Source organism: Patella vulgata, chromosome 7, assembly GCF_932274485.2.
Source record: "Patella vulgata chromosome 7, xgPatVulg1.2, whole genome shotgun sequence".
Lineage (NCBI taxonomy): Eukaryota > Metazoa > Mollusca > Gastropoda > Patellidae > Patella > Patella vulgata.
In genome coordinates, this window is record NC_065885.2 from 33,094,207 (window position 1) to 33,166,295 (window position 72,089).

The 72,089-nt window shown below is 35.8% G+C and overlaps 1 protein-coding gene across 1 annotated transcript; it reads left to right on the forward strand.

Moving 5' to 3' along the window:
- Positions 1 to 8,872: 8,872 nt before the first annotated feature.
- On the forward strand, positions 8,873 to 57,642 carry LOC126827054 (MIP-related peptides). Its single transcript, XM_050556233.2, has 3 exons — positions 8,873 to 9,228; positions 54,286 to 54,394; positions 55,553 to 57,642. The coding sequence occupies exons 2-3, from the start codon at positions 54,325 to 54,327 to the stop codon at positions 56,491 to 56,493; spliced, it is 1,011 nt and encodes a 336-aa protein (XP_050412190.1). The 5' UTR covers positions 8,873 to 9,228; positions 54,286 to 54,324; the 3' UTR covers positions 56,494 to 57,642.
- Positions 57,643 to 72,089: the final 14,447 nt, after the last annotated feature.

The following is a 72,089-nucleotide window of genomic DNA, read 5'->3' on the forward strand; positions in this document are numbered from 1 at the left end:
GTACCGCAGACGAGGTGAACATTACGCTCAAGTATGCGTCAGAGAAGTTGACCGATTTGGTGGCGGCAGCGTCATGGTTTGGGGTTCTTTTTGTGCACATGGACGTTCTCCTCTTGTTGTTGTCCAAGGGAACTTAAATGCTGTCCAGTACAGGGATCAGATTTTGCAACCTGTTCTTCTTCCGTTAATGCAGAGACATGGGCCTGGACTAACGTTTCAACAAGACAATGCTCGACCCCATACCGCAATTGCTACCCAGAATTTTTTAAGAAATGCCGGTGTCCAAGTCCTGGATTGGCCGTCGCTTAGCCCCGACCTTAATCCTATTGAACACATTTGGGACGAACTGGGTCGACGTGTTCGTCAGCAAGTGAATCCACCACTGACGTTGCAGGACCTTCAACATGCTCTTGCTGAGCAGTGGCGACGTCTTCCTCGGGTAGTGTTTACTAATGTTCTGAGATCCATGATAAGACGTTTTGTGGCAGTACGAGACGCTAGAGGAGGCCACAACCGTTACTAAACACTTTATTCCGATTGTTCTCCAAGTCTGTGAATTTCATTTTGAGGGGTACTGTGACATCACGAACGTTATCAATGTCAAGGACTTTCGTCGAGACGTATTCTTGCTTTCTGTTGATGTCAAGGTAGTCTGTGAACAACATAACACTAAAATAGTTGCCTTAAACCAAATATTAAAAATCTAGTCCCAAAAATCCCGAGTTTCAAGTTTTTAATTTGGCTGAGTATAGATTGTAAATCACAAGAATGGTCTAGTGGCATAGTATCCAATTCAAAACTAGTTTATTATTGTCAGTACAAATCATTATTAGAACCAGAGAAATACTTGTCAAACCTTTATTTAAGTAAATATAGAATAGCCTTGTCAAGATTTCGTTGTGGTAATTACAATTTAGCTATTGAGTCAGGTAGATGGCAGAACATAGATTATAATGATAGGGTGTGTAAATATTGTTTAATTACTTCAAACCAAAATTATGTTGAAGAAGAAATTCATTTTCTAATTGTTTGTCCATTATATAACCATTTCAGGCTAGAATTATTACCTAAATTAAATAATGTTGATCAGAATAATATGTTTATAAGTTTAATGATCGACAGTAATTGTAATAAACTGGCTAAGTTTATATATAATGGAATGAGATTAAGATGTAAATACCATAAAACATTAACAGCTTAATGAAGTCTGAATAAATGAAATAACTTCTAAATGCTGTGTATTTGATAAAGATGATTTGAGATTTGTATTATATTATTGTCATAATGTGAAATATTATTTAAATTATAATGATTACTATTTTCGTTAGTATAATATTAATTGAAAATTACAATTGTCGATATATTTTTTGAGCACAATGTACCATGGGCCGGAGGCCTTGAATACTGAATAAAGTTATTATTATTATATAAAGCAGTGAATGACTAAAAACAAGTGAATGTATGGACTATTTCTATTTTTCTCGTGTTCTCTTATCTAGTCACATTCAGTTACTTTTTTTAATTGTCAGATATCCTCACACAGTCTCGCATAACAACTTTTAGTCTTCGAAGGAATTGTTAGTGAGCAGAAATTCGCCCGTGTATCTGTTATCACTCGTCACTTCAGTCAGTTATATAGAAGGATAACTCGAGTTTTCCTTTTGTGTTCGTTACTTCCTTTTGTAGAAACCTGCAATACGCATCTATAATAGCAATGATATCTGTGTTCAAATTATATTTGGGACGTGTTTAACGCGTTCTATCACATATATGATAATGACTGACACCAATATTGTCCTTTAATATCTTATACCTACCACACGTGATAATGGCTGACACCAATACTGTCCTTTAATGTGAGTTTGTTTTTCATTTTGAGTGAAGGCTGTATCAGTGCAGTGGTAGTCTCGGTCACCCACAACCTCCTAGTCTTCAACGTACGGAGGGTCTCGGACCGTTGTCAATATTTGACGAAAGGTCTATTGCCCATGCGTAGCCGGGGGTTAGGTTTTTAATTTGACCCGACAACCTGCTCTAAATGACGCCAGGCTGCTTCCTACGTCACTGCGCTATTCTGACTTCCAAGTCAGAAAAGGAGTGACGTAGGAGCGAGTCTCACGTATTAGAGCAGGTTATCCAGTCTAGGTTTTTAATGTGGTTGATTATCCAGTATCTTCTGGCCAAGTTAGGTAAGAGTTGCGCCCCTTTCCGCAATAAATCCCATAATTCTTGCATTAATATAAACATGAATCGTGACAACAAATTAGGATTAACTTCAAAAACATAGATATGGCCCATGAAGAGGGAAATTTTACAAAAAAAATAGAGTGTTGGATATTGAACTGGCATGCAATCAAATGGATTTTTTAAGTTACCTCCCTTGGACTTTGTTTATGATAATGTAAAAGACCGGATAATCTAGCCAATGACCTATTATTCTCAAATGTTGACAACGTATCCAGACTAATATTCGTAGAATATTTTTCTGGATAATAGAGACTAGTGCAGTGGACGCTTACGGCTGGCCCCCGGATCCATACGCTTGATTTGCATTGCTTGCAGTGTTTTATGTAATTTGATTGCCCCATTGTTCGTAGGTTTGTCTAATTTATTTTGGCGTGTGTAGGGCGGTCCTCCTGCACTTACTGTTAAAGAGTTAATGTCCCCTTGAAAATCTTCGCCGGTTGACGAAAAAAAAAATCTTGACTATATTCATTTCAGATTTTTAGCGCAATTTAAGACATATCTTTCCACGTCACCACTATATTGACGTTTGAGCTTTAACTTTACGGGCACATTTTACTTGTTTTCACTGAGTTAAACATAAACTCCTGAAAATACTTTACTCTAAAACTGGCAAGTGCGTGTATCTTTTACCAGAATTTGCAACTTCAAAAGGGCTGTGATCAATAAATTTATGGACGGTCGATACCTAACGTCCTACTCTTCTGAACCAAGACTGTAATATATCACACAGCTTTGTCCGGTCAGCGGCGTTTTCGCCTATTATTAGAATTCCAACTGTCAATTGTTCTTTTACGTACATGGTAGTCTGGCACTGGACCTCTGTCCTACAACACTGACAATTGGGAGGGGGGCGTTGAAAAATCCGAAGAACATTCGCAACTGAAATCTTGGGATTGGTGAGCCACCATGGCCCTTCCGATAAGAGATCGGGCGATCGGTGATGGAAAATCATGCGGGGTGGGCGGGGGTCTTTCTTGGCCTACACTGGCATCGATCACAGGGCCCCATCTGGTTTGTGAACTAGGCCTTGGGTTATGTTTATTGAATTGATGATAAAACAGCCTATAAGCACTTTGTTCAAGTGATAAAAACACCATATAAGCACTTTGTTAAAGTGATAAAAACATCCATAAGCACTTTGTTCAAGTGATAAAAACACCCTTTAAGCACTCGTTTGAATTTATAAAAACACCCTATAAGCACTTTGTTAAAGCGTACAAGAAGTGATAAAAACACCCAGTGTGATTGAGCACATTAAATCACATTGATTGAGCACATTTAAAAACACAACACAATTTATATGGAAAACAATCACTTAGTCCGATTCGGTTTGTTACATAATTGCCATCCGTCGGCTTTTCGGGTAGAAATCGTGGAATAAGCTTTATTTTGTAGGTTTTGATGTTGAATGACAAAAAACAATGTTGACATTTTTTTCTGAGTAGGTCTTCATAGTATGGGAGACCATTATCTGAGGGCAGCCATTTTGCGATAATATTGAAACTTATTTTTTTTTATTTTCACCTTATTTATAATGTTATCGACATATCAACTATGATTTAGCAATGTATTAATATTGGCAGGGGTCGTGACTATATTTGAGATATTTTTTCATCACTTCATGAAGATATTTCAAAGATGGCGACAGTTTTTAGCGGGAAAATCGGACGATGTGCTGATTTTGATTAAGTAGTAGTGTTTGGTGTCAATATATATGTTTTCAGGGGAATAGATAGATTCCATTTCTGCCAGTTATAACAGTGCAAAATGATCATAAGTTTACCGATTTGCATATTTCCAAGATGACGGCCATTTTTGGCGGGAAAATGGGACGATGCGCTGATACTGATTAAGTAGTCGTCTTTGGTATTAGGATATATGTTTTAGGGACGCAGATTCCATTTCTGCCAATTAAAACTGTGTAAAACGATCACAAGTTTACCTATTTTGCATATTTCCAAGATGACGGCCATTTTTGACGGAAAAATGGGACGATGCACTGATATTAAGTAGTCGTCTATATGTTTTTGGGGTGCAGATTCCATTACTGCCGTATACAACTGTGTAAAATGATCACATATTTAGAATATTTCCAATGTGGCTGCCATTTGTGGCGGGAAAATGGGACGATGTGCTGATTTTGATTAAGTAGTCGGGTTTTTGTGCAATATATATTTTCGGCCGCAGTTCGATTTCTGCCATTTACAACTGCGTGAAATGACGGTATATGTTCATCCATTCAGCATATTTCTAAGTTGGCCACCGTTTGTGGCAGGACATTTTTTAAACACATTACTGAAAAGGTTTCTGAATCCATTTCTGCTATGTATAAGCTTGTAGCATGTTCCTGAAACTGAAAGCCAGTACCAGGAAAATAGCACATTTGGTCGATCGCGTTTTAGTAGTTGGACTCCAATCTGATTTTAAAACTTTATGGCTTCATCGAGACTTTCAGTTTATGTTGTCTGTCAGTTATAGATACAAAATTAACGATGGTTAAAAATGTGAAACTATTGAAAAGGTAATTAATAAATTAAAAAGTAGAACAGAAATGTATATTATAAAGCAGTATACAAAGAAAAAAAACAAAGACTGCAAATGAAATAGTAATACTTACTATAATAAACCTTTGTGGCATAGATCATATTATTATCAACTGACCCCGAGCTGCGTGTGAAAGGAGTCGTTCAGAGAAATGCTGTCACGTTGGAAAAACAAACTATATCACCACTTAATCTACGACGTGCAAGTCATTTATGCCATCTCTGCCATCACCATTGATAAAACTTAATCCTTTAGTGGCATTTAGCAATTGGAAACATAACAAAACTATACAGTTATATGGGACAACAATCACTGGTTTATTATACACAAGCACGACGTTTCGATAAGTATTCTCTTATCGTTATCAAGCACATTGATAGAACTGGTGGCCGTGATGTCAAAGTGGCCGGCCACGTTGTTGTGTAAGGGGTGACCTACTTTATGTTTCCAACTCAACAGCATTCCACATGCTCGTTCCACATTCAGCTTGGAAGTCAGTTGATAGCTTAATATATGTCATGAGAGCTTCTTAGCGTGTTTTTCACTTACAGCCACGTCCCGACCACGTTGCCGCCAGGCTGACACGAAGCTCCTGGTTGCATGATGGCTACGCTGTTACGGCCTTTATGTCTATACAGGGAAAATACCGAGCTTTGCCCATCAACTCCAGTCTAGCATCCAAAGAGAAAAATCAAGAAAACTAGAAAATGTTCTTGATTGCTTGACTTTAGGTGGTTATCTGCTTTGAAAGTGAATGAGGACGGGGTGAGCAAGGCACAGTCTCTGTAGGCTTGACAAGAAAGCGTCTTACGCCCGGTAGGCACGTCACGGGAGTGTGGTCAGAACGTATACCGGTCTGACGGGTAACTGCAAGATCATGGTGGAACACTTTGCGCGTAGCCAGAGCTTGATTGGGTCGCGCTGGGCGTAGTAAGCGCTTGGTGTGGTCGTGGCATGAGCATGATGGGCGCGTGTCAATTTGGCTTCATGCCAGGGGAACGAGTGAATAGGAAAATCGATTTCAGCTCAGTGGTCATCTTGGATGAGGAATTTTCGTCGTTGGATAATATACCAAATGGTTACGACACGGTACCGGCTTTCAGGAATGTGCTACAAGCTAATAGCCTACGTAGCAGAATTGGACTCAGAAACCTGTAAATAACAACGACAAGTAAATAAATGAGAATAATGTGTTTAGAAAACGTTCCGCCATCTTGGAAATTTTCGAAATTGGTGAACATACGTCATTTTACGCAGTTGTATATGGCAGAAATCGAATCTGCGCCCCGAAAACATATATATTGACAACAAAGACAACTACTTAATCGAAATCAGCATATCGTCCGACTTTCTCGCCACAAGTGGCAGCAATATTGTAAATATGATACATAGGTGAATATATGATCATTTTACAAGGTTGAAAATGTCAGAAATGGATTCTGCGTCCCCGTAAACATATATATTGACACCAAACACTACTACTTAATCAAAATCTGCACATCGTCCCATTTTCCTGTCAAAAATAGCCGCCATCTTGGAAAAATGCTAAGTATGTGAACATGTGATCAATGTGCAAGGTTGTAAATGTCAAGAATGGAATCTGTGACCCCGAAAACATATATATTGACACCAAACACTACTACTTAATCAAAATCAGCACATGGTCTGATTTTTCCGCCCAAAATGGTCGCCATCTTGGAAATAACTTCGTGAAGTGATGGAAAAAAATCTGAAATATAGTCATGACCCCTGTCACTATTAAAACATTGGCAAATCACAGTTAATATGTCGGTAACATTATAAAAAAGGTGAAAATAAAAAAAAAAGTTGCAATATGATCGCAAACTGGCTGCCCTCAGATAATGGCCTCCCATACTATTTCTACCCGAAAAGCCGACGGATTTACATTAGGGATCAAACTAATTTATACACATATAGCTTTTACTTAACTAATTTATCATCTGTATTTGATAACTTGTCGAAACGTCGTGCTATATGTGTATAAACCAGTGATTGTTTTCCATATAAATTGTGTTGTGTTTCTTTATTTCATTGACAATCCACATATGCGTAAGGGAACCTATATTAATTGTTATTCCGATCTTCTAAAATTGTTGATATTTAAATGTATTCTTTACATGTTCACCTTGGGGTTAACATTGTTCTATTTTAAAGGACGTTGGTAACGACTATGTCTGCACGTCCACTCTAGAAATATTTTAAAAAATACTTCGCATTTAATCTTAAATATATAAAGAGGGTAAGTATTTGTTATTTTTTTTCGTCATCCAAAGGTTTTGTTTTCTTAATCCGTTACTCCCTTGAGCTTATAATCATATCGACTTATATCTTTTTCGATTATCCGAATAATTAAACAAATGCCAAGTAATGGACTACACGTAATACATCTTAATATGGTCGCCTACATAATACTGTAATTATTGACAACTTATACCAGATAAAGGCGGGAAAAGTCATGTCTCAGTATCACCTACATAGAATCTTTCAAAATGGCTATTTTTGAAATTTTATAAAAAAAAAACAGTAGGATTAATACATAATATGGATTATAATTGTACTGTTTTCTTGTGTTTCAAAAATGAAAAAAAGTACACTGTTATATTTATACGCAGTAATTCGCCTTGATAATTTAGAGGGGGTTTATTGTCCATTCGACCACACTTTTCGACCAATCACAATCGAGGAAATTTCTAATTTGCGTTACAGTTAGTTTATAACTTTGTTACACAAACTTATTCTAAAGAGTTAGTTTATTTTTAATTAACTAAATGTAACCAAAACGTGACAGCGAATATTACCATCTTGCTATTGCCTATAATTAAAATATGTTTATGAATGATATATTCCTAAAAATAAAAGAAATAGCTCTAAAACTAAAAAGAATAAAATTATAAAAATTCGTTACAGTTCCAAGACATTTTTGAGAGGTAAACAAAATATTAATAACAAAAAGTCTTATTCCTAAGTTATGAAGTTTTTATTTAATGTGCAATATTAATTAATAAATATATGATCTTCGCAATCAAATGAGAAGTAATATCTGATGCTGTAGAAATTTCAGCATATCCTGGCTCGTGTAAATCGAAACGATTTGAGAGAAAGCATCATCGAACGAATACTGGATTTATATACATGTATGGGCTGAGTCGTCTACTACCCAGAGCCTCATTCATAATTTAGAGGGTACCTCAGCCTCCTGACAAAAACAAATAATTTACCATTAAATTCAGGGGCCTACATAGGCCAAGATCAGATGCTATTACGTTTAGGACGGTCAATGCTTCCATGCCCAGGGTCTCCATTTGCATTAATCCGTCGCTGATCTTAAATAATGGCCACCGGAAGTCACCAGCCAAGTTGTTTAAGTACCACAGTACAACAAAAATCGCCGACAAAATTTGGTATCGAGTGAATAATCACAAGGTAGTCCCGCAATCTGGTTTTCCAATACGGGTTGTGAGTGAATCCGCAACATTTAACCGATAGCGTACACCTACCAAACAATTTAACATCTATCCAAACCTTCTTATGAAAGTCGTCATTCTCCCTAAACCCTGCCCTGTACTAAAGCAATAGTGCCAAGAGTTTTACTTTTGGAATATGTATTAAGCCTTCACAACTGAACTAGAATAAAGTCCATAATTTTTTGTATATTCTTTATCCGCTTTTTAAGAAATTGAGAAGCCAAATCTTGTTTCATTCCATTTTAATCCGATTTGATGTCATTTAATAAATTTAGTAATTCACTTGTTTAATTAGATGATTCTAAATTGAATAGCAATTTGAAGTAAATCCTTCAAATATGATTAAACTTTGTGCTGTTAAGCCTATCCTCCATATTACATTTATTCATGCCGTGTCATGATTTCTGACTGATATGATACGTTTTTTCTCACGCTCGTTTTGTTGTCAGTGGGCAAAGTCGATACAGAGACAATACCTATCACTGTTCGCGGAATTATCAACATTATTGTACAGACGAGAAAAGGGATAATCCGTGACAAAAGTTAATCCTAGTTTAACAAGACTTAGATTCGTTAACTGATATTATTGATATTTGAGTTGAACACCGCCATTAACTATGGTTAAGAAACCTAATTTATACAAATGTAAACGTTTACGTTAAACTCAGTTCTCTGTGATTGGTACCTGGTGCAGTGGTTGACATCTTAACCAATCCGCCCATCCTAATCTACTCTTCACGCGACGCCACAACTCCAGTTCTGCATCCTACGAGAGCACGTGATCTCGAGTTACAGAATGCTAATGTGTATATAAAAGGTGGAATTTAAGAGCAAGAAAAGTAAAGTCGCGATAAGGACGCAGATATCATTACATACTATTTTAATCGCTGACACCAAGGGAACCGTTTGCAGGTACTAACAGTGTCGTATTACAAGACATTCACTGAATAGGGTAAGTTTTTTTTTTATCTACATATATTTTCAACAGTTTCGGCGGTCGGGGTTTGGATTCCGTTCTTTTTTTTAAAACTTGCGTTTAATGCAGAATGTGACAACAAAACTGTCAAGGGTATTTTATGGTATCTAAAGCAAACATTTTATTTTTCAATATTGCTTTGATAATCCATATCATTTAGGTGTGTTGTATTGCGGGGAAATTTGTTTGTAAGAATTGTATTTAAATCGGCGTTGTGGAACATACTTTATCACCCAATAATACATTCTACAGTAGATATCGCTTGTGTGATCAATTGCATAATCTTCTGCAATATCTCCTGAGGAGATATCGCTTAATGAATTTGATTGGTCAGTTGAAAAGGAACTACTTTTTTTTATTTTCAAAGAACAGTTCATTTCTTATCAAAAGTAACTTTTTTTTATTAAAAATGAACTATTGTTATTCAATTGACCTTGATGGAAACACTGGGTCAATATAAAGGACTTTGCAATGGTTGAATTGCTGTCAAAAATGATCTATCACTACACCGTAATGTTCAGTAAACGTGAAATCTACGGCAAAGAATTATATTTATCTATTTGTGCATGTAAGAAAGGATTGGCTGATAAATAAAATCTCCTACTCGTCTTTTTTGATATCAAAAAATATCAACTTGTGTTGATATTTTTTGATATCAAAAAAGACTGGTAGAAGATTCTCTATATACAATACCGGTTTCAGATTTTACGGATTTCAAACATTAAATTTCATAGTAATAGTAAACACGATTATTGTCGATATGTTTTCAGTGAAAGCGGACGTTAAATAAATCTATTTCACACAACACACATGATTTAAAAAGCTTGTGCTCAACTAAAAACAACGCGATAATTGAATTTTAGAAAATCATGTGATGTATAAGGAACTTTATATTTATGCTGAAAACTGTGGACATGTAAATGGGTTTCAGCTACAGTAACTGCCATTTAGTCTCAAGGCATAAATAACTGTATGTAAATATTCGCGCTATTCTGACTCGGTACCAGATCCCATACCTTAGGGAAGCATAGTCTTATACTGTTAACTATAACTAGCGATTTGTATAGCGTTAATTAAACATGTCACAACAGTTAAAAGATATACTACTTCTGATGTTCAACTACAATACACGACATCAGTCTAGAATAGATGTTGCTCTGGGGTTGAATCTGGTCCAATTCTACAAATTACAGATGGCGTTATCGTTCGCTTAACATCAGTAACAACCACATGTTAATATACCATTGTATACACAAAGAGCATCTCGATAGCAACATCTTATACTTATCCTAACATGTCCTTCGAAACCTTCCAACCTCGTGGGTTTTCTCCGGGTCCTCCGGTTTCCTCCCACTGCTAAAGACCCCTACGCGTAAGCGAATTATTGAAATAAAATTAAACCATATGTTAGTCCCGAAATGACTTAGTTTGTGTCGAGTGGACGTTAAACCCCATTTCTATCTCTTGCTCTCTCTCTCTCTCTCTCTCTCTCTCTCTCTCTCTTCGAAACCTATCAAGTTAAGTTTTTAATAGTGGGTATACGCTTGATAAGTTCGTGATACCTGTACCAGAAATGCACCCCGAATACCAACTGAATCAGACACTTATCTTAGCATAAACCCTGAAAATAAAGCGAGTGCACTGTAAACTTGCTTGAAAATATGAATAATGCCAGTTAAAGTATTACAGTCGGTCTTGGCTAACTTAACCCGTAAATGGAAAGTGAAATACTAGGCACACACCATCCAATCCGATATAGATATCCTGGTGAAATATACCCTATATATCCTTGTTGACAGTAATACGACTTGACAGAAACGGAATTAACATTCTTACTATTAATAATATGTCGGAGCAGAACAATAAGACGTTAAACCCCATTTCATTTCTATTAATAATGTCAGTACTAATTAATAATTAATAACTTTCCGTCACAACAGTTTCATTATTGTCTAACATTGTGTTGTATATATACATTTTTAAAATATGATTATAGACCGCAAAACAGACAGTTATAATTGCTTTAGACTTTCTTGGAATCAACACAGTGGATGAAGCATTTCTAATACCAGTAACTTTTTATACTTATACTGATGAAAAATATCAGACAATGTTTAAATGACAAGTTATGTTTCTCGAACACCTGCCTGAAGATACTTATCCATCTATTCTACATTTTTCTATTGCGAATTGCTTTATTTCCACAAACAATGCCACACAATTGTTTCTCCAGCGGAAACGTGCTCGATGACATATACCATAGATAACTATAAAATATACTCGGAATCCGGTTCATCTAACAAATAGCAATTATTAAATGGTAAAAGTTTATGAGATAAAATCAATCTGTAGGTCATATTCAAGAAATATAATCCATCTAAAATGATTAGATATTTTTTTGTCGCTTTAAGAATAATATGTCTTTTAAAAAATCATTTAAGAGACCTGAAAAGAATAGAGATTTAATATCGAATTTAGTCTAATCAAATCATGGTTCAGCTCTCAAAAGATCTGTATTAGAGATATGGAGGCGCGGTTTCCAACAATACACTTCCCTTGCGTGTAATTATGCAAGACATGTTCTGTAAATTCAATGAATTAACAAATACAAAGCCCATGTATGCTATTAAGATCCATTGGTTTATTTCTATGCTTCTTGTTTCAAGTATTAGAGATCTATTTCTGGTATTTATGTATTAGAATAATCCGTTCTATCAACTAATTTATTCTGACTCCTTTAGCCAAGGGAGAATTAGAACACACGTGTATCAACCACTTAATTGCCACTTATTCAATGATTATAATTTATACATCCGAATCTCGTTTTTGATCGAATACCATAAATAAAAATTTCATTTTACACGGCGACTTGGTTTGGACCCGCACAATCCGCAACTGACTCTGTGGGGATAGTTACCTTGAAGATTGACAAACTGGTTTACGAACTAGTTAACTAGATAATTTGAGGAAAAAGTTCCACAATCGAAAGATAAGTAAATACTTGTAAACCATAACGCATGTCTGTCGCGTCAGTTTTGGTGTGACGCATGCTCACTAACCAGACGGTACCAGGTTTAATATCGAAAGAGAGTTCCTCGAAATTATCCAGCCTGACAAAGGATTTTGTTCCATGCACGTAAAAGAACCCTTCACAGTCTTCATTATTCCGCTTTGTGCAGAAAAGTAGGACCTTGAATTTCATTTGGTTTGATTTTACGGGAGGTTGGCAATAAGCAGAATGCTGTGACCAGATTCGACTTCCTATTACTAAAAAATATGCTCGTTATGTTATCAGTAATTAGCAATATTAAAAAATTAAGTGTTCTCTTCCGGATTACTTTTCAGAGCTTTAAATTGTATTTTCAAAAATATTTAGTTGCCCTTTAATCATTCTCTGTCCTTGCATAGCAGCTCTAAACCACCTGAAAGTGGAGCACTGACTTTCTTTAGTTGGTAGAAATACTGAACAAAAGCTCTATAAAGAAGCTGAACTACATGAAAGGCAAAAAAGCAGACAAATTGATATTTGTTTCTCCACTTGCATTACCATAGTTTTCCCTTTGTTTGTTTTGTCTAGATATAATGTAGGTGGTTTATTGGCCATTATAAAATATATATCTTAAAATCATACAAAAATTAACGTCTTTGTTACAATATTTACAGAGGGCGGGGGGAGAATTGACTAGTTCTATCAAAATAAACTCCAGTTCTGAGGAAAATGTGTTTCGGGATTCTATATTTCTGTCAGTTAATATGGATAATGGTATCGAAAATGTTTGTTACATGGAAACAACGAGTCTTAAATCTCTAAATGTAACAGAAACATGGTATCATGGAGCTTCAGACTAATTTTTCTCAGAAGTAGAAATAGAACGGAAAAGAAACCTCGACAGTAACGGTAGTATTTTACCTGTCTTGGTAGAATTTAATATATTGATATACGTTAGGTGAAGAAATAGTTGAACTACATTATATATACAGATTAGGATTGTTATACATACTAAAAAATAAAACGAAGGATATATTTAGAATGTTAATGTATCCTTAATCATGGCCTCAACAAAAAGACCGTGTACGATTTTTAAAGATAGTCAAATGTTTAATGTGACCGCACGATTTAGAAGATTTTTTTGTTCATGTGACCAACAATGCCTACACAATTATACTCGAGAGAGACCCATTTCATTGATCATTACTGAACATATGTGTTTTTTTTAAACTGTGCCATTCAAGGAAATAATTTTGGTCATTATATTGTCTCTATTTCACCTAAATCATAGGCTATATTATTTCACATGAACTAAACTACAGAAATTGGTTCAGTTTAACTCAATTCCGCACCACCCCGGGTAGTTGCTGAAATAGAAATACCGCCGTATATAATCACCAAAAGAAAATTCGAATTTTGCGAAACGATCAAGTTTGTTGCCAATAGATATAATTATTTCAGTGATGCTGAATCCATTTCATCACCCATTTCGACGATAGGGAACACTCTAATACGAAATGAAATGAAACGAAATGGCGTTTAATGTCTTACTGTTCTGCTTCGACTAGGTTAATGACAACGGGCATACGCCATACAGTGTGCTATGAGGGAAATTTTGCTCGGACAGCGACTCAACGGTCTACTCTTATATCGACTTCCAACTGCCAAGGGATGGTTTACGTGCACTCCAGTGTGTATACAGGACCTTGGTTTTCGTCCCATCCGAACAACTAGACAGCTGTCCTTGTCAGCCCCCTCCCCCACTCCTGAACCACTGACAAGGGGAAACCACACCGGAAAGTCTCGATAAACTGTCTCGGCCAACAGCGATTTATAATTTTTATAATAACCTCAAGTCATTATGGTACTATTTTCTTAAGATAGTTTGATATCATCTTACAGGACTATTGTAATAATAACCTCATGGCAATATAAGATAGCTATTGTAATCCTTATAGTAGTATGTAAAATTGATATCTGAATGATAACCCATGGCGATTATAGAAATATTCGATATATATCTCAATAATAAACCTCGTGATAATTATAGTACTATATACGTTTGAAATCTTGAACTCAACGAAAATATTTCCCTCAATTTAAAAAAACAAATGTTGCCCTATTCCTAATTCATCCCACGTGGTTTTCACTGAATTGTAGATTAAGAGATAACAGAACTTGACATAGCTGTGACATTCAATGAACTTGGAAGATGTCAGAAACAAAAACTGGATGTCAATGACAAATCTTTAAATCGGAGTGGCAATGCCATTTTTTTTTTAGCAAAATGTTTGTAAAAAGTATTCACAGATTTTGATTAGTTTTTGATTTCAGAAGTTCGAAATTCATGTTATTTCCGGTATGGACGAACAGACCTCGAAGGTTTTCAATCCCTATTTTGTCCAAGGCTAATGGATAACAGGAAGTTCACATAAAGAATGTCTAGTCCGTGATCAAAAGAGAAATCTATCCATTTACGTACTGCACGTGGACGTAAAATATCCCTTGTTATTAGAAATTGGAAGATAAGTAAGAGGCGGTTGTCCTGTCGGCAATCGACAGGTTTCCAAGTCTACAGTGTGATTTAACTCCATTTATTCTACTCCACAGAGTAACTATGAAAACACGTAATGGACAAAAAACGATCCCGTCCACCAACCGATCATTTTTTGCTCAAAAATTAAGAGTTATGGGCTTGTTTCACTGTAACATTAAGAGGTTTTAGTCATTAACCTTAATTTAAATGTAAAACGCTTGTCTATCGGTGTCGCTTTACCCTGTATAGTGGTCGCCCAATATTAATTATACATTTGTTACAAATAAATGATATAAAAATCGATCATGTAATCCAAAATTGTGTTGTTTGTGTCATACATATACGTGATAAAGAATACAAGGAACGACAGAGAGCAAAAGCCAATAATTGTGTCCACGGTCGGATAATTTAACAATTCTTGGTAAATTTATTAATGGTTTACCGTTAAACAAACACGTGCAATGCCAATTTATAGTACGCTAACCAACAGAACAAATACATATTTTCGTGAAAAAGTAATAGTCACACAATATTGAACCGTGAACAATACAGTTATTGACACCGACGTTGATCTCAATATAAATCCATACGCCGTTATTATCTTTGTTTTAACCGATTGATTAAAGCTAATAGATTTGTCAGACTGTGTAGAACTATAAGTCATCCCATTAGCTTTTATATTGTTTGGTCACCATTACGCCTCTTAGCGAACGGCCGTTTTATGGTTGGGGTTATGTAGAAATTGTATATCAGTTGGTAATTAATATCCCCGTGGTTTTTCTCTCAAGTACTGTGAGTAGTTTTATCAAATCAACAGAAAACCCCAGACTTGTCATTAAAGTATCAGGGTACAGTGTTTAATTAAGAAAGCCTGATATTTTATTTTTGATGACATTATACATTTTCAGAGATCCGATCCTGTTCGAGTGGAATAAAAGAAAACATGTTGGAAACTAATATAAGTAAATTACCATTCCGGGAGGTGGTGAAACTAATTAATTTCTTAATCACGCGCTGTATATAAAAGATTATTATTACTTGGAACAAGACACGATAGCTGTAAAAGAATTTAATATGCGGATACAAGTCTGAATTTTAAGATTTGTATTTTTTTATGTTATGCGAGTAAACTATTTGGGTCTGACAATACTTATTGGTTAAGTGATTTGGATTGTAAAACTGTTTTAGCAAACCACATTAAACTTTCTTACACATCATTTTATTCGTTTTTTTTATTTCTAATGTATATTAAGACAGCTTCTTTTGGGAGCCAGTTGTATCTGATTCGAAATGTTGTAGTATTCCAAATGTTGTAGTTGTTCAGGTCAAGATTGTCCTCGGGTGCAAGAAGTCGTCTCTAAACGCCCTGGTGTTGGATTCTGCCATTAGATACGCCTTAATGGTTCCAAAGATTTAGTATACTTTTACATATTATTCCATTTGCGACGCTTATTTTAAGTCGGTTATTATTTGACTTTACCTTACCAGTAATAGGATCTAATGCATTACCAAAGACAAACATGTCTACCCACTTCGAAGTATAAACTTTAACATATTTCTTCCTAATCCTTTTGGGTTTCCATAATTTTTGTAAATCCTTAGCTTATTCCACAGATGGTTAAATTCTGGGATAACCATTATTAGATTTCATTTTTAACACTAGGGACTGCCAACATCCTTAGTTACCATGGATTTTATAAGCTGACCAAATAGCTTATTTTTCATATTATAATGTCTGATGTGATTCCTAATTTAAACCATGATACTTTTACTGTGTAATTATCGAGTTGATGTCATTTTTCACGTAGACGCACATCTAGAAAAATCTTCCCCATTACCATTTCATGGCAACTAATGTATTTCTTTTAAACTCATAAGCTTAACATTAACTCTGCCAAGGTATTATGTAGCATTTCAAATGTTGACATTTTCAACACGCTTATATTAATGTTACAGTTCTTTTGTCATAGATGTCAACAAAATGGCTGCCTCCATAGAGTAATCTCTGTAATAAACCCCACACCCTCTTTACATTTATTTTAAAGGTAATCCACAATGGTAAAATGATATTTATTTATTTTAAAAGAGTGGTTCTTTCACTACCATTCGTTCACCGCACTCTTAATTAGGAGTGTCAAAATTCATATAAAAATATCCAAGCTATTAAGTGAGTAAATGACCTGAATTTCAGAACATGACTTAAGTGCTTTGCGGCTATAGTTAATGACTTCTGGGACTTTATTTGCGCTAAAACTCTATGTAAAGTCCTGGAAATTTTTCATTTTTTAATGCTAAATCGTGTAACTACGCATTGTGCTTAATATGGCATAATGTCAAATTAGGATGTAATAGGTGACATCAGATTAAACATTGATTTATTTTATCGCCTTTTAAGAATATACATTTTGATGAATAATCTCGTTCAGATGCTGTCTTTTATTGATTGAAATAAGATTTATTTGAAGACATTGTAGGCTGCAATTTTAGAATCCTGAATATGAATACCACATGGATCACTCGTCAGAATAAATCTGATATTAATTCATTCGTTATGTAAAACATGGATGGATATTCCGAAGAGATCATTTATTCATATGGAACATTTTCTCTCGTCGCTTCCGATTATAATAACACATTTTAAACAAACTAAAAGTTATCTTGTTTGACAGTGCATTGAAATATAGGATTTTTGGTGCTACCTCATTGAATTTCGGTTTAAGAAATAATGTTAATTTGATTATATTTTATGTGTTGATTTTTTTTTGTGAGAGAACAATCTATATGTCATATTTTGTGACATAACAATCTATCAAATATTGTGAGATATCAAATTTTGAGATATCAGCGACTTGTTTTCAACAGTCGACAGTAAACAAACATGGAACCTGTAGACGTTTGGCTCTTTTAAGACAAAACATTTTTATCTTTACACTTATCATAAAACAGGGCCTTGTTTGTCCGAAGGTATATACTAATATTGACACTTTCAGACCAAAAAATATGCGTTAAAAATTGTAGAAACAAGCGTTCAGATCATGTGTTTTAATATCCTGAAAACTGTGCCAGCAAATTTCTTTACTGGTTTTAAAAACGTTTGTTTGTTAAAAACGTAAGGCCCGAGTTAATAAATTTTTGGCTGTGTCGATAATTATTTAATAGCTTTTTAATATTTTAAAATGATTCGGAAATGTTTCTATGTTAAACAGCCACAAATACAAAAAAGAGCTAATAAATACCTTTGGCGTTCACGCCTCTCTAGGCTTGAATTACAGATAATGTTATTACCGAGTGATTATACTTAACAGATTACAAGCAATGGATTATTTATGAAGGGCATAAAAGCAGAAACGATTGAAAATTACACATTAATATTTTAAAAACAGCTAGTCGCTGATTATCAAATCTCTGTTATCTCAGATTTTGTAATTAGGCAAATAAAAGACTAATACTGGATTAAAAGCATTGTGTATAACAGATTAATTGGGAAAAATGAAATGAAATGGGGTTTAACGTCCTACTCTTCTGCACCTAACCTGGGCTAATTGAAGACGGAGATTAATTGGGAATGAATATGATTTTAAAATAGGCCCGTTTATCCTGCTATAGTATTAAAATGCCATTGTCACCAGCTACATATTTCAAACATAATCGTATTATTAATCATTATATATCTATATATTTCATTTCACAGGGAGAGGGTGAGGGGTATAACATACTTTCCCCTTCATAACTGTGTCGTTCTGTAACCATGCGGTTATTCTTATGGAATGATTAAAGATTCGTTATGTAATAGTTATACTTGAATACTGCCTGGTGTGTTTCTGGCTTCAAATGTTATAAGTTATTATTAAGACATGTATTCATATGGTAATCAACCATAATCAACCCCCTAGCCTGCTGCTGAAAGGAATGATAATTGAGACTACGTTGATTATCATCTGCAATGGTACTTGGCAATCTAGAATATAAATTACATGTCAGAAACTAGTTCTTGTCAAAACTTCAAACATTCGGATCTTCGCTCAGAATGAAGTAATTTGACTTAAATTTTCAATATATTCACTTAACATTATCTAGTTATTTCTCTAAACCTTACATAAGGTATCTTTTTATGGAGAATGTGTATTTAATGCCTGATGTTCCGGTTAGTTGGATGGCCGAATAGTTAGCACGCGCGCGCTGTATCATACGGTCTGACGGTCTGTCATTGAGTCAACTGGCGGGGTTTCGATTCCCCCTCAATATTTTCATTTATTTAAATATACAATTTGAAAAACAAAATTTTATTTTCTAATTTTATAACCCTTTGGAAATTAATCTGATTAGTATTCATTCTCTAAATAATAGTATTTAATCTTTAATATAAAATCATTTGTTTTGTGGCTAGAAGCCTTCGTGCTAAATGAAATAGATTTCTTGCCGTAAGCTGTTTTAAAAATATATTGAGATTTTGTCAAAGAGCACGAATCTGTGACAGTTAATTCTTAACTAGAACTTAAAAAACATGGCAGGCTACAAGATTAAGAAGTCACGCCAAAAAAATCATATGGTTTTAAGATGATTAAAACTTATATTTCATACATCCCTTTACAGTAAAGATGGACGTTAAACCCCATTTCATTTCATATTTCCCTTCATATTAAATTATCAAGATATAATATTTTCGTAGATATCTGTTTGTCTTAGTAACAGTTCTTACGGCGTTAATTTAAATAGAACAAAAATATATTCTGAACATTATGTCTAAAGGCACGACCAGCAAAACGGTGTACGTGTATTTTGGAAGAAAAAATTAAATGCCGGTATGTATTTATTCTCATGTACCTTTGCAATTATGCACTGGTGTATAGATAGAACCTGTACATAAAAATGAAACCCGATTTTATTATGTATTTAACCACCCCGAAGTATAAAAAAACTGGCTTTTACGGAAAAGTTAACACATAATTGCCAGAATGATAAAAGAGAGAAACGGGAGCGGTATGAAATCTAAAAAGCCAAATGCAAGCTTAAAATGAACATAAGTTTTACTTTAGCTATTTTACATTGACTGCAAACAACTGATTTTTTAATATACCGATTCAAGTAATTAACTGAATTATGTTGGCCCCTTTAAACTATTGGTTTCCTTAATAGTGTCAATGCATAACCATCGATTGAAACTACTGGATAAAATATTTAGATGCATCTGTTATCAAAAACAATATTTACTGTGCACTTTAAAACATCAACGTGCCAGAAGGCTGACAGTATTAACAATATATTTTTTAAACTTTCATTATGTGGTACACTTTCAAATTGGACGAGCACATGCGTTACAGAGCAACGAGCAAGTCATGAAATGTTAAGCTCATGTCGACGGCATACTCGTTTTTATGCCTACACATTTTTATGTGAACGTATATTGTCGTCGCCCCTGTCCGCCCTGACGTCCGTCCGTCAATAATTTGTTTGTGGACACTCTACAGGTCACAATTTGTGTCCGATTTTGATGAAACTTTAAATATAGATCGTAACTCCATGGATTATGACCCCTGATTGTATGAAAAATCACGTTTTTAACTTGTGGAAACTCTAGAGGTAAATATTTTTATCTGATTTTGATTGAACTTGAAATATATGTTTATAACCCAACGATCTTGGTTCTTTTCGATATTCGCGCATATCGGACCTTAACTTCCTTGATGGTGGCCCCTGATTGGACGATTTAGCGTGTGGTGCCTCTAAAGGTCACATTTTGTATCTCATTTAAAAAAACGTTGGAATATATCACAGTTACACCATAATCATGGTTGAATTCAAATTTCGTGAAAATCGGACCGAAACTGCCGGACAAAATGGCCGCACCCTGTAGGCAAATAGTGTAAAAAAGTATTATCTAGGTTGTGGACCGTCTAGAGGTCACAATTTTTATCCGAATTTGATCAAACTTGACACATTTGTTTATATTCAAAAGATCTTCCTGTCGCTATTCGCGCATATCGGACGGTAAGTTCCTGGATTATGGCCCCTGATTGTACGAAAAATCGCGTTTTTAGCTTGTGGAGCCTCTAGAGCTCACAATTATTATCTGGTTTTAAAAATCGCTTAAATATATCATCATTGCACCCTGGTGATGATTGAGTTCGAATTTCGTAAAAATTGGACCGACATTGTCAGACAGAATGGCCGCTCATTCAATGCAAATAGTGTAAAAATATGTAATACCAAAGTTGTGGACCTGCTAGAGGTCACAATTTTTGTCCGATTTTGATGAAACTTAAAATATATATTTTTATTACAAAGATCCCAGTTTCTTTGAATATTCTGACCTATCAGACCATAACTTTGTGGATTATGGCCCCTGATTGTACGAAAATAATTTTTATCCGATTTTAAATACCGTTTAAATATATCACCGTTGCACCATAATGATGGTTGGGTTCGAATTTCGGGATTATCAAAACTAAACTGCCCGACAAAATGGCCGCTCCTTGTATGCAAATTGTGTAAAAGTATGTAAAACGAAGGTTGTGGACCCTCTAGAGGTCACAATTTTTGTCCGATTTTGATCTTAAAATATATCTTTATATCCCCAAAATAAGAGTCCTTTCGATATTCGCCCATTTCAGATCATAACTTCCTGGATTATGGGCCCTGGTTTTACGAAACATCGCGATGTTTTTAACTTGTTCTCTATCCAACTCTTGCAAAATGTGGGCGTATCTTGAATGTTAACCGCTTGTTACTTCAAAGGTTTTAACATATGACCCGATCGTGCTTAAAGAAATAGTGTCACCCACAGATTTTATTGCTTTGTGACACACGCGATAAAAACTGTTATAGCTGTCAGGCAGTAATATAGATCTTAATATGAACGCAGAAGTCACTGAACTCACTGTAAATCAATGCACCGTGACCTAGTTCTACTTGTATATTTGAAACGTATTCTTAGAAAAAAAATCAATAAAAATATTTAAACTGATAAAATGTTTTGAAATAAACAGCAACAGATACATATATAGGCAATCGGATTATACCCTGCATGATAAAACTTATCTGTTTAAAGTCTGATCAAGCTGTTGATTACTTATATACATGTATAACTAAAGCTATTTTAAATCGGTTTTTAATATGTTGATTGTTTTAGGTAGCATCAGTCATGATAGTCCTTTCGTATATCGCTAAAAGCACACCAATCTCAGTCTACGGGACAGTATATAATTTCTGCTTTGTCTTATTACATTTTCAAATGCTACAATTAAATTCATCCAGAAAGTACTTTTGGAAACGTAAAGAGAAAGTCCACTCGACACAAACATGGTTCAATTTTATTTCAATAATTCGCCTGCACGTAGGGGTATTTAGCAGTAGGACGAAACCGAAGGACCCGGAGAAAACAAGCGAGAAATCGAAACCGCGCACTTGTTTCGATGTCATTCCTTCTCATCTAAACTAAAACCAATCATATTATAAATTACAGTTCCCTATTCGAGAATTTTGTTTATAATCAAACATTTGATTTAAAACTACTTACTCGTAACACTAATTTCCGTATTGATTGATGTTATTTGCGTAGGTTTAGATGAAAGCGTCGTATATGCTAAAAATTATATATATATAATTACGTTGTGTTGAATTATACGTCAGTCTTGAATCTATATGTACATCATTACTGTCTACGCTATCAAATTTAAAGAACATCCACCTGCATGCTATCAATTTTTCCCAAGAGCTATACTCACCTTTTTCTTCTTCTTGGAAAAGACGCTCTTTGAAAAAAGACCAAGACTCTGCCAATTCGTGTTTAATCGACACGAAACTTGGCATCCCTGGACAATTTTGGGCATCGATTGGCGAATTTTTTATGACGACACAATTTCAATTGGCGGCGATGACGTCATGGTCGGTTCATGGTCCATTTTCAACTATCATTCTTGTTTAGTCATTTAATATCTAAACTGAGCTTTGAAGATGTACAATGCTAAACCCAAAACAAAACACTACCATTGCATAGATACAGCAAGGGCAGTAGAAATATGGTCGCCCATTCCCTTTAGTGTCTAAAAAGGTTGTATTATAGACTTTAAAAAGAAGTAGCCTACCGTAAGTTCAGTTACTTTGCCAATATCAAAATTCTTGTTTTAACGTATATTATAAGATATATTATCAGCGTTTGGTATACCACGCATCTTTTGGGAATCTTCGGTTGAACGGCATTCTGTGATTTAGTTCCTTTATGTGATTATATGTGAAACTGACGGAAATTGTAGTGCATGTGTGAAAGTTATCTATGTTTACCTATTCGCTAAACATAAATGCATTGACCAAGTTGTATATTACCTACGGGCTTCGAAATCGAATTTGAAGAAGATTCTATATTTCTTCCGATCGCCAACCGTTTTGTTACAACAGTTTGTAGTAATGTATATACACAGATGATGTAATATAATAATGTCGTTAGTGCCAACACTATGACATTGGAATTTAATATGGATGGCCAGAAGCTGTCTTAATCTCGAAACAGGATTTCCTTTCTTCCTTAAGGCTTCACTTTTATGAGTTCGCTGTGTATCAATTTTGAAAATCAAGGGAAGCTCTGTAAAACTTCTGAGAATGTCATCCATTATTAAGAAGTCGGTACATACATATTACATTTTCACCATTGATCAATAAGTAAAGATAGATATACCCGTGGTGGCTAAATATATAGTATAAATACGTTATGTAAAGAAAGAAATTGCTATGGAACTGCACAGGTAACATCCTCACGGCTGTTGTGTTGATGAGACAAATAATTCACTAAAGGCAGCATCAAAAAAGCCCGATTATTTTAGTAATGGTAAATAACCTTTAAATCTATGGACTGGCAGTTTTTTTCTCCTAGTACAAATAAACCCAATAACAAATGACAAATCTACTTTAAAAACGCCGATTACCGTGTTCAGTCCCACCGAGATGTTTGGAAGAGGTGTGAGTGTGTTTCCCCTCCTCAACGCATCACATTTTTTTATATCTTTATTTTCTTTTCTTTTTCTTAAAATTGAAACAGGTTAAGCGGTCCCGAAATTATTATTCATCATTATTTCTGTAACAGTTTTTCTGTTAAGCAAATTCAAACAAACAAAAATAACATTCAGCATCCATATACAACAAAGCAATTTATCCCCTCAAAAAACGGATTACTGTACTTACATTGTCTCCAGCCTTTCGGAGGAGACTATTAAAATGTGTTTGTCCGTCCGTCGATCTGTGGGTCCGCTATACTTTCTGACTCACCATAACTATGCTTCTGATTTAGTTAGAATGTTCAAACATGGTTGAGTTAGGTGAAACACGATAACTCCGATTCTGAATGGGAGTGGTGGAACTTGGTGTATAGTTGCACCAAACCAAAACGTTGGCTAAGCTCTATCATAAGCCGTTTCTGTTTAGGCTAATTTTGATTGCTCCAGGTGGGGGGGGGGGGGGTGTAACTTTCACTTTTGGCGTGTTTCCTTGTCATATGGGTAACGCCCAGTGTATAGTGCTTAGAAAGTCATCAGTGCTCGTGCACTTTAGTGCAGAACTGTTGTCGCTTTAGTTTTATCCAAAAATAATAATAGCTTTAACACCGGTTAAGTCATTGACCGTGATTGTTGTGGCTACGTCATTGTCAGTATTAAAAAGAGATAGTTATTGAACCGAGTCATACAATGTAAACATGAAGGAAGAGCCCATGGGTTTCGTTGGTGGACATTGTCCACATAAATATCAAATAGTAATTCGATTCAAATCCCAAGTCAGTGTTCAGATCATGGGAACTTAATTACGAATAAAATTATCTGTATTGGTATACAATTGACTGGGGTTTTTTTTTAAACTGAACACCTACCGAGAGAACATGATTGTGATGAAAAGTAGGTTAGATTACAATTTAGTGTAAGATCAGAAAATTCGACGAAACGAAGCTGTAGTAACCTGATTATTCGAGGATTATTATTGTATATTGCTCTATTACTCACGCTTGGCCTTTTCTTTTTATTTAAGTTTTCTGTTTATTTAAGATATTCTGGGAGTTTTGTTCTACTATGAGGAGGCTATCTTATTGTTCATTTACACGCACTTGGCCTTTTCCTGTTTTGCTTTTCTGTTGTAATTATTACAATTTCTATAATATCGATTGTTTTTTACTTTTTTCCAAGAAATATTAAGCTGAATTACGATATTTCAGTGTATGGCGAGCATTAAAGTCAATCAAATCCGACCGTAGTATAAAATAATTTATTTTTACCTTAAATGCAAACTGAGTAGTAAAAAAAAAAGACCTGCGCTATATTATACCTCCTTCACACCTTCACCATTTGATTAGGTTACAAAATATGAAACCCGCCGTTTCAGCATCACAAAATATAGAAGATATATGGCAAGGAATAACAAAATAGGGACCACGGTTATGTTTAAACTCAGTATATTTGAATAATTTAAAGTAGCTAAGTCTCTAACTCAATATCATCCAAATTCTTCAACGTTGAAAACACGATTTATTTGTCAAATTAAATCAACATTGATGTTGTGATCTTACCGGGAAAATATGGGCTTCTGATATCCAATTTTCAAGACAAAATAAACATTTTACTATTGGTACACGAATCGTGTACCATAATGCTTTTCAGCGTCATTTGTAACAAGGGACTCGAAAAACGAGGCTAGGCATATTCCACAAGTCATGTCAAATGGTGACGTCATATTCTTATCCGGAGAGCATGCGCAATAAATACTATCAATGTAGAATGGAATAACAAGACGCTAGATTCGATCAAGATTTCTGGCGTATTTCGCTGAATATAACTGATTAGAAATTACAGTAAAACAGAAACGATTGAATGTTAATCAGTTTATATACATTCATATTACATTATTATATTGTTGCAACCCATTTGTGTCAATTTCTAGATCCCAAATATTAGAGACTTGGCTCCTTTAATGAAAGTTTCATTTACTTTAATTATCTGTACATTTTACTAATTAAAAATTGGGAACATATAAATTTTGTGATTATATGAAATAGGCCCACCGCTATACTTTGGTACTTTTGAGACTAAAATAGTGTAATGGTTTTTTTCTATGGTTTAATAACGCAAAGTAAGTATATACTGGATTGTGGTCTAATTCTCTGATAATCACTACTGGTATCGTAACAAAAAGGTGTGTAGGCCATACCAAGTACTGGGAAGATATGTTTTAGTTATAAAAATATTGTTTCTTTCTTATTATCTTATCTTTTGTTTTTATCCGGTTTACTCCCACTGCTAAAGACCCCTACGCGCAAGCGAATTATTGAAATAAAATTAAACCATATGTTAGTCCCGAAATGACCTAGTTTGTGTCGAGTGGGCGTTAAACCCCATTTCTCTCTCTCTCTCTCTCTTTTGTTTTTAAACAAGTTGGCAAAATCAATAGCATACCTTTCCATAGTTGACGAAAGCTTACAGACTATTTGAGAAACGAAATTGATCAATATTTATATAATTTAGTTATTGCAAATCTTTATTTGCAAATCGGTAGAAATAATGTTTTGAATTTCTTTCTGTTTTGACTTTCTTTCAAGTAGGTCTCTAGGAAAACGTATTTTTTTTAAGAATTTCATCAAAATACATATGGGAAAATAATACGATGCTGCGTTAATTTTGATTGGAATCTGTATCCTTGATACCATGGGTATATAACCAAAACACCTTTACTGCTACAGTTTGCTTGCAAGTATTCATATAACATTGTCGTGTTAGTACGCCCTGCTCTGTTTGCATAAAAGCCCTGGGCGGAGGTCCAAGGCTTGTGGGAGTGACAACATTTGCGTTTCGGGCAAATAAACTATTTTAGGGAAGTAATCATGAGATATTCAGGAAATATAGTTCATAAATTCGACTGACAATTTACACCCCTCCCAATAATACTAATAGAGGAACGCATATGCATATCTGGGTAACCTGGTACATCAATAAATATAGAAAATGTTAACCAAATATTTACCCACACCAGACTACCAAAAACTAATATTGTTGGTTTATCATTGATTATCATTTAGAATATAGGAAGTGTTAAAACCATAGAAATATCGCATTTCAATCAAAAACACACAAAGAAAACAAATTCGGAGAGGGTCAGTGCATTATTAACTCGCCGTGATAAATTATAAAATGGGCTAACTCGAAGAGTGACATGGGGGTCATACGAAGGAACTACTTTGAAATCCATGCAATATAAACCACATTAGCAATCCGGCGGCGTTGTATATTTAACATCAATAAGGTGCATAATATACATTTATCGTAAACATTCCATTAAATGACATTATTCCATTGGTGTGAAATTAGATCTGAGACAATGCTTTTTGTTTGCAAGACCAAAAATCAATATTTTGCAATCTTGTAAATCCAATAACATCCACCTCTAATCGAATTTATATTGTTATAACATACACAATATGTCAATATAATTGCAACTAAATACTTCATTTTAAACCAACAAGGAGTCGTAATTCAGAAATTACTGACAACAAATGGGAAAATATTCTTGTAGTATTCACCAATATTAAATTTTTGGAAAGAATATTCAAAGTGTTAATAAATATGCAATTGGATTTCTATTATTTCAATAAACAAAAAAAAACAACACTCGGGGTTTTATAAGACTGTTATTATTGGCGATACTATTATTAGGAATACATTTATGGAACAGTACATGTGCCGTTTATAAATAGAGCTGGATTAACAATTTTTCTTCAATTCTCACAAATCTTAGTATAAACTAAATAGAGCGTACCTTTAATCCATTGGGAAGATGTTTGTGATCTTGATATAGTTTTAATGGCAATGCGTCCAGCACGATATTGGATTCTTTGAAACTTTGAAACTTGTTCGCGAGTAATATTCGTTAGTAAAGAATTCCAACAGTCAATTCTCTACCAGACAAAGAGCCGAGCTAATCATATTAGTAGAAGCCTTGGTGATGATCAGTCATCCTTGATCGGAAACATATCCCACGGAGAAAGTGTCAAATTTCCGTTAAGACCAGGGTGACGACACAACCCTATTTAAGTCATGATATAGATTAGTATGCCTTCATAATTCTATATAGCGACAAATATGCCTAATGGACAGCCAGAAATTACACACATACATGTTTTTGTTAAATAATGTGATAATACGAACTGGGCATGTAAACTACGTTAATAACACAATTGTCCGAACACTGCCGACGATGTGTATCAATGCGTGTCAGTGCGTGAACAATACTTAAAGATACATTATGTAAGATTTAGATAAAGAGCTAGCCATTCTTTCTATAATAGTTCGAAAATAGATAATGTAAAATAAATAATTTGAAAATTTCATTCAAATTACTCTATTGCGAGCGAAGATATTAGGCTTTGAGGGTTTGACAAGACGTGTACAATAATTGCAACCACCGTACTGGTTGTTCGAAGCGAAGTCTCGCTCCTCCATTTTTAAATTAAATTAAAATATGGCTGAACCGTTCTAATCTATTTAATATCGGAGAAATCAGATGCCATCGAGAATTGGTTATGACCTAGATAAGTTAATTAATGTCTAATTAATAATTTAGAAAACATTTCAGGCCTAAAGAAAGACCTGCAATATGCAGATTTAGCTCTTGCATAATGTATGTTAAACCTATGCGTAAACAGTAGTGCCATTGCGTCTCAATGCTTGCCAATGTGGCCTATTTTTGGCCGCGCATTACGTAGACAGTGCATAACTTATGCGTGCAATCTGATAAAAAATACAGATCTATATTTCGTTTCGTTTTTTTTATACTTTCGATGACCTACACTACATGAAGATCTTGCGGTTTCTAGTGGAAGGTCGAGGCAGGGGTCGTAGGCCTATGAGAGGCCAGACATTGATTAATCAATCAGCGTTGACGTTTCTAGTGGTTTACGTACAGTAGCGTGCATCGCACGCCAAGAACCCACCGTAACAGACCGTTTCATTGGCTAATCCCTCACTTCAACTAGAACGCGAGTTATATAACAACTCTTCCAGATCCTAGTGTTTTGAAGACAACTAAAACGAAATTTTGAACTATAAAAAAACGAAACGAAATAGGATATGTGTTTTAATCAGATTGTTATGCGTGTACAATGCACGAACATGGCGCAAACACGGCTTTGCGCAAAATGACACGCCTTGCCACGACGCATTGTGTGGCATTGCGGTGACAAAAATCGTGCAAGTGTCAGGGTGGCACAAGAGTAAAGAGATTTTGTCTCGTAGTCCCGGACGTCATCGTTGAAAGTAGAATTATCTCCTCGGTCACGTGATTTCAAGTCTTACACATTCACAGTTAAGGCTGTACAAGTAGGCCTACAACCGCTGGTCAATGGCATTGGTAATCTCTAGTTAGCGGTCGCTCCCGGTCTTTCACATTTAAAATATTCATTCAAATCATGACTTATTCCAACAGTTCGAGTTTCGTAATGGATTCAAAATCCTCAACATACCGCTGTTGGTATTAAATAAAGTTACTCGACTGTTTACCTCACGGGGCACGTCAAAAATAGAAATTCCATCTAACGTTACTCGGGAGACTGGTGAGCTACCAAATATACACATTAAAATGTAATTATATTGAAATTACAATTCGAGAAGAAAAATAAACTGAAAGTATTTAAGATTAAATTGTAATTTGCCCTTAACATGTGTCGATCTGTTTGTACTGGTGGGTTTTTTTATGTGTCCTGCAAAACGTTCAGTTTCCATCATTTAAAATGGAATCAAGCAATTAATAAATGAAATAGGGTTAACGTCCTACTTTTCTGGGATTACTGGGGCTAATGCACGTGTTTAATTTGCTCACTTTCAATGTATCTTTAACCAATCAAATGTTATAGCCTTTTTATATTCATGTTTATACACGATTGTCCAATGCTTGGTGGGGGGGGGGGGTGGATGGCCGAATGGTTAGCACGAGCGTGCTGTATCATAAGGCCTGTCATTCAGTCAACTGACGTGGTTTCGAATCCCCGGTTGTACGTGACAAGGAGTAGGGTCGCCTGTCCAACCTCGTGGGTTTGCTCCAGGTCCTCGGGTTTTCTCCCACTGCTAAAGACCCCTACGCGCAAGCGAATTATTGAAATAAAATGAAACTATATGTTAGTCCCGAAATGACCTAGTTTGTGTCGAGTTGACGTCAACTCTCTCTCTTTCTCTCCCTCTCCCTCCTCTCTAATGCTTGGTGTGTAGAAATGATTATTCTTGTGAGGAGCATCAATGAATCGATAAGATTTATCATATATTTACACCACTGTTTACACCTGTGTCAACATAGATTGCAGTAAGTCAGGTTAATAAAGGTGAGAGTGTAAATAGGCTGCGGTTTTATATTTCCAAATAATATCGAAACGAGTAGAAAATCGCGATTAGGGAGAATCTTACCGGGTAATACACGTTTTTGCAAGCGGTGGAGCTGTAATCGGAAGTATGCCGGGGTACTACGTAGCATTAGCTCCATTCATTATCTAACTTCGGTGGATTGAGGGCAAAGCTAAGCGGTCATTCGGATAAAAGCGCTAAGCGGCATCCATTTCGGTACATATAACTCTTATGAAGTATATAGCAAGGGCATTAACCAACAGATTGATACATAATTAGTAAAATCGTGCTTGGCGAATAGCCATTGAGAATACAGATACCAAAGTTGTACGGGGAACCACAAATGTAAAGAATCCCTCAAGAGTCATTAAATTGCAAGTGTCAAGCGAATTCCCTATTATAGCTTACGGTACACGCAAATAAGACTGGTCGGTTAGCTAACATTCCCCGGACACATCACGGTACAAAAGATTTTTAAAAACATTTTGGGGTTGTTTGACCAGTCATAACATTAAAGAATGAAATTCACTGATTTTATTCTGGTGATTAATGTCCCTACCATCGAAACCATATAACTGTCAATGAAACCGTGTAAAACTTGGAAATTATTGGCGGGGTTGTTATTGTTATTTATTTGCTAATTCAAAATCTTAATTAAATTTATTCACCGAATTAATATTCTTTGCCTTATTGAAAGCTCATTGTTCTACATTTTGGAGTGATTACATAATTGCCATGGCATATGGAATGTATTTTGAATTATATTCGTCTCAGAAAATTTTGCCACATTTCCATCACTGTACTGTCGTAAGCATTATATTATTTGTAGTATCTTTGGGGTCATCAATCTGAAGTCCACTCTGTCAATTTTAGTACGGTATTCTTTACTATTTGTGGCAGATTTGATGTCACCCTAAATTGGGGAATGTGGAGTTTACAAAACTGTACCGCGGTGTGCAACAATTTGCGAAAACCTGTCTTTAAAGATGTATTTTCATTTGAAAACTTTCGTAAACTGACTTTGATTCACGTTTATGAGAATTGTCTTTGATTATCTTGCTGCTTTTAAAATGTCTCAATATTTATTCCAGGCATGTAATCTTTTCTATTGTATTGTCAACCTTACCTATAATCAACACGAAATATAGTTAGGGTATGAGACAAGACCTCCCATTTTGATTAACGACAATATGATTTTATGTCATTTATATTCACAGAAATGCAAACAACCTCTGTCTTTGACTTTTTGAATGAATGAATTAAATCACTAACATATCCTGGGGTTTTGATGAAGGGGGGGGGGGGTAGTACTTTAGAATCAACATTATTCTTAAATCTTCCTACAAAAATGTATAGTTGCATCTTTTATTTTGAATTTGATATGTATATTCGTGCTCAACTACAATATAAATTGTTAGTTATGTGAACTTATGCTGTATTCCACTGTCCACTGATGTCTTCTATCAGACAATGTTGTAAGTTGATGTAGCTAATTGTTTGATTTGAGTTGACATTTGGATTGTATTTGCTGTATTCAAGCACTGTTAGCAAACTGGGGAGAGAATTGTCGTTCGAGCAAGAGATTAAGACAAAGATGGAACCCCAGAAAATTAATTTAAATCTATCCAATACATAGGTTCTATTGGCTTCACCTTTAATATACAATTTTCTACCATTTATATATCCAATATTGTATAATGATACGTTGTCTTCCTTTATCAATTCCCAATCAACGTTATCTCTCATGGGATCCATTCCCTGGTAAATTTCAAAAGCTAATAACCGCATTTGGTCGCCTCAGTGCGTTTGATCGCAACTACAATAACAATCTGATATTGCATTAAACGCGATTTAATAATGTTAAATGCTACATCGCTATCTTCTCTCATTGAAAACTAATTGCTTCAGTTGATGTTTCGTTGTTGTTTTTCTAGAAACAACGTTGGTTTTTTTGGTATGAATTGGAAGAAAAAAATAGGCAACGGTTTGTGTCAACAAACTCATATATACACCAATGTTTAAACCATCCATAACCCGCTTGTGTCTTGTCCGTGTTTTCTTTTAAAACAAGATCTCATTTCGGTTATAGCAGAAATCATACATTTGTCAAGGCAGAAACATTAAACGCCATTGATGTACATTATAAATGTCGATACGTATAAAACCTTATGAAAATTCAAACGGGGTTTATTTTGACATTGCTTTCAGCTTCAACTTTTATGTACATTTTTTAACCGACATAATAAGTGACGTAGGTTCAAAGTTAAAATGATATGACAATATCAGATATATATAGAAAGAGGGGGCACGGTAAAATCAGAACAAAGTTGGTTAAATTAATGTTGAGCCAATGTTACATACGAGTGTACATTACTAAAATGGATCGTACCGTAACTAATGTCTGTCGTGTACTTGTTTGCCTTTTAATCCCTGTTGGATATTTAATACATTTTCAGACTGATAACTAATGAATTTATGGTCCGAATTCAAGATACTTTTCTCGTTTTGACGCGTAATTTGCCAAACATGATATTTGATCGTGTAAATCCTATGTAAGCTTGGATTATTTCTGTTCAAGCTCTGGATGTTTAGCCATCTAGGTAATCCCAACTCCAATTTAACGGCCAATAATCTATTAGAAACGTTAGATATCCAAGAGAACAATTACAGAGAGTAGCATACGAAGACGGCTCTTAAGACATGTTATGATGAGCGGAACCGCCGTGTTGATTTCTCCTATTGCATGATGAAAAGTTCATAAAGAGTATCAAATAGCGTAATCAATGGCTTAATTTGAAAGAAGGGAACCCGGTCGGATCAAATAATTTGAGGTGTTATTAAGAAAGAAGTGTGATTCCTGATGTAACAGTTTATATGAACTGGTTGCTTCTCTGGTAGAATAATCGATGGCGGTGGCGTGCCGATGCTTGTTGGTGCCCTTAATGGCAGTCCCATAAAATCAAACATATAAGAGAGGAAGACATTTTAAATTTATAAAAACAGGTGAAATATAATTTTTTTTAAGCAAATTAAATAAAGCAGCCTTTACAACAAAATTATCAGTGATTACTTCAAATTTAAAAAAATAAAGCCTGTGTATCAATTTCACTCTTTGATTGCATGACCCCCCCCCCCCACACACACACACACACACACACACAACACCCACACACACACACACCCACACCCACACACACCTTCTGAAATGGGTGATAGGACTGTCGCCATCCTTGGACGCCACTGTCTATAGCATAATATCCATATGCTACATTTTATTAAATTCGACTACTGTTCGAGTTCGATTATTACGCGCCATCTTTGTGTTGCAATTTATAAGATAAGATTATTTTAATACAATCTGTCTAGGCTGTTATAACAAGTAGTATGTAATTGCCTCGAGGCATAATATAATATTCTTTAACTAGTATTCTTGTTGACAAAAGACACGCCCGCGTTGAGATGTTTTAGATTTGTCGGATGTTAAAACTAATATTATATTTTTCTTGCGATAGCAAACACGGCTCATTATTGTTCTTTTGTTTCAGGCGATTTTCGTCATTGTTATTTATTTTGTTGGAATATTTAATGTTCAGTTGTTGCTGGTATATTTGTTTTTTTAATAGACAAAAGTAGTCGCCGTTAATGGTACTTTTCTTTTATCGTAATGTCTTATAATATGGTGCCGTCTTATTACTTTCAAGTTGTAAACGATTATTATGCTTCCAAGAGATTTAATTCGCTGTACTGAAACAATTCTGAAATGACTTATGCGATAGGGGAGTTAACTTGGCCCCATTTTATACAATATCCATTCCCCTCCCGAACATATTCTTTTAAACAATTAATTGCTTGTATTATAAGATTGAAACCAAGTGCATAGTACTTATAGTAAAACATTTTAATTATCAATTATAGTTTTAATACCATTATTCACAATAACAGGCATAGATCATTATCTTGATCTTTTTTTTATGAAAAAAGAGTGCATCGATACGATGCATGTTGTTATGGTAGATTTTACGACTAATATTATTATAAGAGTCATTTACACTAATGCATTAAAGGGAGTATTTAATATATTATGTGTGTTAAGGAAGGTAGTTGATGACTAAAGTAAAATTAAAAACAAAGAATTGGATATTATATTTAAAGAATAGGTGTATTTGTTATAAGTTTTATGGTGTTTAGGTCCCTCCTTTTTCACAAATTGCATCCGGAGAGATACTTGGTAGTAGTTTTGAAACCGAATATAATGGAATCTAGTATTTTACTAAGATGATAATTACAACGCGGGTAAATCTCTTGTTTATAAGCTGTTCAATAATCCTAGGTTTAATAGAAATGATTGAAGAATTGCCTCTGCATCAGGACGTTTCTATCTATGCACGATTTCCTTGTCGTGAACTGTGAGCTTTCTATGAATTAAATGTTATTCTTTCAATGATACCGCTTGACTGTAAACTCAAGGAAATGCGAATGGATTATCCGTGGTCCCCATTGGTGTCCCAAGCTGTGATAATGGATTCCAATAGATTGGCATCACAGGAATTGTCTCGGCGTTTCACATTCTCTAATTTGATGACAAACATTAATTATCTGGTCTTATCCGAGATTACATTTACCACCACCCGGAATCACACGCCTTATCTTTGAGTAATTGAAAGTTCAAGCGGAAACACATACATACAGTGTAATACTAGAACGATTTGAAAGACTCTTAAGTTATAGGTCTGTGTAATGCTAGGTTCCCATTGTCGTACGATGCTTAACGACAGGATTGTCCCTATTGACTCGGTATTGAGTCCACGATCTGGTACGTGCGGATACGTTCGGATACGTTTCGATACAATTGCTACGACTGACCTCATTATATGATAAGAACCAATAGAATCGCCACGATTACTCCACGATTAAATTCACGTTTTCAATCATAGCGCGAATCGTGATAGTGGGAATGCTAGTTCCACTGTCGTGCGATGCGTTACAACAGAATTGCCCCTAATGTGTCCACGATCTTGTATGTGCAGATACGTTCGGATACGTTTCGATGGGATCAACACGATTGCTACGACTCACCTCAATATATGATACGACCTGATAGAATCACCACGATTAAAACCACGATTTCAATCGTAGTGCGAATCTTGATAGTGGGAACCTTGCGTAAGGAAATGTAATCAAGTTCAAATATACTAGGAAAGCAATGATAATTGTTGAAAGTATGCCGGACCGTCGACAAATTTTTAAATGTGTTTAATAATTGTATTGTATATATTTCTTTAATTTTGATTTACAGTGAAATTAACTTGATTAGACAGAGATAATAACAACATAGTTTTTATTTAATGTGAAAAAATATTTGAATCGTAGCGAGTGGTTTATGGTTTGTTTTTGGATTCCTCAAAGTTGGCGCCACACTGTCCCGAAATTAACACTAGATGGCCATACGAATATGAAATGTTGAATTTCGCGCGATGATGGCCCCGAAACTGGTCAAAACCCAATTAACAGCCGAAGCAAGTGCGATAGCTACAGAAAACCACACGATGGCACCCGAACGACACACAAAGGTAATACGAAGATGTGAATTTTGTATAGTAGTTTATACCAGCAGGACACACCAAGACCACACGAAGGTCCTGTAGAGTTGCTCAGGACTGACTCAAGAAGATGCTTTATCGGGCGTCACAATCTCTCGAAATTGACACTAGATAGTCACACGATAAAGTGAATTAGGCTCTGATCGAAAAAACATCGTACCATTCGTGGGGGCATCTTAAGCGAAGGTTCATTTTCGTGTTGAATTCGTGTATTCATTTTGCCCTTCGTAAGGCCAGGGCTCACACTGTCGGTCGCCAAAGTCGCAATTTGCGATAAAAATATGTTAGTGGAGATTAAAATTTGATTTTGGCGATAATGTTTTGCGGTACTGGCGATTCTTTTTGAGAACTGTCGGAAAAAAATCTTAAAATTCTAATCGAATATATCCTGGATTAACCATTATTAAGTGTCAATCACATGGCGGGATACTTTAAATTAATCAACTGACTGATAATCTGAATTGTGTCAATGAGTAATACTAATCAGTTGTCTTGGATTAATGATTAGTTGATTGATGATTGCCAATGGTATATATACATAAAGCCTATGTCAAGTCACTATTTACTCCTAATGATTAATGCAAGCTCTGGGGGCGGGGGGGGGGGTGGATGGCTGAATGGTTATCGTGCGCGCTATATCATAAAGTCTGTCATTGAGTCGACTGGCGTGGTTTCGAATCCCCGGTTGTACGTGGCAAGGAGTAGGGTCGCCTGTCGAACCTCGTGGGTTTTCTCCGGTTTCCTCCCACTGCTAAAGACCCCTATTAAAGCGAATTATGTAAATACAATTAAACCATATGTTAGTCCCGAAATCACCTAGTTTGTGTCGAGTGGACGTTAAACCCCATTTCTCTCTCTCTCTTGCAAGCTCTGATTATTAAAATTTGATCTTTCGTTTCGTCTTAACAAGAATGGTAATACATGTAATCAAAATGACCAACAGTTCATTTGAAGAGAATTAATTATTTTGATAGCTAAATTCCGTTAACAGTTGTTTCATATACGGCATGTAAAATATACAAGCTTGCCCATCGGATATTATTATTTCAAATTATATTATTACCACTGGTCGAAAACGTATGAACGAATTGAATAGTGACGATTCTTGAGCAAGAAAACAGTTCGCTATTTTTATCATATTACCGTCGCCAAAATGCTCTAAAAGTTAACGACGGGTATAACCGTAAGGATCTCTTACAAATAAAATTGAAACTTATATCACTCTATCAGGGATTCAGATTCTGATACCTTTACGGTACCTGAAAATAACATTTGACCCATTGTACACGCAACACATAAATTTATAGAAAATTAATTGGCAATCCCTGGATGAGATTTGACGTGTAGACTAAAGTCACCAAAAACAAAATCTGATCTTATTAAATCCAAACTTTGTTAATCTATTATGTAAAGACAGATGTTTTAAGTTGTTGTAGATATCGGTAATTGTTTTATAATAAGCCTAGCTGAGACATAAAATTGTTAGATGTTGTCTTTTTTATCACACATTTTTGGCAGATAAAATATTCCAGTTGGCGGAAAAAATATGAACATTTTTTCTTTATAAATATTATCATCCATTTTGGTGGAAAAAATTGAAAGCCAGCGTGAGCCTTGCATAAGGCCATCGTAAGGGCATTACGAGTGCTTCACATAGTCGTGTTGCCTTCCTAAGACAATCGGGCAGATTCGTGTTGCCTTCCTAAGACAATCGGGCAGATTTGTTTTTACTTAGTATTGTGTTCGTATGGAGAAAAAGCGGTTGTCATGCAAGATACGCCCACATTTTGAAAGCGATGGACAGTAGACAAGTTAAAAAAAAGTTATTTTACGTACAATCAGGGGCAATAATCCAGGAAGTTACTGTCCGATAAGCGCGAACATCGAAAGGCTCCGAGGTTGCTGGGTTATAAATATAAATTTCAAGTTTCATCAAAAGAGGGTAAAAATTGTAACCTGTGGAGGATCCACAACCTTGGTTGCACTATTTGCCTACGGGGAGCGGCCATTTTGTCCGGTAGTTTCGATCCGATTTTCACAAAATTCGAACTCAACCGTTTTTGTGGCGTAACAGTGATAAATTTTATAGTTTTTTTTTAAAACGGATAAAAATTGAGACCTCTAGAGGGACCATACACTAAAACACGATTTTTCGTACAATCAGGGGCTATAATCCATGATATTATCGAACGGAACCGAAATCTGTGGTCCATAACCCTATATTTCACGTTTCGTCAAAATCGGATGAAAATTGTGACAGATTGTGGACAACATACCGTCTGGCAGGGGTGACGACATTATACGTCCATGTAAGAGTATACGAATGCTCAATAGCACCAATAATCAGACTAAGTAAAGACGAAGATGACACGATTTGACAAGATGCCCTCACGATAGCCTTATGAGGATCAAACTGGACTCACGAATGGCCCAATGTTTTTACGGTCAGAGTCGAATTTGTACATTTACTCCATTGTGTCCATCTTGAGTCAATTTCGGGACAGTGTGACGCCCCCTTTAGTACAAGTAGCATAACATATCAGATAGCAAAATGGGAAGAAAAAAATATTTTTCAAATCATTTGTCATTTATCATTTCTTTTTTTATAACTTTATAATAGAAACTGTTTGCCATATAAAATTAGCACAATTTCGTAATCTGTTATCTTTCTTTAAAGTCGCGGTGCGTCTTTTTTCTGAAAACATCAAATTTTGCATGACTTAACTATTTAGCATTCAGTTAAGAAAAGGTAGATAATATCACGGCTTTGATTGAATCGGATTAAATAGAGGCACATCAATATATTTTAGCGAGGATTATAGCAAGTTCTGGCTTTTGAAAATATTCCGTTTATATTACCTGCGGAGGATGCTAAATCTTGATTTTAAATATAATTTACAAGTCGGTTTTTCTATTCTTTTCATATTTGGAAAACACAAACCACAGACTAGATAGCCATTATATTGTTGCCTTCTTTTCGTCCAAACATAACACCATACCGCTTTCCCGTCCGACATTTCTCTGTGTATCTTGCACGAGAATCCCCATTGCATATATCATAGCAACGATTGGATTATTGAAGGCTGGCTGAAACAAATTTCTATTAAAAAGTGTGCATTTGGAAATATAATTTATCAAATTTAGTTTGTGAGTGATGTAATTTCCGTCAGTAGCGCACATGTAACTGACGAAGCTTCTTGGACAATATTTTTGAATATCGCCGACAAATGATTCTTTGTGTTTGGAGGCCCTTTGGCATTTTACCGGGACTGGAGGAATAAGCATGCTCTACGCCATGCAATACACTTTTCAAAAGTCATTAAAGGTTTTGACTGCAATAACTATTCCTGGGCCATTTCTATGAATTTGTTCTATGATATTGTATACCTTCTAAATTTTCCCAATTAATTGGCTGTTGTCAAGTCTGAAAATGATTAATTTGTGTGGAGAAATGTAATAAAATCTGAAAGTCCTGCTTTTAATATATATATATATATGTGGAAATAGATTTAAAAAAAACACTTATTAGTGGTTTCCTTTACTGTCATAATTGAAACATCACACTCAATCAAATGTTGTTGCCAATCGTGAGTTGTTTATGAAAACATTTTTATCTGTTTCAATTTTCGAAATACGAATGAAGCGCCCGGTGTTTCCAAGATCATTACCCCATATCGACCTAATTGTAGGATTGATTATGAAAGGTTATGAACATAATATAGGCATTTTCAAAGTTATTAACTAATTAAGCTTCTTGGGTTTACTTTTTTAAACTGCTACATTGAAACGTGGTATTTATATAAAGAGGTATTTGGAATTTCACTAATGTCTGATAAATACTTGCTCCGTTATTGCCTTTTGTCAATTTGTAGAACCACCTTCTGGATAGTTCAGGATATAATAGTGCATTTCAAATACATGTTCTAGTATTTCTTCTAATTCGTTTCCCGTCTGCATTAGTCCAGTCGCTGCAGAAAAGTAGAATAATAAACCCCATTTAATTTCATTTAGAAATCTGTTCATAGACTGCGCCATTCACAACTTTGTGGGCACCCAGTGCGACCGCACGTGTTATGTACACTAATGGGGCGAATGGACAGATGAAGCTTGGTGAATTTCATTAAATACGAATCAGCCACAGAGTTACAACCCTTGGTTAATTTACATAATCTTGGAAAGTGACTTTCCCAGTTGACATTAAAACGTCTAGTGGAACATGTTATTTATGGACAAGACGACAAATATGTCCCTGGGTTGCGTGTCAGCCTCTCTTTTCTTGAGTGTGGGAACGGGGTATCATCTGTCCACAATCAAATGTATAGGTTATATCAATTTATAATCCAAGTAGCTTTTGATTTTCAGCATGGGTTATGTATAGTTATCCCTGTGGAGCTACATCGAAAATAATATCCGCATGGACAAAATTGTGCCTGCCTGCACGCCACCATTAATACCTGAAGCAGACGGCATGTAATGAAACTGACTTTATGGCCAGGAATCCATTTCCGTTAAAATGGCGACATAGTGTGTGGCGACACACGCTTGACAATCGTCAATATATCTTCATCATTAGCGTATTTCTCAATAACACGCGGTTTTAAAATCGGCAAGCTTTTAGATAAAAGGAAATGCCAAAGCCTTTACTAACACCGGTTTCAAGTAAAAGCATCCTGTTTGTGAATTTCTATCACTTCGTTTTAAATACGAAATACCGTGTAATGTAAGCTAAACTGGGAATGACATCGTAAAGGAGCATATGTGAATGTTATATCATTGTTCACAATCTAGCTTACGTTGTCGCTGACATTGACCAATTCCAGTGATAGATTTTAATAACCCTGTTACTGTCTCTTTAACAATATCTTGCGTCACTGAGTTGAATAATAGGCTGTATTTTCTGAGTAACAGGATTAATATGATATATATTTGGTTTTAAAGACCAAGTTATATTAAGTATAAAAGAATTTGTCATATATCAAAAGGGAATTTCGAAACGACAATGATCTCCCGACCTACAATAATAACAGATTCAATTTGTCTCGGGGGTTTTGGTTGGGTTTTTAAAAACTGTATTTTCCATAACTCTTTTATTTCAAACACAACTCTGGAAATAATGTTTAATATCTGTTTGAAATTCAGGTAAATACGTATATACAAATGAAATTAAGAGCTGTGAGTCAATATGTATGTATAGAAAGGGACGTACTATTTTTGGTGACGGATGTTGGCTTAATATCTAATCTATTATATTCGAAGTTTGATATTTTAATAAATAATTCGACATAAGACCCGTGGCGATGTTTTTAGGGGATTAGAAAATGGATGAGTACAAAAATGTTATCATATACCTGTTTTTCAAAACTTGAGTACTCTTCGAGTAGTATTGTTTGATGTGAACAGTGTATTTGATTCTAACATAACTTTGGGGTTTATTTTCTTTAAAAAATCGACAAAAAAATAGCCAGAACAGTTATGGGTTTAAGAAAATATAATTTTCCTTTCACTTGGAATAAATTAAAAACCACGGAGGACCCATTGTTATTGAGCTTCAAGGCTTATATTGATTGGAATATGGTGTTTTTCTTTCTTTCTTTTTGAGATATAAAACACAAATTTATATGGAAAACAATCACTGGGTTTATTTTACACTACGTTTCAACAAGTTCCTCTTGTCGTTCTCAAGTAAGTCATGGACTTACTTGAGAACGACAAGAGGAACTTGTTGAAACGTAGTGTGTGACTTACTTGAGAACGACAAGGGGAACTTGTTGAAACGTAGTGTGAAATAAACCACAAGTTCCTCTTGTCGTTCTTTTTAAGACTAATCTATGCTGTATAGAGAATCTCCCACCAGTCTTTTTTGATATCAAAAAATATCAACACAAGTTGATAAAGTAACAAAAAACGAGGCTCTACCGAGGTTTTTTTTTTTACTTTATCAACGAGTGTTGATATCAAAAAAGACGAGTAGGGGATTTTATTTATCACCCAACCCCTTCTTACATGCACAAATAGATAAATATAATTCTTTGCTATTGAATTCACTTTAACTGAACATTACGGCGTAGTGATACATCATTTTTGACAGCAATTCAACCATTGCAAACTTCTTTATATTTACCCAGTGTTTTCATCAAGATCAATTGAATAACAATAGTTCATTTTTAATAAAAAAAAAAAGTTACTTTTAATAAGAAATGAACTGTTCTTTGAAAAAATAAAAAAGTAGTTCCTTTTCAACTGACCAATCAAATTCATGTAAAGCGATATGGAGATATCGCAGTAGATTATGAAATATATCACACAAGCGATATCTACTTTAGAATGTATTATTGGGTGATAAAGGGTATTTGTATAACTAGCCGAATTGCGCAATTATTTAGTATTTCCCATTTATCATTGACACAGAAAAAGGTTATCAAATCCCAAAATATTTGTATCTTTGCTTGCGCGCCGAAAGACTCGGTTGATGGTTCTCTTTAAAGATTAACCAGTCTGATCATGATCTCAATCATTGTGTCATGACTTGTCTCAAACAGAAAAATAATAGTTGTGAATTTATCTGTTGTTAAATTGGAAATACTGTAAATTGGGGTTACCCTAATTCTGTAGAACCGGACAACGCCCCCAGTACTAATGTGTATAAATACAAAATTCAACCCAGGCAGTTTTATTTAGAGTATGGTCCACGCTAAGACGAAGAACATAATATGGACTGCTCGCAAAATCTGCCTTTATCAATTTGACTGATACATTCTTTGTCGATTTGATTTATATTCATATATTAGTTTAACGGATGCATCTTTAGCTTTAGTGGAGCCCACTCTGGATAATAATCTAGCCCTTTTTTTGTATTGTCGTCGCCCCTGTTCGTCGGTTAGTATAACTCATGGCAATCAGCTTTTTTTTTTTTTTTTAAAAATATCCTTTTTTTAAATCTTGCTAGTCTTATTCAACTACACGCGTCAGTTTTTCGCCATTAACATAATTGCGGCTTTCGCAAAAAAAAAAAACATTTCAAGAAATAATAATGGTGTCTGCAATCATAAAATTGTATTGTACTCGAGTCACAAGTCATGAATAATAAAATTACAAATACTGATTCGTAAAAATAAGTGAACAATGCTACATTACTTGGATGAATTATATGCTGTTTAATTAAATGATAAGGATATAAAAGCAAAAGCCTCGTTATAAATATATTTGTCAATTAATTCATAATCCGTTTAAGCTGTCGTGAGTAATGACAAAATGTTATTAACTGTGGGCGAGGGGTCGTCAATAGAACGGTAAAATGTAATGCAATACTTAATTTCTTGTTTTATTCTATAGAACAATACGGGATCTGACTGTGTTATTACCAGTTGTTAAGCTTCTACTATCATAATGAGCAAGTTGATTAAATTATTGTAAGAAAGGACATTAACTACCGTTGATTGTAACGGCACGTTTTACGCACAAGCCATACCTTTCGAAATGTGTTAGTCTCTGACTATAGTTTCTCGCTGAATTAATGTTGTAGGCGTTGCGTTCATTATAGCTAATATAGCAAATAAATATAGCAAACAGATTTATAAGACATCTGTATTAATTAAAATAAGATTATGACCTTAAAAAAATGCGTGGGTCTAATACGGGGTCTTTTGTCCAGTAGGCCTACCTTTCATGTAACATTTACCTGTGTCATTTCGGTAAATGGGACCCTTGCGAATATTACTAGGCCCAATTGGACAATTATCTTATATACTTTATATATCTGATTCACTACAATGTAAGTCATATCAAGTGTTTCAGACTGAGTAAACATCCAATGCTTTTCCTCATACATGACACCCGTAGCAAATATTTTTGTAATGGATAGACGGCTTGGACCATAGTTCAGAAACTTTTTATATCATATCTTTGAATGAACAAAATTCTTTCCCGTAAGGCAGAATCCATTAGACATAAGAATAAAAGATGAATAGGTTTGTAACATCGTTAAACTGAAAGATCATTCACCATTCGCAGGTCAACAGTCAGTCTTCTTTAAATGATGGAGCAGCTGACCTAATTGCTGAAGTAGCGAATGTGATATCATGTATCCAGATCGCTGAAAGATAAATTCTTGTCAGTTAACACTCGACTACAAGAATTATATGACAACATGGCTTTACTCTATTCGTGTTACTCATCAACTTTAACAATCAAATAAGAAATGAAATCATCACAGATTTAAATACGGCAAGTCGGTGCCTATGTTAAACGTGTGAGGCATTTTATTCCCAGATATCCATCGGAAATAATGAAGCAATGTTTCCGAACCCAAATGAACTCCCGACATTATTAGAAATAACTCTGAAATTGGTACAAAATAAAAAACAAAATAATATAATCTTCATTGTTGAATGTAGGTTTAAAACAAAAATAAATCGTAATCAAAATGGACGATCAAAACCTCCCAAATATAATAAAGGTGGTGTTTGCTAAGGGCACTTAAAATCTCCCAAACCCGTCTCGGGCAAGAGGCGTTAAGTACAGCATATCCTACACCCGCCGGAAGTGATTCTTTTCCAATCTTCTCTTTGTATGTTGGGTTTACTATAATACACTATAAAAATGTCAGTGTCGTTATTTATATCAATATTATAGATCACAAATCCACACAAATGAAATATGAAATGGTTTATAATATATAGGGTACGGCGACAACATAAAACATATAGCACTCCAGGGTGCACATCAAGACCTTTGTAAATATTGACATAGGTTGAGATTTGATGCTGTGTATGCAGTAGATTATGATCCAGGATAATGAATGCGATTAGAAACTGTCAGGCTTATCATTTTACATGAAACAAGACCAAACAAAACACACACACACACGCAAGAAATCACATATATAATGAAAGAAATAATCATAAAAACAAGTGTCGTGTTTTTACGATAGCGGTCGATTTTCTGTATTTTCGCCTCCGCATACAATTCAATGCCACGGTGGGTTTTTGGTGTACATGCTTCGTGTCTGAATTCAGAGCCTTTAAATGGTCCAATATATCTTAGAAATCGGGATTTGCCGTCTCTATTTAAACGGTCACGCACACGTGGGGGAGATCTGTATAATATGTCTCTCACAAATATTTTCACCAGTCTGATGTACAAAAAAGATATCCGTGCCGTATATGAATAAATCGTATTTATAGAAATACTCGGTCTTAAACGGTAAACAAACTTCTAGAAAGAAAACAATAACTGGGTTTTTATAAATAATCACATCACGATGGAACATTTTTTTAATCTGTGATCCGACAAATCTGTAAAAAAAAAATTTGGAAACAAAAAAACAAATGGGTTTGGAACAGTCTTTTTGAATCTATGAACCGACAAATGCTTGCCAAGAAATCTCAGTTCATGACAAAGTCAACTAAGCCGTTTTCAGCAACACTCCATTTTGTTATAAATTAGAACAATTTTACCTGTATCCTAAAGCAGATCAATGATTGAATAAGTCAAATAGGCGCCAACCATACCACTAGTAGCACCACCTTTAGCCTCCAGTACCTCGTGGTAACATCATAGACGACGTTAATCTGACACTCCAGGTTATAATCATAAAATTAAGAATTATAGTGAGAATAAAAGCGAATTTGCAATTTTAAAAAAAAACGTGTCACAAAATCAATTATACCATTTTAGAACCCAATTATTGTGGGAAAACACATGGAATATATGACACCAATGGCCAGTTAAAGCTATTCGGATTAAAATAATAAATGATTCAGTGAAGTTCTGACCATTTCGTGGATTATATGAACATCGGAATTAGAAAAGAAAGACGGTAAAGTTTAACTTCCCTTCATCACAAGTGTTCGTTGTTGGTGGGGTTTTTTGTGATTACAGACGGCCAGTAATTTGCAAATATGTGTTCAATTTGGCTCCAACCCCATAAGCACACGTCAAGCTGCAATGAGCATGACTGAAACTGGGGTTTACTATCATACCGAATGCTAGATGTTTATGAGCTAGTGTCCACTCACTGATCCTACTTGAAATAGAGAGAGAGGATTATAATATTCATGAAAATATAAGGGAAAAAAGCAAACCTAAATGTCATAGACAATGGTACAAGAAAAGGGCATGATAGTTTATATACTTCGATAGATCTCTAATTTACTAAATATCCGATTACATATCATTTTACGAAATAACGCCATAAATAGATCTCTAATTTACTAAATCCGATTAAATATCATTTTACGAAACAACGTCAGAAAGGTTAATGAGGTATACCAACATTCATTTTTTAATATACCAATATTGCAATTTTTATGATTTGGGAAACATTGGTTTCATCTCATTGGTTTATACGTGAGGGATTAATAAGAATTCTCAGATCAGGAAATATCCACATTCTTCTTCTTTTGGACAATAATATAGCCGTTTAAGAAAATGAGTTCCATTGACGGATGGATTCCCGCAATATTTTATTATTTAATGTTCATTTTTTAACTAAGTAAATTACAATTAGTCTAAATTGCTGACCATCCATCGTTCCATTTGTCAACCAAACATTGCAAATATACAAAAGTTCGCCACAAAACCGCAAGTCTCTTATGAAAACATTTGTTTCAATTAGAAGATCTAACGTAACTAACCCTAGGATATAGTTCTGACTAATAAAGATAAATTATGAACTGTGCTCAATGAATAATGTTGTTGCAGGAAACTGATTTTAGCGCCTTCCCACCTTAACAGTTAAATGCGGACTTGTTAATATTTCATCGGTCAAATCCCAAAGGTTTATTCATAGCTACTTAACAAAAGTGATGTCATTATTAACGACCCCAGCCATGCTTATCATCACCAGCCTATTACTGGGGTACCAGACCGACTGTGTGACAAGCAACTAAAGGAAATGAATAACCAATATGTGTCATGTTCTTGTTATTGTCGATCTTATTGTCATTTATTTAGTGGACTTCCCTGTGTTGATACAGCTAGCGCTAGGGTCACTTGGTCGGATACCCTTTCAACCAACAAACCTTACTACCAAACCTGAAAAAATATTCTATGAAATGGAAATTGTTAAAAGAGAAACAAATATTAACTAAATTTCTACCAACGAGAAAGGTACAAGCTCTGAAGTTCGCTCATCGACGATAAAATTATTATCGTACCGGTTTTGTTAATGAGTCGGTGAAAGTCTTCGATGGTGCACATTTTTTTAATGAATTAAGCGAAGGCTGAAATAAATGGAATACCATGATGAGATCATATTTAAGAAATAACTATGAAGCCGCACGAAAACATATTTGATACTAATTGGTGACTCCCACAAGTTTGTAGGAAAGAAACAAAGAGTGGGCGCAATTGAATTGATACATTAGTACATTATTTCGAACCTTTGCGGTTTTTTTAGAAGTAGATTATGGACTGTTTAACTACTTTTGATCGGGAATGAAATCTGCAACATTGAGCTATTTTGAATTGTTTGTGCGGTCTCAAGTGTATTCGAATATGACCGTATGCGATAAAATGTCTAAGTTGAAAAAAGGGATACAGATTTTAGGTTAAAGGTCATCGTGGAAGAATCCGATTCCTCCTACTATGGCATTCGGGTAATAATCACCCACTCCCATTACAATTTGTATAGACATCAAGATAAATTAACGGAGAACTAATCAAGATTTCCGCGACCACATCACTAACAACTATAGAGAACGGAAAGCTTAGCTTTGTAGCAAAAATTAAATGACAGTCCATTTTCTATTTATTCAGGGCTACAATATGAATGATTTCACTAATCCGATTTTAAATATTGCCGTGAAATAATGAAACTCGGAAACTAATATTTGATTTCGTAATGACATAGGGGACACCATTGATGTAGAAAAAAGGTCGCGTCTGCACGTGCCAATGAGAGAGAGAAAAGCATACTGACAGAGATGAATTCTCCCTTTATTATCGGATTCAATGCTTGTAGAATAGCCGATTATTAGACTTTTTCGCGCTATTTTTCCTATTGGTGTCACTGAGTGTTTTCGATTAGAGTTTCCAGTATGCTTAAGTGGTTGGATGGAGGCTTATAATTTCCTCGTCAACAACACCCAACACATAATATTGATAGAGTATACGATTTGAAAATGGCATTTATGAGACGTTCAGACAAGCAGAAAAATCCGTTATTGAAAGAAAGACGAGTTCGTGCCTACCTTGTATGAAAAGGCTATTGATCAACTTAAAATACGTCAAGTAGATCGTACGCAGAACTGGTCCTTGGGGGTCATTTCACTTATTTGTATATTTATATATATATATAATATATATATATATCACTGCACTGATCATTAGAATTGTTAGCGTCAATTGTGGTGTGGTTCTTGTTTTCATAAAATTCAATTTGAAAACATTAATCGAATCTTGTCTATTTTAGATGACAATATACTGCAGGATATTTACAATCGGTATAATCTTTTCTATTCAAATTTCATTTCATTTACTACGCTACATGCATGATGCAATGTAATAAAATGAGCTCCCGAAGCAAGATAGCTTTACTTATTAATTCCACGTCCACCCCACAAACAAAAAACACTTATTGTGGCAAAAACCCCAATGATATGTTTCAATGATGAAATAAAAGCTACTTAGTGTTAGATAGAGGAAACCTGCTGAAATAAACCAGGTGAAATAGCGACTTAAAGTGGGTTATATTTTTCAAACTACCTAACTAACGAAAGTTACCCCTTTTCGATGGCACGTTATTGCCATCTAAATGAATTACGTTTTCTTAAAAACAGAAACGCAGTGAAATAACATTTGAATATGATTCGGCGTGTAACGTTTGTAACTATATTAATACCACTTTTCGAACAAACGACTCGGGCTGCCATGGGTGGGTGGGGGGGGGGTGGTAGTTTTCTCAAAATATTTTGTCTTTTTTTTTTCTTTTTTTTTTTTCGATATGTAGTTATATGCATTACAAATTATTGAATAGCTCATTCATGTGTCTGGTGGATATCAGATTTTATACTCATTACCCGGATACAGAAGTTGTAATTTTCAGTGGTAGTCTATCGAACGCTCGTGTAAAATGCCTTATTTTAAGTAGGTCAGCTCTTGGAGTTTCGGTAATTAGTTGGGTTTATTCAAATTATATTTTTTTCGGTTAAAGAGATGAACGTGAACACGGCTGATTAAATAAATTTCCATCGATCTTAAGAGTAAAATATTTCATTGTAATTGATCAAGTTTATGGTAAATGTAGGTGAAAAAAATGATAAAACGACATTAGCTGAAATATTTCTATGAAAAAAAGGATAATCGGGAAAGCATCCATGTTGCAATTTAATTTCCTGTTTTTGGATTCAATTTCACAGACATATTTTCAAGCAAAGAAAAGTACATTAACAATTTCCTTAGCCGATTTTCACAGATTCTTAAGAGGTACCGCAACATATTTGAGGAATCACACATAATCGCTACATTGTGGTCCCGGTTGTGTTTAAGGTAACCGACCCATCGTTATTCATAGTTAGCTTTTACGTGCCATACGTAGCCATTGAGGGTAGAGATGCACATACAAACATTTCAATTGACAAACTATTATACAGGGGCGGATCTAGGAATTTTGAAAAGGGGGGGGGGGATCCGCAAAATGAGGGCACTGACCGCGGAGACGGGGCACGCTGCTGAGAGGGGTTATTTTTTATCCGTTATTTCCTTGCATCTGTAGCCATTCCAAGAGCTATTTGGCTGACATTTTCGTCTAAGTAAACGCTCGGAAATCGTTGAAAAAGAGCCTTAAAATCGAGCAAAAAAGCCAGTTGAACATGCGACTCGAAAATTGTCAAGGCGAGCGAGGCATTATGATGGGGAAAAAGACGAATCTATTCCCTAGCCACTTCACTATTTAAGCCTTGTTACGTGTACTGTGTACTGTCCACACATGAAACAATGCTACATCAAGTTGCACTCATGCGCGTCGGTGATGGGCACGAGTGTTTACGCCGCCGATTCCACAAGATGTTATCATTGATATCTGTCTATAGTCACTCTATAGGATTAGGACACCGCCAGCTAAACAACAAGAATTCGTTTGAAAGTGGAAGCATTAATTAGACCAGACTGGTGTGTTTGTGTCGACTGTCGAAAATTAGGGGCGCGCCCCCCCCCCCCCCTGGATCCGCCTCTGTTATATAACATTTCGGGGCCAAAGTGCGTTTGGTAATCAGATTGATTCAGACCCAACATACTAGGGCGCGAAGATTTCATTAATACGACGGATAATAGCTTAAAATATGCTGTGCAATGCAACTTGGAATAGCCTGGAATATCAGGAGATGACACTGTCGTTTTTGGAATATTTAGCCTATGATAGTAAGTTCACTGAGAGTTATAAGATGGGTTTGGATTTTTATAGAATGGAAGCAAAATTACAACTCTTCATCTCTTGTATACATTCACCATTTCTTGGGAATTCAGAAGAATGGGGGAGGAAAGAGGAAAACACATTTTAACGGCTTTTTCATTCGTTAACGTCAAATTACAGGGAATTACTGTCATAAATAAGGATTCTATACTTAAACACAAAAACATGATATGGAACACAATTACTCTATTAAGTAAAGCGACGTTTCGTTGAGGATTCTCTCAACGTTTTCAAGCAAATGGAAGCTATGTTCTCTCGAACAGACGAAACATTATTACGTAACAAATGAATCTATTTTTCTGTATTGATTGCGTTGTATAAGCTTAACGATTTTCGACAAATACCATAAACAAGTATGAGCGTACTATGGACCAGGAACCGAGAATGAGGTCATAACCGCCATCTTGGAGTTGTCACGTCATATCAAAAATCGATCACTCCTTAAATTGATGCGTAGTTGCCAAAAGAACAAGCATGCTAAAGTATCATATTATTGATCGTACCTGAATTGGCGGAGTCTTAGGCTTTTTTTCGAAGAGCACGAAAAAAAGAACAACATGAGTAGCACTTTGGACCCAATTCCTGGTTCTAAACCTCTATACCCGATCCTAATAAACGTCCGTCCCGGGAAGAAAAGAAAGCAAGCGTTTCATGTAGTTTAGAGAAGAAGGGATGCCCAGTTGAATTGAGACACACATTATCTGATATGAATGTTGGGGGAAAACATCACAACAATTATCCCCACACTATCCAAATTGCATTTGTTATTAAAGCTGGCATACAGTCTAGTCTCTTTCATCATCGGTAATTGTTATTTTCTGTACTGTAGTTAGTTATAGCGACCTATCTACTCTTTTCACATTTGCAAGTATCGAGGGATATTTTACGTGCACTGCCAATTTGCGCGGGTTTATTGTCCGGGGTGAAGCTATATTTATTCTTTGTCTAAATCCGAAAATGAATGTTTTGCAGGTATCACGTTATACTTTTAATTCATAGTATGATACTTTTAATTCATAGTATGTCTTTCGTGTTTCTTGACCGAGGTGGTAATGTAGCAAGGGCAACCAGAATTATTAAATGGAGGGAAATAAAACAAAAAGAAATTGACAGACCGTAACAAGATCTCTTCTAAACCTATTTGTTATTTACTTAAGACATAGAAAATGTTCGACTTTACGAAAAGGTTCAAAAGTTATTGTCGGTTCCTTTTTACTTTTTTTCTTTTCAAAATAAGCGATATATCACAATATTGAAATAACAATATTAGCTGGATCTATTATGTATATGATGATTCCTTCTTACATGCACAATAACCAAAATATCATATTAACCCATGCCATTATATTGCATTTGTTTATAGCTAGAGACAATTTTCATGTTTACATACATTATAAAGTTCATTAATAACTCTTCTGAAAAATATAGACTAGAAAAAGAGAAGGCAGTGATTTCTTAGAGTGTGCCTTTATAATCATCGCGATTACGTGTAGCTATTAATTATAGTATCTAGACTGATAGCGCATGTCTTAATCATATCCATTATTTTTAATTATACACTAACGTTATACACAATCTGTAACTACGGTACAAAAGTACACCGCAGAAAGTCGATGGCTCTTTCGTTAGCTAGGGTCTTCCGGTGACCATTGGGGAAAGTCTGAATGTTTAAGATCGCGAAATGGTGTCACACACGCGTTTCAGTGTCAACAAATTTAGGCCCCGAGTTCACATTTTGAGAATGTTATGTAGTTGACCAATTGAAATAAACGATTCTATATTCGAAAGGTGAATTCCTGACAGGTTGGCGGATTTCGAAATACACGTAGTCCAACTATTCAAAGAGCTATTATGAATTACCAATTACTTCAGCTTATGTCTAAAATCACTACAATTAATATTGAGGTAGATAATGTAATGTATATTTAACTTTATTTAATTTCTCATTTTTAAAACCTTTATTGATTTGCAGATTGCAACTTCTTTAAAGTTTAGACTGTCTTTTGGGTGTTTGTATTTTATTGTGGAAATCCCAGTATTTTTAGACACATTATTTCTTTAGATTTTGTTGACAAGACAGGTCCGGAGATTGCATGACTCTATACTACAATACAAGCGAGTGTTAATATTAATAAATGGCCTTGATGATGTGACCCTCAGTTAGGGGCGGGTTAACATCGGACATAGAATGGTGTCTAACGAGAAGTTGAAGGCATTTTACTTTAAACCTTATACATCACAAAGATTTACCTCCTATAACCGCGATCACAAATATTTCGTTTATAATGAACTGTACAATTTCTGAGAATGCAATATTAGAACGAGAGATAATGAAAAAATATGCCGGAAAGGATAAATTGAGGACGTTAGTTTGCAATTCACTGAATTCTGAAATAGATCACAATCTGAAAGTATGCCGGTAGTTAAAAACAAAATAAGAACTAATAATAAAAACTACCATTAAAGTGTCAAACGAACTTGACATTAAGCGAAGCACTGGGAATATATGTTTGTTATTTACTTTTCAAAACGTTTGATTATAACCGGTGGTTAAAGAGGTGTGGGGGGGGGGGGTGACGTCCACTCGACAGAAACTAGGTCATTTCGGGACTAACATATGGTTCCCTTTTATTTCAATAATTCGCTTGCGCGTAGGGGTCTATAACGGTGGGAGGAAATCCAAGGCACAGGAGAAAACCCACGAGGTTAGACAGGCGACCCTACTCCTTGTCACGTACAACCGAGGAATCGAAACCACGCCAGTTGACTCAATGGCAGACCTTATGATCCAGCGCGGACGCGTTAACCATTTGCCCATTGAATTGAATGTAAATCAGTATTCATATTACATTAATGTGTGCTTTTCATTCCATTTTCGTCTATATTAAGGTTTCAAAGGACAGGCTAATAATATTTGCCCTCTAACGAGAATTGAACAGTAATATAAAATTAAAATATATCAAAGATGCTTTCAGACGAATTTATTCATATTATGAAAATGTATATGTATTAAGTGACATTTTATAAATTATGGTTTTTAATACAATAACATAAACGCAGTTTTTTTTTAAACCCGGGGCTGTTTTCAATACATTTTTCAATATTGAAGACAATTAAAATGACACTCTGTTTGCAAGTAAATCGGTGTGTGGTAATAATAAATGATATTTTTGCCGCAAACCAAATCAGTAAAAGGTTGAGTTGCCAGTTTGTCGCCTTGACTTGAGTTATTGCGACACATTCCATTTCAGCAGAGAGAATATCAGATACACTTTAAAGCGGCGATGCCATAGAAAAATGATAAACATTTTCAATATTTGATTTTATTAACAATAGGGGCTATAAGTTAGTTTTTTTTTTAGATATATATTAATCTAGGCGATTAAATCAAATTTAAGAAGAACAGGGGCTAAAAGACGTTCTTTACGATAGTAAAAAAAACCATGGTCTCGATGTTCATGAATATAAATGAGTTATCCTTGAGGTAACAACTGGCCTTTATAACGACGGATAAAGCAGAAAGTTTTGCGAAATGAAAATTAGGCTGATTTGTGTATTACATTAGTTTCCACTGATTCCAAATCACTAGCGATAATTTATATTTATATTTTGTATGTTATAGTTTTGGGGGTAACCAAATACAGATATCCATTTAACAAACGTAAAATCGTAGACTTCCTACGTGGAGATGTGTCCTTATCATCAAGCATACTCTTAGACAAATAACAATGCTGCAGTAATTGTATTGCTCTTGTAATTAGATTATAATATGATTTATTTCCGTACAAAAACGTACATGTATATTACCATTAAGACATTTATTTTCAATCTTTTTAAGTACGACATGTATTACGCAATATATGATAACCATTACATATATCAAAGCTTAAAAAACAGTACGCCGAAAGCAGCTACCCTGAATTTTTAGTGTCATTCTCATTCGCGCGTGTGGGGATTGGACACTCTGTATAGGCATCTCCGTTACATTTTACTGATTTGAATCCAAACCATGGGCCATATAAACTATAAAGCAATGGCCAGTATTGTGCCCGAGACAGTGTATGAATCCCCGATACGTCTTTTCATGTAGTTCAGTTTTACACTGTTTGTTTAATTTCATAAATATTATTTTCTGTTTTCAGAGAGACGTTAAAGAAGGCTTTGTGTTTTGTTATTTAGAAATGAGGTCTATATTTGTCTCTGGTGTTGTTGTTGTTGTTGGAACACTGTTAGCATTAGTTCAAGCTCTTGGTACGTATTCATTGTTTCTTTTTTGTTTGTTTTCTTATAATGGATAAAGCACAAACGCAACGAGTGCAGACACTTTTCCTACACAATGTTTATTTGCTGCATATACGCATTATAACATGGTATTCGCTGGCTATGCTCAATTGTTGCGTCAGCGCATTATAACATGATATTTGCTGGCACTGATTATGTGTTGCATCCGCGCTTTATAACATGCTGTTTGCTGGGTATGGTTATGTGTTGCCTCCGTGCACTATATAACTCGATCTTTGCTGACAATGTTATTTTATTTGTTGCATGTGCGGATTACTAAAGGACATTTGTTGGCAATGCTTTATCGGTTGCACCTACACGTTATTATAATATGATCTTTGGTGGCACGGATTATATCCTAGTACAATACCAATGCAAAATACAGCAATGGTGTAACTGGTCCGGGTTAGCTCAAGAACTGAATACTAAACACCGGTAATAGCATCCGGGATCCCTTGATAGTATTCCGCTAGTTTAACTCTTAAATCAATGAGTTCATATTTCACAATTGAGGCTACATTATGGAATAGCATAGTCATGTGCATTCACATGAGGTTGCGTTGAGTTGTTATAACTTTGAGAGTTTGGCGGAGTAGTCAAAATCCACCGTTCCACTCACCTAATCTAAATTTTGATATTAGAGAGTTTATTGTCAAATGAAATGGATGGAGTTTGACGTCCTACTTGTCAGAAAAAGACGAGGGGCGGACGAGGGGGGGGGGGGGGTACACGACAATAAATCAGTAGCACATTATTCGTGTACGCATAGAACCATTGGACTGGTGAGATGTGAACGAAGCATTTTATTGATATCACGTATGAGTAATGTCGACCAGAATTACGTAAATAGTGGCTCCTTAGTTACAAATTAAAACTTATACAAGGCGTTTTATCTTCATTACTCAAAAATGTACATCTAAACAAATATCACATTAAACCAAATAAAAACCAGTGATTAATGCTGCTCTTCCATGTACTCTAGCTAACTCCATTATCGCTTGAAATGATTGAGTCAATAATTATTGTGTAGATCAAAAGCAATTATATATTAAAAGCATTGGGTACATTTAAATGTGTTATTTGTTTAAAGGTTCAGCTTTTTAATGAAAGATTTGTTGGTTTTTACAGGTGCTGAGAAAGTCTTAAATCCAGTGCTACCCGTTCGCCCGGTCCCTGCAGCGCATTCTGGCCAAGGAAAGATAGCTCTGAACAGCGGCGCGCGCCCTGCACATCCGTCCATAGAAAATAATAAATGGAATTATCTTCTTCCCGATAGTGAGAATCTCGCAGTGAATACTAAAATCACTAATTATCCCCAAACCCAACACAGACGATCCTACGAAGCACCACTTTTCTTAGGCAAACGTAACAGCCAGCATTATACCGCATTTAATCAGCGATTAAGGAGGTCAGTCAGTTTAGATAATGGCGATGACAGTGCGGAAGCCTCAGGAGAATTTCAACAACTTTCAAGCAAACGAGGATTTGACGTACCCCAATTTCTTGGCAAGCGAGGTTACAACATTCCCCAATTCGTTGGCAAGCGCTATGGGATTCCTCAGTTCGTTGGCAAGCGCTATGGTATTCCTCAGTTTGTTGGCAAGCGAAAATATGACATACCTCAGTTCCTTGGAAAGCGGGGGTATGCTGCGCCGCAATTTGTTGGACGACGCGCATTCGGACCACCGCAATTCGTTGGCAAAAGGGGTTTCTCTGCACCACAATTTGTTGGAAAGAGGGGTTACAGTGTTCCAGCATTTGTTGGCAAAAGAGACTATGATATTCCTAGTGATAATGAGAAAAGGGGTTTTGGTCAACCTATGTTTGTGGGTCGAAGAGCTTATGACGTACCCAGTTTTGTTGGTAAACGCGGCATTGATGTTCCTGCATTTATCGGCAAGCGAAAAGAAGAATCATTCAGGGATTTACTAGCTACGCTGCAGGCTTACAGAGAATACAGGCGGCTTATGCAAACTGATAAGCGATTTGAGGCGCCTCTTTTTGTTGGAAAACGAAGCGATTCGACGTTAAGCGCACAGAGTGCCGAGGTCAACGAGCTACAGCGGTAGTGATAACATTTTCAAGTAAAGTGACGCATTTTCTGCACTCGTGCTGTACATACTGACAATCTTTTTTTTTCTTTTTTTTTTTTTTTTTTTTTTTTTTTTTTGCAATGGAAATCAAATATTGCTGCACGAGATAATAGCTAATGTTTTGATTGATGTCGCTGGCATGATGAATAAGGATAATGCTAATATAAGAAAAGAACTTGGAAATGTTAACTATACCATTTCTTTCCTAAAGAGCGCTAATGTGTGTGCCTTGAACTTTAATGATTAGAATAATAGAGAAAGAAAGACGCTATATTTAAAACTTTGTGTACACGTTTCACATCGTTCTATTATTTGTTATTTATTTTCTCCTTTAAAAATTGTATGTTTTGTGTTGATTTACTGGAGATAAAAATACCATCTTGTTATTATTCGTTTTGCTCTTTTTCATTATCTAGATGATGTACATACCAAGATTTATGTCCCTTTTGATGATCTACACAAAGCTGCAGACAATGCTAAAATGGATGAACCTAATTTACAGTTGTGGGATACGGAGATGACAAAGCCGACAGGTTCTCGATTTTTGAATTTGGACGCTTCAAACGCGTTAGGGTTTCTGGGTCGAGGCCCCAGTCATGTCAGTAAAAGATATTTGGAGTTCGTTGGGAAAAGAAACTTAGATAAGCGCTATGCGGAATTTATCGGCAAGCGTTCCGATGTTGACGATACAGATGACAAAAGATTCGATAAAACATCCATTTCAGAGTACCTCAGTAAGCGATTACGATTACGACGACCAGAATTTGTTGGCAAAAGAGCTCAAGCCCAAAAGCGCTATCTGGAATTCATTGGTTAATCGTTGGGTGTGTTGCGTGCTAGTTTTTATTCATATGAAGGGCGGATTTTATCAATTGATCTCATTATTCATGTCAATCAAAATAAATCATTGCGCAAAAATAATTAACATTATTTATTCATTTATTTACTTAATGAACAACTTTAATTAAGCTAACCGCTTTTATTATTAATCAATAAAGGCAACTATTGTTAAACCATTAAAAAAATAATAATAATACCAAAAAAACTATTAAAGAATTTTTTTTTCTTACAAGTGTGTGATTTTGTTTTGCTGGAAATGAAGGATAAATAAAAGTTCCAATCGCATTGGTTAGTCTTTGTTTATTATTTTATTTCCGGTATTGTTTAAGAATTAAAAATAAAATTTCAGGGTCGGCGTCTTTATGATTGGCTGGTGTTGAAATAAATAAAATCAAATGTTCCCGTAATCCCATACTTACTAATAATCACACAGCTGTCCTGGCCGACACCAGTAGAACAGACATGAAATGAAATGAAATGGGGTTTAACGTCCTACTGTTTTGCTCCGAACTGGGCTAATGAAGACGGGCATACGCCATACAATGTGCTATAAGGGACATTTTGCCAGGACAGCGGCACTACGGCCAACTCTTATATCGAATTCCAACTGTCAAGGGATCTTTTACGTGCACGCCAATGTGTACATGGGGCCTCGTTTTTTCGTCCCATCCTGCATCACTGACAAGGGGAACCACGCCGGAAAATCTGGATGAACTTTCTTCTTAGCCAATGCACGGATCGAACACCCGACCTCCAGGCTAGCGAGCCAGCGTCTTACCCACTTAGCCAGCGTCACCCCCAGTGGAACAGAATGGGATTGTCTCATCGACATTACTTCTGTCATTCTAAGTGGAAATATTATGTGTGCAATGTGAATAGGAATATTGTCCGGCCTTTCTGCCTGCCCTTCTTCATGTTTATATAAGTCCTACCCGATAACCTAGGAATACCCCCAGCTCCGCAGACACCGATCTTAACAAGCGAGAACCTGTCCCCGAGTTCACAAGACATTCTCAGACTTCAGAATTTACTCACAATTTTACATGCTATTTTAACTAAAATATAGGCCTTTATTAAACTTTGGTTGTTTTAATGTATCAAATACATCACTAAGAAACTATGTGCAAAGTTTTGTGTTTCTGAATCAAAAATATTTCTCATAAACAGTGATTGAAAGTCGAGTAAGTTCTTAACTTAAATCTGAGAATGCTTTGTGAACTCCACGCTGTGATTCAAAGGTGGGACCATTGTTCTTACCGCAAAACACCACGTCCATATCACATTGTTCTCACACAACTAACAGTACTTGTCTTCATTTGAAAAAATCTAAATAAAAACTGTTCATGTAAAATTCTTAATAAACTTGGTTAAAATCATGAAAGAAGTTTCGAGAAGAAGCCATAACATAAGTACTCCCCAATAGGCGACAAAGGAGTTACAATGACGTCAAATACCCCATAGACCTACCCTGAACATACAGACCACACGAACATTATTCAAAATAAATCGGAATAACCTCAAAAATTCAATTATAAAAATCCATCAAACAGACTATAACAATATGGCGAAAGGATGCCATATTTGAAGAAATTGTAATGAACACTCAAACAGTATTAATTGAAAATTGAAAATTGAAGCCCGTATAGTATAAAGTGTGCACAATTACGGAGGCCCAGTGTTAAAGGTGCCGTATCCCTAACCAGGAGATCTCGAATTTGGTCCAGTTTTGGCCGAGAAAGATTTTACAGTTTTACAGTTTCCCCTTGTCGGTGTTACAGGACAGAGGGCATGGAAAGGAACAGCACCAGTCAATCAATTTGGACGCGAATGTGCGGTCCCGCGTACACGATGGCGTACACGTAAAAGAAACCCCTTAACAGTCGGAATTCTACAAAGAGTATGTACATGCATTCACCAGACATAACTTTACTCAGGGCACACTGCATAAAGTACGCCTGTTTTCATTAGCCTGGTAGGTGCAGCAAAGTCAGACGCTGACCTCTTTTCATTTCATTTTCAGTACATAATCAATATTTGTAGGCGGACGAACTTGCGGACATGTATATAAACATGTATAGAAACAAGCCAACAGCGAGGCTGATGTCCACCGCCAAAATCCAAATACAGGGTGACACGAAAAAAAAACGTTCATCAATAAAAATCGAATAACTTCCAAAATTTTATTTAGATTAACACAAAAATTCAGCTACACTAGGTTAAGTCTATGTAGCAGACATCTCCAAAGTTTCAAGTCTGTACCCCAAAAACTCTTTGTTTAACTGGCGCTCAAGAAATGTGCTCTAAATGAGCTCCCCGGTGCTGCAAGCACATTTGGATCCGGCGGGCAAAGTTCTCGATGACCCTCCCACAATTCTTCCCTTGGGATCGCTTTTATTGCTGCTGTGATTGCTGCCTTCAGATCAGGGATAGTCTGGGGGTTGTTGCCATACACCCTGCCTATAAGGTATCCCCACAGATAAAAATCTAGGGCGTTCAAGTCCGGTGAATGCGGCGACCACTCCGGGTCACACCTGCGGCTGATCAGTCGGTCAGGGAAACGCTGCTGTAGCCATGCCAATGATTCGTTTGAGGTGGGGGGGGGGGCACCATCCTGCTGGAACCACTGGAGGTCCCTGACGACCCCTCTTCGTTATTCAAGTTTAGGTGATGAACGCTTTTTTTGTGTCACCCGGGATCAGATGACACATATTAATTAATTGCACATTTATCTTTTTCAAAAATATCGATTAATCAAACTGATTATCTATACTTAGTCTAAGCATAAAACTCAGGTATTGCAGTACCTGGTAGTGAGTGAAACTATACACTAAGTTTCATCACTCTCTATCAGTTTGAATCAAAGTTATCTTGTCCCAAAGCATCGACCAAAGAAATTGCTTAGCTCTGCTTAGCTTTAATGAGAAATATTAATCATTGAACTCAGTCAAGATATTCGCCTAATGAACATCTATACTTCAATTATCAGAATTGTTATGTTCCAAAGTCTTGACCAATCAAATTGCTTATCGCTACCTAGCCTAAGCAGAAAATTCTATCATCGAACTTGATAGAACGAATCTATTGTCAGTTTCATCGCTCTCTTCCAATTTGTAGATTTCTTCCTCTCAATACATTTAGATAAAGAGACGGTCGTTCTTGCTATAATAGTTTTAAAATAGATAATGTAAAATCAATATATTGAACATTTCATTCAAATTACTTTATTCTGATCGAAGTTTTAAGTGTTTGAAGTTTTTTAAAGATGTAGTGTAGAATCTATTTTTATCACCCAATAATACATTCTACAGTAGATATCACTTGTGTGATATATTTCATGGTCAGTTGAAACGGAACTACTTTTTTTATTTTCAAAGAACAGTTCATTTCTTATTAAAAGTAACTTTTTTTTTATTAAAAATGAACTATTGTTATTCGATTGTCCTTGATAAAAACACTGGGTCAATATTAAGTACTTTTCAATGGTTGAATTGCTGTCAAAAATGATGTATCACTACGCCGTGAGAGAGAGAGAGAGAGAAATGGGGTTTAACGTCCACTCGACACAACTAGGTCATTTCGGGACTAACATATGGTTTAATTTTATTTCAATAATTCGCTTGCGCGTAGAGGTCTTTAGCAGTGGGAGGAAACCGGAGTGCCCGGAGGAAACCCACGAAGTTGAGAAGGCGCCCCTATCTCCATGCCACATACGCTCACACCAGGGCCACTACGCCGTAATGTTCAGTAAAAGTGAAATCTACGGCAAAGAATTATATTTATCTAATTGTGCATGTAGGAAGAGATTGGGTGATAAATAAAATCTCCTACTCGTCTTTTTTGATATCAAAAAATATCAACACTCGTTGATAAAGTAAAAAAAACCTCGGCATTTATCTAATTGTGCATGTAGGAAGAGATTGGGTGATAAATAAAATCTCCTACTCGTCTTTTTTGATATCAAAAAATATCAACACTCGTTGATAAAGTAAAAAAAACCTCGGCAGAGCCTCGTTTTTTGTTACTTTATCAACTTGTGTTGATATTTTTTGATATCAAAAAAGACTGGTAGGAGATTCTCTATATAATCGTATTGTTACGATTAACCTGGCACACTATAAGCCAGCACACTATAAAGATATCAACCACACGACAAAAAGAAATCAACCTGTTACACTATAAGAAATTTACTTAACCTTGACAAATGATTAAAATTGGATGGTATTAAACTCTATTTCCATGGTTACAAGAAGGGGTGGCGTATGCAATTATAAAAATACGGGTCTTAATACGAAATTCTAGATATTATGTAACAATGTGCCAGGTTGATCTCGGCGTCGTTTTTGTAGTCACGTGATATTCTAGATTTGCATAATATCAAAAAGAGCGCTGTGCGTTAGATGCTATGCAGAAAGCGTGAAGCACAAACGAGGTGAACGACAGAGTGCAAATGTAAAATGTAATGAGAGAAATGTAAAATGTTGACACGTCAATAAAAAAAACCCAGCATTTTCCAATAAGACATTTGTCATTTGACACATTACTTTTGACGTTTTACATTTAACTTCGAGGTATTTTGACTTTGTACATTGTACTTTTTACATATAATCAATCGAAAACACCTTTGCTGCAGATATAACACGCTTTCGAGAAAAATCACTAAACAAAAAATAAACACCGTGTCAGACGTTTTTAACCCGTCCGTTAAGTAACACACCCAGTACAGAAAACGCACCGTCACGGAGATTTTCACCCTTAGTGATAATTAAATCACCTTTCAGTCAATTTCTCACCCCTGTTAAGAATGCGTTTGCAAGAGAACCATGCAGGGACCGGCACATGGTGGGTGACCGATTTTCACCATTTTTTTATGTATGATGGGTAACCCCTCCAAACCCCACTGGCACAATTTTAGATCAATCGAACCATTTTTAGAGTGTAGAAAAAAATCTGAAATTTTAAGACCGAAAAAAGCCAAAAAAATCATCATTTTTAGGCCACTTTTCAATTATGGGGTACAACTAAACTAAAGAGAGTAGATTAATGAAACTTTATAGGGTAGCAGATATTGTTAGTGAGTATAGATCCTGAAAGTTTGATGGACTTTCATAGAGAGGTTTTTGGTATAGGGACTTATTGCTGCAAGGTACCAAATAGCTCAATTTAGGTATGTATGTCATATTATTCTATCTATATGCTACACACTGCGGGTATAAGAATTGTTTTGGGATGCTGATTGAAAAGGCAATGATCTATAGTATTAAGATCAAGAAAAAAATTGGGTGGCACTCGATCCGTTTAGTAGTTAATAATCTAAATTTGTGTTAAAAAAAAAATAACGATTTTCACCAAAAATGAAAAAAAGCACTTTATTTACACACTGAAAAGTGTAACAGGGCTCTGGAAACCAAATTAACGTGGGTTCCAGTTCCACTAAGAACAAGCCATAATAGAAAAAAGAAATGAACAAATAAATATAAACGCATTATATACTTTCATCAAATAATTCACGTTTAAAAAATGTTTCATTATCAAAACTACAAATACTTATTACCAATACGTATTTCAAATTCAAAAATATCGCTATTCTTTGCTTTGTACTATCCAAAGTTTTAGGGAAGACCCCAGATTAAACGAAGGGCTGTCATGTTCATGTATCAGAAGTAAATCCAGCAATGGCCAGAGAGGTATTTCTCGAGACATTGCTTCAGGAATATGCTATTGTAGATTATTTCGGATAACTGTCTACTAAACCGCATTTTATTTGTGGAAAAGGGCGGGAAAATGAACAGCTGATTTCAGCCGCCATCTTGGATGCTGGAGTACAAATCTAACTTCGGCCTGACGAATAATAATAATATGTACTTTTATATAGCGCACGTACTCCATGCACAGAGGTATGTTCACTGCGCATTAATTTAATTAATTCTGACAACAAGATGGGGTTTAAGTCTTGATTTAAAACAAAAAAGAGTCTGGGATGATTTAATGATCTGTGGAAGATTGTTCCACAGTTTAGGCGCATTCACTGAGAACGATCCGTATCCAAATGATTTTAATTTCCACCTTGAGCAACACAAATGATGGTGATGTGTTCGGCCGGGGGTTACGCGAACCTTGTATTTGCATAATGTTAGATAAGTATATTTGAGCTAAGCCATTCACACACTGATACGTCAAAGACAGAATTTTGAAGATGATTATTCTTTCATTTTTTGGCAGCCAATGGAGGGATTTCAGAACAGGAGTAATATGAGAGTATTTTGATGATCTGGTAACAATTCGAGCTGCGGTATTTTGTACAAGTTGATTTTTTTTAATATTGGCACTAGATTTTTCTACTAACAAGCTGTTACAGTGGTCAATCCTTGAGAATACCAAAGAACATACAAGTGTAGCAGCTGCTTCCTGGCTAATCAAGTGTCTTATATGGCCAATGTTCCTGGACTGAAGATAACATTTTCGATAAATTTCACTAATGTGACTGTTCATGCCAAAATTGGACCCTAAGAGGACACCTAAGTTCTTCAGTCTTGCTTCTCGTACAACCACATCATTTGAACTTGTATTTTTCAGATGTGTATATGGACCAAATAAAATACATTCTGATTTACTTAATTCATTTACTTTAATTTCAACATATTTCTTGTCATCCTATCTTTAATGTCATGTGTACACAATTGGATGTCAGAATAATTAGGGATGGAACAGTTTTTGAAAGGGGGTAATTTGCAATCAGCTGTGTATTATCTGTATAAGAATGTCATCCTAGAAACCATGCTTATAGATTAGTTGTCCTAAATTCTTAGTATACATTACAGAAAGGAGAGGTACAAGGACTTATGCTGGTGTAACTCCTGAATCATCTGTACCGGCCCTACACAGGGTTGCTGGAAGGCGGTTATCAGGCCTAATAATCCAAGCAATGAATGATTTTATTGGAAAAATGATGGTAGAAATGAAGTCATTTTCTTCAAGTTCGACCATCAAATTAATATGAAAGAAATCAGTGCCAGTCATTTTGTCAAAACCAAATATTAGTATTAGTAGTCCTCAACTTCCATTATTAATATAATTGTCCTCAGCCCCGCAATGGGTGAGATATAGCTTCATGAAATTTGTATGTTTTAGCATATAGCAAAAACTACGTCTCAAAATAAATTCCACATAGCCTCAAATGGTTTCGAAAAAAATTAATAGTCATATATATTGAAGTAGTAGATAAGATCATTCATAAAAAAATAATTTAAAAAAAAATAAAAATTCAATAGGCAATTTATGGGAAATATTTGAATTTAGGGTATTTTATTATTATTTTTTTTTTAATGACGTTTTTTTTTTACTCTAAAATGGCCATAGCTGGTTCTGCGTAACTACAATGTTGATGACCCTCATATTTCATGTGGGGTGTATGGGGTACCCAATGACTAAATCTGCAAAGTTTGATCAAAATCGCCCGACAACGCAAGTGCCGGTTTTTTTTTAAATTTTGCATGGTTCTCTTTAGCCTCGCGGTATTAGATTTGTTGCGATAATTAGAAATTTACCTTTGATACTTCCCAGTGTTACATATCAGTGAACAGCACGTTTTTATAATTTTCTGGCACATTCGTATTTTCAGAACTTGAGAAAATATCATTTGGATACTAACCTCTATTAAGTGACTGTGTGTGTGAGTGTTGAGGGGGCTGGGGTTGGGGGGGGGGGGGGTCAATGTTAAAATACGGGTCTTCATACGAAATTTCCGATATCATGGGGATATTTAAAGTAAACATACGTCCCTCAATTCTCGCCCCCCCCCCCCCCACACACTTCTGAAGCCGCTCCGCGCCTCTGCTTTATACAATAGTATTTCATATTTTGCGTAAAAGGCAATGGCCGTAACCCAAGACGTTGTGGTCCAATGCGCACCTAAATCGAAATCATCCAAGATATTTTGATCATTAACCCATATTTCAAGTTACACCTAAATCGTAGGGCCCACAACCTCAGTATATGTGCATATATATAATACTTTGTCACTACATGTATTTGCGTAATGGGGAGTGGTCATTTTAACGAGACTGTTGTGAAACGAACATATAGTTTAACAGGGCACACAAGCTACGTACGCTATTTCCGTACAATCGGGGACAATAATCGAAAGGAACCGGGATCTTTGGAATATATATATATATATATATGTAAATCAAAATCGGATAAAATTGTGGCCTGTCTATAGTGTGTACACAAACAAATGTGAACGGACGTGCGGGCAGACACGGGCAACCGCATAATAAGTCTGCATGAAAATGTGACCGTATACACAATTTATACCAGAATTTTAAAATATTCGCGCCTGGTTTCGCTGGGTAGTTTACTGATGCCAATACTAAATAAGAGCCCCAATGTATTCCCGGTTTAAAGATGCATTATGTAAGATGTAGATAAAGAAATGGCCGTTCTTGCTATAATAGTTATAAAATAGATAATGTAAAATAAATATATTGAAAATTTCATTCAAATTACTTTATTCTGAGAGGCGTTATCATTGTTTGAAGTTTTGACATACATGTAGATTGTTTATTATCGTAGCAATGTTACTTGTTAATCTATCGTATTTCAATCCGTTTTCAAGTTCGCCATCCGATGTCTAGAGAGTTGATTATAGGATTGTCATGTCTAAATAATCATTTGTATAACGTTTGAAGCTAAAACAAAAACCTGCCATAGGCAGAATTAGCTCTTACATAATGCACCTTTCATCAAATCTAATTGCCACCAAACGTTTTGCGCACCCTTCTTTCGGTTCAGGATTATGGCTATATCAGTCGGAATTAGGTCAACTTTTCTATTTTACTGAAACCAGGCGATCATGGTGTTAAGAATCATTCCAACGTGATTTCAATTAATAAATTATTTTTACATTTAAAAGGGCATTTTCCTTCAGAAATGGCCTCAGATGTACGGAAATCAACTTCAAACTTTCTTCTGTGTGTGTGGGGGGGGGGGGGCGATAATTGAGGGACGTATGTTTACTTTAAATATCCCAATGATATCTGAAATTTCATATGAAGACCCGTATTTTAACAGGGACTTCAAAAGGTCTGCCATTGTGTTTAAGTGACGTGGGTTTTCTCCGGCTCCTCGGATTATTTCTAAAGCTAAAGACCCCTACGCACAAACAAATAGTTGAAATAGAATTGGACCATACCTTAATACCGAAATGACCTAGTTTGTGTCGTGTGGGCTTTACACCATACCTCCCTCGCTCTTCCCACACCCATCTTCTCTCTTGAAAAGTAAAATCAGTGGAAGGGCTTTGGTCAACGATACGCCTTCAATAGATGAGGGGAGACAACTCTTAAATTTGACTGTTATCAAACGGCCTCATACCACCAAAGAATATAATAGATGCTGACCACATTTGTTTCAAAATTCAGTTTGGTAATTTGAAAATAAGAGTTATAGTTACTTGGATTTTAATTTGAGTGTATTGCGGTCTCGCTGAAAGGTTTAAACGGTACAAAGACACATATATCAGGTAACCTTCAAGGTAGTCACGTTTACAGTTGGAAAACATCATTTTAGAAATAGGAAACTAGAGCGTCCGATTATACACATGACAAACCCGAATATGTGTGTGTGGATATAATTTCGGGGTCTTTTTTAACGTACCTACGAACACGGACGTGCCTCGGGATGAATAATCCGTGCTTCGGAAATCTGAAATCCGTGCTTGGAAAAAATGTATGTATCATTGTCAATCCGAGAGGATTGTATGAGGATACTGTGCAAGAGTGCCATCAGAGATTATTGCGATCATATCTTTGGGCTTGGTATCTCGTCTCATGATTTCGTTTCACTTTTGCGTCGTGTTTCAAAGGTCTCGTAATTCTCTGGTAAATATCTGAAAAGGAAAGAGTTGATGACCCAAGTGAACAGCAACCACCAACAGCGTGCAAGGGTCGGTGCAGGTTACGGTTATGGTTAGTCTGCTTTCGAATCGATTTTTGACGTTTCTTTGGACCGTTAATGATACTGACATTCGGTTATAAATATGAAATATTAATCTGGCAATTTTTATTCGCCCACATGTGGTCGACCCTGTTCGTCCGTCCGTTCACATTTGTTTGCGGGCCCTCTATAGGTAACACTAACAATTTTTGTCTGGTTCAGGTGAAACTGATAATATATGGTGTGAATCATTAGTCAAGGGAGGACGAACCTTATCTTAAATCAACATTCTGCTATCTTTTGTTACAGAGTTATGCCTCGTGTCCGAAAACTCTGTGCAAGCGATGTGATGCATTGGGGGTCATGATATTCAGCGTTCCTTGACCTACCGTTCCGGAGTTATCCTTTTTTCGGAAGACCTTGAGAAAAGATAGGGGCTACTAGCCAACAGTTTAAGAATTAGAATTTGTCATTTTTTGTATCTCTTTTTTCTGTTTTTCACTAATTTCTATCTGTAATGATGATTGAGAAATTTTATAGAAATTTAGATACCCAATTGAAAGGCTTGTCTTCCTCTATTTCCACAAATTCGGTAGCGAATATAATTGAACCATAAAAAGGGGCTCCGAAATAATTTAAGGAATGGATTAAAAATATCAAAAACTTACTGTGTTCTTGCCACAGTACCTGAGGATCGGGTAAAGTTAGTAGCGTTTCAATCAAGTAGGGCGTTGTGAGTCATTTTATCCAAAGAAAAGTGATAGCAAATACAAAGTAGATATCTGGTATAAATGTATCGGGTTGTTCATGTTTGATTAAAATAGAAAAACGAAATATTCGATCATTAGTTGACACAGGGCCGCAAGTATCTTTAATTAGTAAGCAGGTGTATAATTCTTTAAAATATAAACCTAAGTTTGACAAAAGTAAAATTACTAAACAGCAAAAAAAACCCAAAAAAAACGTCAGTACGATCGATTTCAAAATCAGAGAGGCATTTTAGTCAAATCATTCTAGAAAATGACTTACTAAATGGATCAAAGCAATTTTTGTGAACAGTATGTTGACACATTAGTGATTAATTCATCACAATTCCAAGACATTACGAGAAGGTTTAGAGTCTGTACACAGTCTATACATTAGTATCTAGTGTGTCCACCGCGAGTGTCAATAACAGCAGCGCAGCGTCTGTACATGGAGTGGACCAGACGATTGATGAACGCCAATAGCACCTGGAACCACACACTCAGAAAAGCCATCGACTGTGTTTGGTCTCAGTGCGACGTTATTAAGTCTCCTCTGAATTTCATCCCAAAGATGTTCAATCGGGTTTAAGTCCGGACTAAGGGCTGGCCAGTGCATAACGTTGACATCGTTCTGCTGTAGAAAGTCCCGAGTAACTCTGGTGGTGTGGGCACGGGCGTTCTCATGCTGGAAAACGTGCGAAATGTGATATGACGTGGGGTCTGAGAGTTTGATCGATGTAGCGCACTGCTGTGATGCCGCCTTTCTCCCTGGACCAAGATTTTGGAACACCACGGGACTCACTCTGGTTCAGGCCGATTCAACCCCAAATTATGCTTGGACCTCCCCATGAGTCCCGTTCCATGACACATTGGTTAGAATAACGCTGGCCACGTCGAAGCCATATTCTGGTCCTGCCATCTGCAGTTGATACGCAATACCGACTCTCATCTAGTGAACAGAACAGTTCTCTATTGCCTGTGTCGCCAGTTCTGGTGTTGTTGGACAAACTGTAGACGTTCACGTCGATGGCGAGGGGTGAGGATCGGTACACGGTAAGGTCTACGGCAATGGATGTTCTCTCTGGTGAGACGTCGGCGCACTGTATCGGTACTGATGGGTCTTCCGTGTGTTCCCACTGTCTGACGTGCTGTCTCAGATACCTGTGTGAAGGGATTCTGCACGTGCTTTCGCACAACATGGCGGTCTTGTCTTCTTGTGGTAACCCTTGGTCTACCAGTTCGGGGGCGATCATCCGTGGTGTTGGTGGCCCGAAAGCGTTGCTGAAGCCTGTAGATGGTCCGAACCTTGACCTGGAAGTGATTGGCAACGGCTTGGGTAGTGTGGCCAGCGTCGAGTCTTCCAAGCGCCTGGTTCCTCTGAGCTGGCGTGAGTCGTGGCATGCTGCTGACGTTATAGTGTGAATGATTCAACCAGGTATAGGGTGCATTTTATAGGGCTGGTCCCGGTGAACAGCACGTGCAGCATGAGTTACATGAAAATCATGGAGAACACATTGCCATCTCAGAAGTCAGGTTGCGTTTTTGAGAACATTTCCTGGGTTCAATTCTGTGTTTGGGAAGGAGCCTTATTGCTCAGGTAAAGTTGGAGATGTGGTCACACATATACAATAAAAACATTTGGCAAGTTTTATGGAATGTGTCTATTCAGAGTAACATACCAATCTGACGTTTATTTTGCTTCTTATATTAGTCAGTAAATGGACTTCGACTGCAAATTTGAAATTCCAAATTAAGGGTAAAAAGTTAAGACACATATTTCATGTTGTTTCCAATATGAATAGAAACGTAATTTTGGGTCGAGATTTTCTTGTTTCTTATGGCTGTAGGCTTTTCTTTGATTTAGGATGTATGAAAATTGGTTAAATGTATGTCTCCTTGGATAATGACGCAGTAATATCTTCTGTTTTGCGAGTAGCAAACGAGATAATTTTAAAACCTCAGACGAGGTATGTCATGGCACGTGCTAAAACTTTTGGCAAAAGAATCCCAGTCTTTATTGTAAATGGTACGAACAAAAGCGGGTGTGTTATTGCTCGGTCTGTCGATGCGATTGACAGTACGATAGTGTCGGTAAATTAGGTTTTAACGGGGACTTCACGGTGTACTGATGCCAATGTAATAAAGTGAACTATTTTAGGATTTTGAAGTGCAGTGATGAACTTTTATCATATATTGAAATATTTTATGCGTGGAGTTTTTATTATATTGATGTAACCTTATTTACTTTGCAAGGCTTCCTCGTTCTCAAGGTTCTTTTTACTTCTCACAATACCAATGTTTTTTATTCCATATTTTTACTTAAAACATGTCTTCAGCGTGGGAAGGAATGTATACTTTGGTCCTTAAGACCATATTGTATCTTTAATTACATCCCACTTCTACTCGTTGCCACTGGTAACCTTTGATAAAACTGTCCTGTTTAATCGCAATACATGCTTAAAAGTATCCGTGTATCAGTAATGTACAGAAAGAGTACTGTTCATTTCTGATACACGGATACTTTTACACCGTTTTAGATACCTATCAAGCAATCAGTAGCTGACGTTTAGTCCGATCTAGATCGCAAATGAAGACGATGGCTCTTACCAATGTACATGAAACAACTAGTCAAAATCATAGTAACAAAACAAAATGGGGGGAACTACATGGCAGTTCAAAAACATATACAATGACATTAAATTAACATAACAACATATTACAAAAATCAATTATTATACATATCAATTGGCATCTATTTTATAATTTGGTTTGATTTATATTAATATGCAAAATATATATATTAGAATATTGAATAATTATTTTAATTAATTGTGATGATAGAAGGCGAAGTTCTCTTGCTGGACACTTCACAGGCATTGATAATAAGCAGGATGAAAAAAACGCCTAGAAAGTCATAAACTTTATTACAAATAAATTTCAACGGAAGAACCATCCGCCGATGCATACTGTCACCAGGAATGACCCACGTTTCGCATTTCCTTTACACTACATTTAATAATATCGCAGTCCTCTACGCAATAGATAAGATGTTTTGACGGTGTGGTCTAAACAAACACGTGATTGTTTTACGCTCAGAGTATCATAGCAAGACGCACGTGTAAATACTACTCAGGTCGTCTCTCCACAGCGAAATCATTCTACCATGAAATGTAACGTGAGGCTCAGAAAGGGATAAATAATGAAAGAGCAGAAAGTATTTGTCACTTTTCGGTTGAAACGACTCGATGATAAATACTATTTTTCACATGTTGGTTCACAATACTCGATAGAAATGTGATGTAAGTAACTTATTAGCACCTTTCCTCGGTGTATCGGTGAATATCAGGACAGTTTTGGTCGGGGGCCGCCTCGGCTTCGCCTCGGCTGGGCCCCTCGACCAAAACTGTCCTGATATTCACCGATACACCTCGGAAAGGGTGCTAATAACTACTACTTAATTATTGGTTCACACTTTCTATAGAGTCAAATCCCACGGACTAATGAAAGAGAATGATATATTTATATATAAATATTCTGGTAAAATCCTTACCATTGTCAAATCAAATTCTATCTGTTTATGACGTGTGTTTGGTATACCAAATAAGGTAATGTCCCCCTCCCACCCGATCTTAGGAGAATGGGGATGTTTATTCAATATTTTGGAAGGAAATTAACGCCAAAGTCAGCCTATAACGTACTGAAATAAAGGGGTTATAAAAGAGGGTGTTGAGCGAAATTGATCAGAGCTCACCCAGATATTCCGAGCAGCTATCATCTATGCTTTATTGAGAATGACGGAGCATCGAAGCCAGCTAGTTTAACAATTAAGTTGTAGAAACAAACTAACCTGTAGTTTTATTTATGATCACAAAGTAAACACAACAAGGAATTCCGATATTACTACACTATCTCAGCGGTAGCTAAGCTAAATGTCCGTCGATTTGTAATGGCTGACTCCCAAAAACATTCCCCCCGGCGTGCCACGGGACTCAGTTCTCGGTCCTCTCCCTTTTCTCATATATATAAATGATACTGTGAATGATATCACATCAA

Excerpts from the sequence above, each read along its gene's own strand:
- LOC126827054 (XM_050556233.2), top strand. The coding sequence starts at position 54,325 with ATGAGGTCTATATTTGTCTCTGGTGTTGTTGTTGTTGTTGGAACACTG. Across the intron at positions 54,395-55,552 it reads AGCATTAGTTCAAGCTCTTG|GTGCTGAGAAAGTCTTAAAT; the intron begins GTACGTATTCAT and ends TGGTTTTTACAG.